The 72,089-nt window shown below is 41.0% G+C and overlaps 4 non-coding genes across 4 annotated transcripts; all 4 read right to left on the reverse strand.

Moving 5' to 3' along the window:
- Positions 1 to 21,986: 21,986 nt before the first annotated feature.
- On the reverse strand, positions 21,987 to 22,176 carry LOC140285504 (U2 spliceosomal RNA). The gene has a single exon (XR_011910528.1). It is a non-coding gene; the product is annotated as a U2 spliceosomal RNA (small nuclear RNA).
- A 259-nt stretch (positions 22,177 to 22,435) lies between these two features.
- On the reverse strand, positions 22,436 to 22,549 carry LOC140285507 (U5 spliceosomal RNA). Its single transcript, XR_011910530.1, has one exon. It is a non-coding gene; the product is annotated as a U5 spliceosomal RNA (small nuclear RNA).
- A 390-nt stretch (positions 22,550 to 22,939) lies between these two features.
- Positions 22,940 to 23,130, reverse strand: LOC140285510 (U2 spliceosomal RNA). The gene has a single exon (XR_011910533.1). It is a non-coding gene; the product is annotated as a U2 spliceosomal RNA (small nuclear RNA).
- Positions 23,131 to 23,438: 308 nt separating this feature from the next.
- Positions 23,439 to 23,552, reverse strand: LOC140285512 (U5 spliceosomal RNA). Its single transcript, XR_011910534.1, has one exon. It is a non-coding gene; the product is annotated as a U5 spliceosomal RNA (small nuclear RNA).
- Positions 23,553 to 72,089: the final 48,537 nt, after the last annotated feature.

Here is a 72,089-nt window from a genome sequence, read left to right on the forward strand (position 1 = left end):
AGTTCAACTTGTTTAAATTAAAATTGCCACACAGAGATTGGGTTTAGGCCACATGCACACAGAATGACCTCAACAAATATAAGAAATATTAAACATTTACACATGGATTTTTGAATACATGTAGAGGAATGATACTTTGAAATGTGCTCATTGCGGAGTTATGCTCAGTTGAGTAATGAAGGTTGAACTATTCTGGGAAAGAGGTTCTATTCCCAGCATCATGATGGACACTCCTGATATAGAAGGTTTCGCTAACGCATTGGAATTGTTTTACTATTTTCATATGCATGTGCAATGAAGAATGGCTTGTTGCTGATAAATGCAAAGAAGAACAGCTTACACATAGATGCTCACATATAGGCTGCTGAATGCAATGAAGACCTGCTTATCCAGTAAAGTTCAATGTCAATGTGTAATATTCAATTAGGATTTGCAAAACAGTGAAGTTAAACAATGAATGGGTCCATAGTCGGTATGAGAAGACTACAGGAATATTTACCTGGGTGTACGTTCAAACAGAGATGAAAAAATTGCGATAAATAATTGTTTGTTTGTTAGTATGTATATGAATGTTATGTGTATAAACTGTGTTGGGTTATAGTTACTCAGTAGTGTCTCAGTGAAACAACCGACGGGGGAAGCCTTGCGGTGACAACAAAAGCAGTGTTTTACTGATCAGTCAAGTTTTCCAGTGTACTCCATACAAACTGGTTGGCTACTGAAGGGATAGAAAATGGGGAATAGTTGTTTTAAAGCAAACAAGGAATTAGATGGGAAAAATACATGTTTTAACGGGACCCAGACAATATTAAATACTCAGACAGATGGGAGAAGAAGTGTAGTTTTGTAGGAAATCACAAAATTATTACATAAAATTAGTGAAATCAATTGAAGAATGCCTTTCTGAAGAGCTGTTTACCACAGATGAGCAGCTTTGCGACCAAGCACATTGTAGATCGCTTTACTGCCAAAATGATCTAATTTAATGGATTTTTTTAGACATGCATAACAGCATTTTAAGAACAAAGAGAGAAACAAAAAGGGACAACGCTTCATGGTGGAAGGTGATGTATAAATAACTGTGTATATGATGAAGGAGAGACCATTTGAGCAGCACAGCCATTTCGCAGCACAGGGACAGCAGTCCAAGTTAAAGGATCTCCCACGTGGTATCACCTGTCACACTGTCTCAAGGCATCAAAAGAAGAAAAAATCACCAAACTCAAGGACAAAGAGACGAAGACTCCGGTGAACGAAGAGAGAGGACTGACAAACCAGAAATACAAAAGGATGCTCGATATCAAGATCCAGAAGAAGAGGCTACAATGCCACGAACACTTACGATGCTGGGAATGATGCCAGCAATGAACAGAGAAGAAGATTCAGTGTCATCAATCTGCAACACGTGCCTCTAATGAGGGGGTGAATATAGAATCCTCAACAATTACAACGTCTCTGGGAACTGTGACAACAACAAGGTTTAAACCATTTTGATATATATTGTAACCTATTGGCTAAGGAATAGTGCTGAAAATGAGGTAAATCTAATCCACCACTGTCCTTGGTCTTCTATAGGGTTTTTAAACTAATACGTGGTGGTTTGTTTTTCCACAGAAATTTGGAGATGCATGAATCTAGTGACTTAAACCAAGTAGCAGATGGTTTTATGGGGATCATTGAGAACAAATAGTTAACTTTTGGTAGTATCATCATTTTAATGGTTGTAACTCTCCCCATAAGTGATATAGTTGAGGACTTCCAACGAGAGAGATCGTCCTCTACTCTCTTTAATAATTGCACATAATTTAGCTTTGTTAGCTCTGAGAGCCTGGAGGAAATGTTTATGCCTAAATATCTAATATTTCCTGACTGTAAAGTGATCACAGGTATATTCTGGACCCTGCAGTTAATGGGCAGAACTTTGGTCTTAGACCAGTTGATAGAGTAGTCAGAAAGTGCTGAGAATTTATTTATGAGTGTGATCGTGTGAGTGAGAGACGTCTGTGAGTTCTGAAGGAAAAGGCTCCCGGAGGGCCTCTGCCCTATGCTTATGGGGGCTCTTTCCGGGGGATTCCTCTGCAGTCTTCTGGGTGAATGCATGGTTGCCCCTGCGGTGGGCTTCCTGGGTTCTGTGCTCTGTGGGGGCTGCTGGTGGCCTGGGTCTTGTGGCCCTCTCTGCCTGCTTCTGATTGTTTGGGGGGGCTGTGGATTGTGGCCCTGTACGCTTATACACTCATAACTAAGCACGGTTATCATGTAGGTCCTGTGCCATGGGTGTTGCATGTTCTCGCACACACACACACACATTCATTAGTCCAGTAGCATGGTCGCTAAGCAGTTGATGTATTATCATGTCGTCTCAGGTCATCTATATCCACAGCTGTGTTGTATGCGATTGCCGCTTCTTGTGCTTGTTTTTGTTTCTTTGTGTGTTTGTTTTTTCTCTGCTTGTCTGCTTTCAGGTGCTCCTGGTGGCGCTAAGGCTGGAATCCCCTCAGAGGCCATGGATTGTTGTCTGTTTTGTTTTTTACAGGTGTAGCAGCTGGTTGTCTGGTTTTTGTTTCTATTTTTGTTCTCTTTCCTCTTCTTTCCTCTTCTTCTTTCCTTGTCCCCCGGTCCGGTTCAGTTCTATTACATGTCATATATTGTAAACAGAAATAAATAAATGGGCATCAAGGGGAGCTTTACATTTATAAAACTTCCCTTGGCAAAGCAAATCTGTTTGGCATCAAAGGTATTCAGACTACAATTCTGCTGCCATAATGCTGAACAGGACAAGGGGAAAAAAAAAAAAAGTAAAGAAGACAGTTCTGCCGAAAGCCAGGGACTAGACCTGTTCTAAGTTCTATACTTTTTAAAAGGGGCGTGTTTATCAACTATAGAATTAGAAGATTTACAAAAATGGTCAAGTGCTAGATCTTCATCTGGGATTTTAACAGTGTCATGAACTATTCAACAGATCAGTTAAAAAAAAGCCTGCTCATGGAGATGTTTCAGGATCTGGATACCAACCGTGGACCTAATGTTTTAATTTTTGCAATTCTGATACAAGCTATTGAGCAGTGATAACTAACACCAAGTTCAGATACTGCGGATTTTCTACCTTTGATTTGTTAAGATTGAGCCAATCAGGGACAACCTTGAAGGATCTCTTAAGTTTGGTTTAGTAGGATCAGTAATTACCTGAGAAAGGTTGATATTGGTACACACCTTTTTTAAATGATCAGAGGCAGAGTTCAACTTGTTTAAATTAAAATTGCCACACAGAGATTGGGTTTAGGCCACATGCACACAGAATGACCTCAACAAATATAAGAAATATTAAACATTTACACATGGATTTTTGAATACATGTAGAGGAATGATACTTTGAAATGTGCTCATTGCGGAGTTATGCTCAGTTGAGTAATGAAGGTTGAACTATTCTGGGAAAGAGGTTCTATTCCCAGCATCATGATGGACACTCCTGATATAGAAGGTTTCGCTAACGCATTGGAATTGTTTTACTATTTTCATATGCATGTGCAATGAAGAATGGCTTGTTGCTGATAAATGCAAAGAAGAACAGCTTACACATAGATGCTCACATATAGGCTGCTGAATGCAATGAAGACCTGCTTATCCAGTAAAGTTCAATGTCAATGTGTAATATTCAATTAGGATTTGCAAAACAGTGAAGTTAAACAATGAATGGGTCCATAGTCGGTATGAGAAGACTACAGGAATATTTACCTGGGTGTACGTTCAAACAGAGATGAAAAAATTGCGATAAATAATTGTTTGTTTGTTAGTATGTATATGAATGTTATGTGTATAAACTGTGTTGGGTTATAGTTACTCAGTAGTGTCTCAGTGAAACAACCGACGGGGGAAGCCTTGCGGTGACAACAAAAGCAGTGTTTTACTGATCAGTCAAGTTTTCCAGTGTACTCCATACAAACTGGTTGGCTACTGAAGGGATAGAAAATGGGGAATAGTTGTTTTAAAGCAAACAAGGAATTAGATGGGAAAAATACATGTTTTAACGGGACCCAGACAATATTAAATACTCAGACAGATGGGAGAAGAAGTGTAGTTTTGTAGGAAATCACAAAATTATTACATAAAATTAGTGAAATCAATTGAAGAATGCCTTTCTGAAGAGCTGTTTACCACAGATGAGCAGCTTTGCGACCAAGCACATTGTAGATCGCTTTACTGCCAAAATGATCTAATTTAATGGATTTTTTTAGACATGCATAACAGCATTTTAAGAACAAAGAGAGAAACAAAAAGGGACAACGCTTCATGGTGGAAGGTGATGTATAAATAACTGTGTATATGATGAAGGAGAGACCATTTGAGCAGCACAGCCATTTCGCAGCACAGGGACAGCAGTCCAAGTTAAAGGATCTCCCACGTGGTATCACCTGTCACACTGTCTCAAGGCATCAAAAGAAGAAAAAATCACCAAACTCAAGGACAAAGAGACGAAGACTCCGGTGAACGAAGAGAGAGGACTGACAAACCAGAAATACAAAAGGATGCTCGATATCAAGATCCAGAAGAAGAGGCTAACAATGCCACGAACACTTACGATGCTGGGAATGATGCCAGCAATGAACAGAGAAGAAGATTCAGTGTCATCAATCTGCAACACGTGCCTCTAATGAGGGGGTGAATATAGAATCCTCAACAATTACAACGTCTCTGGGAACTGTGACAACAACAAGGTTTAAACCATTTTGATATATATTGTAACCTATTGGCTAAGGAATAGTGCTGAAAATGAGGTAAATCTAATCCACCACTGTCCTTGGTCTTCTATAGGGTTTTTAAACTAATACGTGGTGGTTTGTTTTTCCACAGAAATTTGGAGATGCATGAATCTAGTGACTTAAACCAAGTAGCAGATGGTTTTATGGGGATCATTGAGAACAAATAGTTAACTTTTGGTAGTATCATCATTTTAATGGTTGTAACTCTCCCCATAAGTGATATAGGTGAGGACTTCCAACGAGAGAGATCGTCCTCTACTCTCTTTAATAATTGCACATAATTTAGCTTTGTTAGCTCTGAGAGCCTGGAGGAAATGTTTATGCCTAAATATCTAATATTTCCTGACTGTAAAGTGATCACAGGTATATTCTGGACCCTGCAGTTAATGGGCAGAACTTTGGTCTTAGACCAGTTGATAGAGTAGTCAGAAAGTGCTGAGAATTTATTTATGAGTGTGATCGTGTGAGTGAGAGACGTCTGTGAGTTCTGAAGGAAAAGGCTCCCGGAGGGCCTCTGCCCTATGCTTATGGGGGCTCTTTCCGGGGGATTCCTCTGCAGTCTTCTGGGTGAATGCATGGTTGCCCCTGCGGTGGGCTTCCTGGGTTCTGTGCTCTGTGGGGGCTGCTGGTGGCCTGGGTCTTGTGGCCCTCTCTGCCTGCTTCTGATTGTTTGGGGGGGCTGTGGATTGTGGCCCTGTACGCTTATACACTCATAACTAAGCACGGTTATCATGTAGGTCCTGTGCCATGGGTGTTGCATGTTCTCGCACACACACACACACATTCATTAGTCCAGTAGCATGGTCGCTAAGCAGTTGATGTATTATCATGTCGTCTCAGGTCATCTATATCCACAGCTGTGTTGTATGCGATTGCCGCTTCTTGTGCTTGTTTTTGTTTCTTTGTGTGTTTGTTTTTTCTCTGCTTGTCTGCTTTCAGGTGCTCCTGGTGGCGCTAAGGCTGGAATCCCCTCAGAGGCCATGGATTGTTGTCTGTTTTGTTTTTTACAGGTGTAGCAGCTGGTTGTCTGGTTTTTGTTTCTATTTTTGTTCTCTTTCCTCTTCTTCTTTCCTTGTCCCCCGGTCCGGTTCAGTTCTATTACATGTCATATATTGTAAACAGAAATAAATAAATGGGCATCAAGGGGAGCTTTACATTTATAAAACTTCCCTTGGCAAAGCAAATCTGTTTGGCATCAAAGGTATTCAGACTACAATTCTGCTGCCATAATGCTGAACAAGACAAGGGGAAAAAAAAAAAAAGTAAAGAAGACAGTTCTGCCGAAAGCCAGGGACTAGACCTGTTCTAAGTTCTATACTTTTTAAAAGGGGCGTGTTTATCAACTATAGAATTAGAAGATTTACAAAAATGGTCAAGTGCTAGATCTTCATCTGGGATTTTAACAGTGTCATGAACTATTCAACAGATCAGTTAAAAAAAAGCCTGCTCATGGAGATGTTTCAGGATCTGGATACCAACCGTGGACCTAATGTTTTCATTTTTGCAATTCTGATACAAGCTATTGAGCAGTGATAACTAACACCAAGTTCAGATACTGCGGATTTTCTACCTTTGATTTGTTAAGATTGAGCCAATCAGGGACAACCTTGAAGGATCTCTTAAGTTTGGTTTAGTAGGATCAGTAATTACCTGAGAAAGGTTGATATTGGTACACACCTTTTTTAAATGATCAGAGGCAGAGTTCAACTTGTTTAAATTAAAATTGCCACACAGAGATTGGGTTTAGGCCACATGCACACCGAATGACCTCAACAAATATAAGAAATATTAAACATTTACACATGGATTTTTGAATACATGTAGAGGAATGATACTTTGAAATGTGCTCATTGCGGAGTTATGCTCAGTTGAGTAATGAAGGTTGAACTATTCTGGGAAAGAGGTTCTATTCCCAGCATCATGATGGACACTCCTGATATAGAAGGTTTCGCTAACGCATTGGAATTGTTTTACTATTTTCATATGCATGTGCAATGAAGAATGGCTTGTTGCTGATAAATGCAAAGAAGAACAGCTTACACATAGATGCTCACATATAGGCTGCTGAATGCAATGAAGACCTGCTTATCCAGTAAAGTTCAATGTCAATGTGTAATATTCAATTAGGATTTGCAAAACAGTGAAGTTAAACAATGAATGGGTCCATAGTCGGTATGATAAGACTACAGGAATATTTACCTGGGTGTACGTTCAAACAGAGATGAAAAAATTGCGATAAATAATTGTTTGTTTGTTAGTATGTATATGAATGTTATGTGTATAAACTGTGTTGGGTTATAGTTACTCAGTAGTGTCTCAGTGAAACAACCGACGGGGGAAGCCTTGCGGTGACAACAAAAGCAGTGTTTTACTGATCAGTCAAGTTTTCCAGTGTACTCCATACAAACTGGTTGGCTACTGAAGGGATAGAAAATGGGGAATAGTTGTTTTAAAGCAAACAAGGAATTAGATGGGAAAAATACATGTTTTAACGGGACCCAGACAATATTAAATACTCAGACAGATGGGAGAAGAAGTGTAGTTTTGTAGGAAATCACAAAATTATTACATAAAATTAGTGAAATCAATTGAAGAATGCCTTTCTGAAGAGCTGTTTACCACAGATGAGCAGCTTTGCAACCAAGCACATTGTAGATCGCTTTACTGCCAAAATGATCTAATTTAATGGATTTTTTTAGACATGCATAACAGCATTTTAAGAACAAAGAGAGAAACAAAAAGGGACAACGCTTCATGGTGGAAGGTGATGTATAAATAACTGTGTATATGATGAAGGAGAGACCATTTGAGCAGCACAGCCATTTCGCAGCACAGGGACAGCAGTCCAAGTTAAAGGATCTCCCACGTGGTATCACCTGTCACACTGTCTCAAGGCATCAAAAGAAGAAAAAATCACCAAACTCAAGGACAAAGAGACGAAGACTCCGGTGAACGAAGAGAGAGGACTGACAAACCATAAATACAAAAGGATGCTCGATATCAAGATCCAGAAGAAGAGGCTAACAATGCCACGAACACTTACGATGCTGGGAATGATGCCAGCAATGAACAGAGAAGAAGATTCAGTGTCATCAATCTGCAACACGTGCCTCTAATGAGGGGGTGAATATAGAATCCTCAACAATTACAACGTCTCTGGGAACTGTGACAACAACAAGGTTTAAACCATTTTGATATATATTGTAACCTATTGGCTAAGGAATAGTGCTGAAAATGAGGTAAATCTAATCCACCACTGTCCTTGGTCTTCTATAGGGTTTTTAAACTAATACGTGGTGGTTTGTTTTTCCACAGAAATTTGGAGATGCATGAATCTAGTGACTTAAACCAAGTAGCAGATGGTTTTATGGGGATCATTGAGAACAAATAGTTAACTTTTGGTAGTATCCTCATTTTAATGGTTGTAACTCTCCCCATAAGTGATATAGGTGAGGACTTCCAACGAGAGAGATCGTCCTCTACTCTCTTTAATAATTGCACATAATTTAGCTTTGTTAGCTCTGAGAGCCTGGAGGAAATGTTTATGCCTAAATATCTAATATTTCCTGACTGTAAAGTGATCACAGGTATATTCTGGACCCTGCAGTTAATGGGCAGAACTTTGGTCTTAGACCAGTTGATAGAGTAGTCAGAAAGTGCTGAGAATTTATTTATGAGTGTGATCGTGTGAGTGAGAGACGTCTGTGAGTTCTGAAGGAAAAGGCTCCCGGAGGGCCTCTGCCCTATGCTTATGGGGGCTCTTTCCGGGGGATTCCTCTGCAGTCTTCTGGGTGAATGCATGGTTGCCCCTGCGGTGGGCTTCCTGGGTTCTGTGCTCTGTGGGGGCTGCTGGTGGCCTGGGTCTTGTGGCCCTCTCTGCCTGCTTCTGATTGTTTGGGGGGGCTGTGGATTGTGGCCCTGTACGCTTATACACTCATAACTAAGCACGGTTATCATGTAGGTCCTGTGCCATGGGTGTTGCATGTTCTCGCACACACACACACACATTCATTAGTCCAGTAGCATGGTCGCTAAGCAGTTGATGTATTATCATGTCGTCTCAGGTCATCTATATCCACAGCTGTGTTGTATGCGATTGCCGCTTCTTGTGCTTGTTTTTGTTTCTTTGTGTGTTTGTTTTTTCTCTGCTTGTCTGCTTTCAGGTGCTCCTGGTGGCGCTAAGGCTGGAATCCCCTCAGAGGCCATGGATTGTTGTCTGTTTTGTTTTTTACAGGTGTAGCAGCTGGTTGTCTGGTTTTTGTTTCTATTTTTGTTCTCTTTCCTCTTCTTTCCTCTTCTTCTTTCCTTGTCCCCCGGTCCGGTTCAGTTCTATTACATGTCATATATTGTAAACAGAAATAAATAAATGGGCATCAAGGGGAGCTTTACATTTATAAAACTTCCCTTGGCAAAGCTAATCTGTTTGGCATCAAAGGTATTCAGACTACAATTCTGCTGCCATAATGCTGAACAGGACAAGGGGAAAAAAAAAAAAAGTAAAGAAGACAGTTCTGCCGAAAGCCAGGGACTAGACCTGTTCTAAGTTCTATACTTTTTAAAAGGGGCGTGTTTATCAACTATAGAATTAGAAGATTTACAAAAATGGTCAAGTGCTAGATCTTCATCTGGGATTTTAACAGTGTCATGAACTATTCAACAGATCAGTTAAAAAAAAGCCTGCTCATGGAGATGTTTCAGGATCTGGATACCAACCGTGGACCTAATGTTTTCATTTTTGCAATTCTGATACAAGCTATTGAGCAGTGATAACTAACACCAAGTTCAGATACTGCGGATTTTCTACCTTTGATTTGTTAAGATTGAGCCAATCAGGGACAACCTTGAAGGATCTCTTAAGTTTGGTTTAGTAGGATCAGTAATTACCTGAGAAAGGTTGATATTGGTACACACCTTTTTTAAATGATCAGAGGCAGAGTTCAACTTGTTTAAATTAAAATTGCCACACAGAGATTGGGTTTAGGCCACATGCACACAGAATGACCTCAACAAATATAAGAAATATTAAACATTTACACATGGATTTTTGAATACATGTAGAGGAATGATACTTTGAAATGTGCTCATTGCGGAGTTATGCTCAGTTGAGTAATGAAGGTTGAACTATTCTGGGAAAGAGGTTCTATTCCCAGCATCATGATGGACACTCCTGATATAGAAGGTTTCGCTAACGCATTGGAATTGTTTTACTGTTTTCATATGCATGTGCAATGAAGAATTGCTTGTTGCTGATAAATGCAAAGAAGAACAGCTTACACATAGATGCTCACATATAGGCTGCTGAATGCAATGAAGACCTGCTTATCCAGTAAAGTTCAATGTCAATGTGTAATATTCAATTAGGATTTGCAAAACAGTGAAGTTAAACAATGAATGGGTCCATAGTCGGTATGATAAGACTACAGGAATATTTACCTGGGTGTACGTTCAAACAGAGATGAAAAAATTGCGATAAATAATTGTTTGTTTGTTAGTATGTATATGAATGTTATGTGTATAAACTGTGTTGGGTTATAGTTACTCAGTAGTGTCTCAGTGAAACAACCGACGGGGGAAGCCTTGCGGTGACAACAAAAGCAGTGTTTTACTGATCAGTCAAGTTTTCCAGTGTACTCCATACAAACTGGTTGGCTACTGAAGGGATAGAAAATGGGGAATACTTGTTTTAAAGCAAACAAGGAATTAGATGGGAAAAATACATGTTTTAACGGGACCCAGACAATATTAAATACTCAGACAGATGGGAGAAGAAGTGTAGTTTTGTAGGAAATCACAAAATTATTACATAAAATTAGTGAAATCAATTGAAGAATGCCTTTCTGAAGAGCTGTTTACCACAGATGAGCAGCTTTGCAACCAAGCACATTGTAGATCGCTTTACTGCCAAAATGATCTAATTTAATGGATTTTTTTAGACATGCATAACAGCATTTTAAGAACAAAGAGAGAAACAAAAAGGGACAACGCTTCATGGTGGAAGGTGATGTATAAATAACTGTGTATATGATGAAGGAGAGACCATTTGAGCAGCACAGCCATTTCGCAGCACAGGGACAGCAGTCCAAGTTAAAGGATCTCCCACGTGGTATCACCTGTCACACTGTCTCAAGGCATCAAAAGAAGAAAAAATCACCAAACTCAAGGACAAAGAGACGAAGACTCCGGTGAACGAAGAGAGAGGACTGACAAACCAGAAATACAAAAGGATGCTCGATATCAAGATCCAGAAGAAGAGGCTAACAATGCCACGAACACTTACGATGCTGGGAATGATGCCAGCAATGAACAGAGAAGAAGATTCAGTGTCATCAATCTGCAACACGTGCCTCTAATGAGGGGGTGAATATAGAATCCTCAACAATTACAACGTCTCTGGGAACTGTGACAACAACAAGGTTTAAACCATTTTGATATATATTGTAACCTATTGGCTAAGGAATAGTGCTGAAAATGAGGTAAATCTAATCCACCATTGTCCTTGGTCTTCTATAGGGTTTTTAAACTAATACGTGGTGGTTTGTTTTTCCACAGAAATTTGGAGATGCATGAATCTAGTGACTTAAACCAAGTAGCAGATGGTTTTATGGGGATCATTGAGAACAAATAGTTAACTTTTGGTAGTATCCTCATTTTAATGGTTGTAACTCTCCCCATAAGTGATATAGGTGAGGACTTCCAACGAGAGAGATCGTCCTCTACTCTCTTTAATAATTGCACATAATTTAGCTTTGTTAGCTCTGAGAGCCTGGAGGAAATGTTTATGCCTAAATATCTAATATTTCCTGACTGTAAAGTGATCACAGGTATATTCTGGACCCTGCAGTTAATGGGCAGAACTTTGGTCTTAGACCAGTTGATAGAGTAGTCAGAAAGTGCTGAGAATTTATTTATGAGTGTGATCGTGTGAGTGAGAGACGTCTGTGAGTTCTGAAGGAAAAGGCTCCCGGAGGGCCTCTGCCCTATGCTTATGGGGGCTCTTTCCGGGGGATTCCTCTGCAGTCTTCTGGGTGAATGCATGGTTGCCCCTGCGGTGGGCTTCCTGGGTTCTGTGCTCTGTGGGGGCTGCTGGTGGCCTGGGTCTTGTGGCCCTCTCTGCCTGCTTCTGATTGTTTGGGGGGGCTGTGGATTGTGGCCCTGTACGCTTATACACTCATAACTAAGCACGGTTATCATGTAGGTCCTGTGCCATGGGTGTTGCATGTTCTCGCACACACACACACACATTCATTAGTCCAGTAGCATGGTCGCTAAGCAGTTGATGTATTATCATGTCGTCTCAGGTCATCTATATCCACAGCTGTGTTGTATGCGATTGCCGCTTCTTGTGCTTGTTTTTGTTTCTTTGTGTGTTTGTTTTTTCTCTGCTTGTCTGCTTTCAGGTGCTCCTGGTGGCGCTAAGGCTGGAATCCCCTCAGAGGCCATGGATTGTTGTCTGTTTTGTTTTTTACAGGTGTAGCAGCTGGTTGTCTGGTTTTTGTTTCTATTTTTGTTCTCTTTCCTCTTCTTTCCTCTTCTTCTTTCCTTGTCCCCCGGTCTGGTTCAGTTCTATTACATGTCATATATTGTAAACAGAAATAAATAAATGGGCATCAAGGGGAGCTTTACATTTATAAAACTTCCCTTGGCAAAGCTAATCTGTTTGGCATCAAAGGTATTCAGACTACAATTCTGCTGCCATAATGCTGAACAGGACAAGGGGAAAAAAAAAAAAAGTAAAGAAGACAGTTCTGCCGAAAGCCAGGGACTAGACCTGTTCTAAGTTCTATACTTTTTAAAAGGGGCGTGTTTATCAACTATAGAATTAGAAGATTTACAAAAATGGTCAAGTGCTAGATCTTCATCTGGGATTTTAACAGTGTCATGAACTATTCAACAGATCAGTTAAAAAAAAGCCTGCTCATGGAGATGTTTCAGGATCTGGATACCAACCGTGGACCTAATGTTTTCATTTTTGCAATTCTGATACAAGCTATTGAGCAGTGATAACTAACACCAAGTTCAGATACTGCGGATTTTCTACCTTTGATTTGTTAAGATTGAGCCAATCAGGGACAACCTTGAAGGATCTCTTAAGTTTGGTTTAGTAGGATCAGTAATTACCTGAGAAAGGTTGATATTGGTACACACCTTTTTTAAATGATCAGAGGCAGAGTTCAACTTGTTTAAATTAAAATTGCCACACAGAGATTGGGTTTAGGCCACATGCACACAGAATGACCTCAACAAATATAAGAAATATTAAACATTTACACATGGATTTTTGAATAAATGTAGAGGAATGATACTTTGAAATGTGCTCATTGCGGAGTTATGCTCAGTTGAGTAATGAAGGTTGAACTATTCTGGGAAAGAGGTTCTATTCCCAGCATCATGATGGACACTCCTGATATAGAAGGTTTCGCTAACGCATTGGAATTGTTTTACTGTTTTCATATGCATGTGCAATGAAGAATTGCTTGTTGCTGATAAATGCAAAGAAGAACAGCTTACACATAGATGCTCACATATAGGCTGCTGAATGCAATGAAGACCTGCTTATCCAGTAAAGTTCAATGTCAATGTGTAATATTCAATTAGGATTTGCAAAACAGTGAAGTTAAACAATGAATGGGTCCATAGTCGGTATGATAAGACTACAGGAATATTTACCTGGGTGTACGTTCAAACAGAGATGAAAAAATTGCGATAAATAATTGTTTGTTTGTTAGTATGTATATGAATGTTATGTGTATAAACTGTGTTGGGTTATAGTTACTCAGTAGTGTCTCAGTGAAACAACCGACGGGGGAAGCCTTGCGGTGACAACAAAAGCAGTGTTTTACTGATCAGTCAAGTTTTCCAGTGTACTCCATACAAACTGGTTGGCTACTGAAGGGATAGAAAATGGGGAATAGTTGTTTTAAAGCAAACAAGGAATTAGATGGGAAAAATACATGTTTTAACGGGACCCAGACAATATTAAATACTCAGACAGATGGGAGAAGAAGTGTAGTTTTGTAGGAAATCACAAAATTATTACATAAAATTAGTGAAATCAATTGAAGAATGCCTTTCTGAAGAGCTGTTTACCACAGATGAGCAGCTTTGCAACCAAGCACATTGTAGATCGCTTTACTGCCAAAATGATCTAATTTAATGGATTTTTTTAGACATGCATAACAGCATTTTAAGAACAAAGAGAGAAACAAAAAGGGACAACGCTTCATGGTGGAAGGTGATGTATAAATAACTGTGTATATGATGAAGGAGAGACCATTTGAGCAGCACAGCCATTTCGCAGCACAGGGACAGCAGTCCAAGTTAAAGGATCTCCCACGTGGTATCACCTGTCACACTGTCTCAAGGCATCAAAAGAAGAAAAAATCACCAAACTCAAGGACAAAGAGACGAAGACTCCGGTGAACGAAGAGAGAGGACTGACAAACCAGAAATACAAAAGGATGCTCGATATCAAGATCCAGAAGAAGAGGCTAACAATGCCACGAACACTTACGATGCTGGGAATGATGCCAGCAATGAACAGAGAAGAAGATTCAGTTTCATCAATCTGCAACAGGTGCCTCTAGTGACGGGGTGAATATAGAATCCTCAACAATTACAACGTCTCTGGGAACTGTGACAACAACAAGGTTTAAACCATTTTGATATATATTGTAACCTATTGGCTAAGGAATAGTGCTGAAAATGAGGTAAATCTAATCCACCACTGTCCTTGGTCTTCTATAGGGTTTTTAAACTAATACGTGGTGGTTTGTTTTTCCACAGAAATTTGGAGATGCATGAATCTAGTGACTTAAACCAAGTAGCAGATGGTTTTATGGGGATCATTGAGAACAAATAGTTAACTTTTGGTAGTATCATCATTTTAATGGTTGTAACTCTCCCCATAAGTGATATAGGTGAGGACTTCCAACGAGAGAGATCTCTATCTTTAATAATTGCACATAATTTAGCTTTGTTAGCTCTGAGAGCCTGGAGGAAATGTTTATGCCTAAATATCTAATATTTCCTGACTGTATAGTGATCACAGGTATATTCTGGACCCTGCAGTTAATGGGTAGAACTTTGGTCTTAGACCAGTTGATAGAGTAGTCAGAAAGTGCTGAGAATTTATTTATGAGTGTGATCGTGTGAGTGAGAGACGTCTGTGAGTTCTGAAGGAAAAGTAATACATCATCAGCATAAAGACTTATTTTATGCTCAATATTTTGGGATTGGATGCCTTTAATATTTCTATCTTGTCTGATAGAAGCTGCTAAAGGTTTGATGAAAATAGCAAAAAGTGAGGGAGAAAGTGGGCAACCTTGTCTTGTACCTCTCTGCAGACTGAAGCTTGGAGAAGTTTGATCATTTGTCCTGACACTTGCATTTGGGGAGCTATATAATATCCTTATCCAGTTGATGAAGTGTGACCCAAACCCGAATTTGTTTAATGCTGCAAATAAAAGTTTCCAGTTCACTCCATCAAATGCTTTTTCTGAATCTATAGAGTCGATTGTGGCTTCCAAGTTGTTGATGGTAGAATAGTCTTTGAGATTAATGATCCGGTTTGTGAATGAACCGTTGTGCCTACTGCTCTTCAGCCTGTCAAATGAAATGTATAATTTGAAACGTGACAAATGAACGAAGACCCAAGGAGTTGAGTCATAAACAAATCAATACTGTTTCCTGTGCAAGGACCCGTCAGCCGAGGAGTTGAGTCATGAACGAATCAATACTGTTTCCTGTGCGAGGACCCGTCTCCCGAGGAGTTGAGTCGTGAACGAATCAATACTGTTTCCTGTCCTGCTGACTGAGCTTATGAAGCTGCCGCCTGCCATGTGGTGAGGAAGGGTACTGCATGAAAATGAACGAATCACTCACTGAGACAACTCGTTACTCCCGAGTCATATAAAAAATTAGTTTATATCGAACGAATCGCTCACGAACGACACAGCACTATCTATTTGACGAGTTATGCATGAATTCGGATTTTGCAATAAAATTAATTCCTTCTCTCAAACCAAGTTCAAACTGCTTTGTCCTTCATATTTATCTACTTCTAATCTAGTTTCAACAATAAACAACACTGTATTTTGTAGTATGAAAAAGAACCAGACCTAATTTTCAGCAATTAGCTTCTCTCGAGGAGATATGAAGGAATACAGATTTTGCTATAAAATGAAATACTTCTATCAAACTGACTTAAAACGGTTTGTTCTTATTTCTTCATTTCTGATGAAGTTTCAACAATAAACAACAAACTTTGTATTATGAGAAAGAACCAGACTTATTCTTCAGGAATCCGAAAATAAGCTCTATTTCACGAGTTATGCACAAATTCGGATTCTCCTATAAAACAAATTCCTTAACTCAAACCAAGTTAAGACTGCTTTGTCCTTCATATTTATTCATGTCTAATCAAGTTTCAACAATAAACAACGTTGTACTTTGTAGAATGAGAAAGAACTTCTTCAGCAATAAGCATCTCTCGACATATGACGAAATACAGATTTTGCTATAAAATTAATTCCTTCTATCAGCCTGACTTAAAACTGTTTGTCCTCCTTATTTATCCACTTCAAATCAAATTTCAAAAATTAAAAAAATTTTGTAGTTTGTTTGAGAAAGAACAACTTAATCTTCAGCTATCAGTATAAAAAGAGGGTAAGAAAAGGTGCAAATGCCAACCATACATCACTAAAAGGTGGAGCGGAAGTATTCGGCTGCAAGTAGGTGTGACTGTTCGACCATAATTTGTAAAAAGCGGGTAAGAAAAGGTTCGAATGCCCGACTATATATTAACAAAAGCGGAAGGAGAGATCTTCGGATGAGAGTGGGTGAGAATTTCCAACCATAATCTATAAAATGCGGTGAAAAAAAAGGTGTGAATACCCCATAGAACACTAAAAGGTGGAGCGGAAGTGTTCGGCTGCAAGAAGGTGTGAATGTCCGACTATATTTGGTGAAAAGCAGGTGAAGCAAGGTCTGAATGCCCAACCTTACATCATCAAAAGCGAGATCAGAGGTGTTTGGCTGCAAGAAGGCCATAGTTTGCCAAAAGCGGGTAAGGTGCGAATGACCGACTAAATATCAACAAAAGTGGGGGCGGAGGTCTTCGGATGCAAGTGGGTGTGAATATCCCACCATACAAGTATGGTGTAGAGGAAGCTGTGAATGGCCGACCATAGTAGAAAGCGGGTGAGAGAAGGTGCGAATGTCAAACCATATATGATCAAAACAGTGAGCGGAGGTGTTTGGCTGCGACAAGGTGTGAATGTCCACCCATAATTAATGAAAAGCGGGCAACAAGTAGGTTCGAATGCCCAACCATACATCATCAAAAGCAGGAGTGGATGTGTTCGGCTACAAGAAGGTTTGAATATCCGACCATAGTTTGTAAAAAGCGGGTAAGAAAAGGTTTGAATGCCCGAACATACACCATCAAAAGAGGGAGCGGAGGGGTTCCGCTGTAAGAAGGTGTGAATGTCCGACCATAGTTGGTAAAAAGCGGGTAAGAAAAGGTTAAAATACCCGACTGTACACAATCAATAGCGGGAGCGGAGTTGTTCGGCTACTAAAAGGTGTGAAAGTCCGACCAGGGTTTGTAAAAAGCGGGTAAGAAAAGGTGCGAATGCCCGACAATGTATGATCAAAAGAGGGAGCGGAGGTGTTCAGCTGCAAGAAGGTCTGAATGTCCATCAATAATTGCTAGAAAACATGAAAGAAAATTTTCCAATATCAAACCGCACATGATCATAAGCGGGAGAGGAGGTGTTCAGCTGCAAGAAGGTGTGAATGTCCACCCATAATTACTGAAAAATGGTTTGTAAAAAGCGGGTAAGAAAAGGTATGAATGCCTGACTATACACCATCAAATGCGGGAACGGTTTTTCGGCTGTGAGTAGGTGTGAATCTCCGACCATAATTGCTGAAAAATGTGTTAGAAAAGGTAAGAATGCCGGTCCATACATCATCAAAAGCGAGAAAGGTGGTGTTCGGCTGCAAGTAGGTGTGAATGTCCAGCCATAATTACTCACAAACGGGTAAGAAAAGGTAGTATTGCCAGACCATACATGATCAAAACAGGGAGCGGAGGTGGTTCAGCTGCAAGAAGGTGTGAATGTCCGACTAAAGTTTGTAAAAAGCGGATAAGACAAGGTGCGAATGCCTGACAATGTATGATCAAAAGAGTGAGCGGAGGTTTTCGGCTGCAAGAAGTTCTGAATGTCTACCCATAATTCCTGAAAAATGGGTAAAAAAAGGGTCCGAATGCCCAACCATACATCATCAAAAGCAGGAGTGGATGTTTTCGGCTACAAGAAGGTTTGAATGTCCATCAATAATTGCTTTAAAACAGGAATGAAAATTTTCGAATATCAAACCGCACATGATCATAAGCGGGAGAGGAGGTGTTCAGCTGCAAGAAGGTGTGAATGTCCACCCATAATTCCTGAAAAATGGGTAAAAAAAAGGTGCGAATGCCCAACCATACATTATCAAAAGCAGGTGTGAATGTCAGATCATAATTTGCAAAAAGCTGATGAGAAAAGGTGAGAATGCCTGACTATACACCATCAAATGCGGGAGCAGAGGTGTTCGGCTCTGAGTAGGCGTGAATGTCCGACCATAATTGCTGAAAAATGTGTTAGAAAAGGTAAGAATGCCGGAACATACATCATCAAAAGCGGGAGAGGTGGTGTTCAGCTGCAAAAAGGTGTGAATGTTCGACTAAAGTTTGTAAAAAGCGGGTAAGACAAGGTCCGAATGCCCGAACATACACCATCAAAAGAGGGAGCGGAGGTGTTCCGCTGTAAGAAGGTGTGAATGTCCAAACCATAGTTGTTAAAAACCGGGTAAGAAAAGGTTGAAATACCCGACTGTACACAATCAAAAGAGGGAGCGGAGTTGTTCAGCTAAGAGATGGTGTGAAAGTCCGACCATGGTTTGTAAAAAGCGGGTAAGAAAAGGTTCGTATGCCCTAATATACACTATCAAAAGCAGAAGCGGAGGTGTTCGGCTGCAAGAAGGTGTGAACGTCCAACCAAAGTTTGTAAAAAGCAGTTAAGAAAAGTTTCGAATATCTAACCAAACATAATCAAAAGCGGGAGCAGAGCTGTTCGACTGCAAGTAGGTGTGAATGTCAGATCATAATTTGCAAAAAGCTGATGAGAAAGGGTGAGAATGCCCGACTATACACCATCAAATGCGGTAGCGGAGTTGTTCGGCTGTGAGTAGGTGTGAATGTCCGACCATAATTGCTGGAAAATGTGTTAGAAAAGATAAGAATGCCGGTCCATATATCATCAAAAGCGGGAGAGGTGGTGTTCGGCTGCAAGTAGGTGTGAATGTCCAGCCATAATTACTCACAAACGGGTAAGAAAAGATAGTATTGCCAGACCATACATGATCAAAACAGGGAGCGGAGGTGGTTCAGCTTCAAGGTCTGAATGTCCACCAATAATTACTGAAAAATGGTTAAGAAAAGGTGCGAATGCCCAACCATATATCATCAAAAGCAGGAGTGGATGTGTTCGGCTACAAGAAGGTTTGAATGTCCGACCATAGTTTGTAAAAGGCGGGTAAGAAAAGGTTCCAATGTCCAAACATACACCATCAAAAGAGGGAGCGGAGGTGTTCCGCTGTAAGGTGTGAATGTCCGACCATAGTTTGTAAAAAGCGGATAAGAAAAGGTTAAAATACCCGACTGTACACAATCAAAAGAGAGAGCGGAGTTGTTCAGCTAAGAGATGGTGTGAAAGCCCGACCATGGTTTGTAAAAAGCGGGTAAGAAAAGGTTTGTATGCCCAAATATACACTATCAAAAGCAGAAGCGGAGGTGCTCGGCTGCAAGAAGGTGTGAACGTCCAACCAAAGTTTGTAAAAAGCAGTTAAGAAAAGTTTCGAATATCTAACCAAACATAATCAAAAGCGGGAGCAGAGCTGTTCGACTGCAAGTAGGTGTGAATGTCAGATCATAATTTGCAAAAAGCTGATGAGAAAGGGTGAGAATGCCTGACTATACACCATCAAATTGCGGTAGCGGAGTTGTTCGGCTGTGAGTAGGTGTGAATGTCCGACCATAATTGCTGGAAAATGTGTTAGAAAAGGTAAGAATGCCGGTCCATACATCATCAAAAGCGGGAGAGGTGGTGTTCGGCTGCAAGTAGGTGTGAATGTCCAGCCATAATTACTCCCAAACGGGTAACACCGAGAGTCCGAAAAGGAAATATAGATCACCCTACTCACTTTTCACCTAAAGAAATGAAGGAAGAGCTAGTTTCCCAAGAAATAACCTGAGTGTGTAATTTGTTTTGATAACTTAGAAAAACGAAAATGACATACCTACTTTCCTTTATCCTTTTAATGGTTCTCACCTTCTCAACACTAAATGTGAGAAGTGTGAAATCAAAGACAAGAGCCCAGAGTATTTTATCCTTCTTAGACTCCATAAAATCAGATGTGTTTTTAATACAAGAATGTGGACTACCTTTTTTAAAAAACCATAGACAATGGGAGGAAATGTGGCCCCATTTATCGATATGGAGTGGTTCAAATCAAAATAAAAATGATGGTGTGGCCATTCTAATTAAAAATCCGCATGTTCTGGTGAAAGGTAGCACAGTGGTGAGAGACGGACGGGCACTTTTAGCACACTTGAATTTTATGGGGCAAGACTTTAACCTCTTAAATATTTATGGTTTCAATGGAAAAATGACAGGTATGACCTTTTAGAAGATATACAGCTTTACATGCTAGGGCAAGTACCTTTAGTTGTAGCAGGATTTTAACTGTATCTTGAGCAGGAAAGATAGAAAAAGAGCAGGGGGAGATTTTAAAGTGGATAAGACTTCGATTTTACTTCAGGGCATATGCAGGGATTTTAAGCTTACTGACTGTTTTAAAACCATGCATCCCAGAGAGGAGGGCTTCACCTGGTTTAGTCATGATGGCACCAGAGCCTCTCGCATCGATTATTTCTTTACTAGAGATTGCCCACCCACTGATGTTAGATTAACCCCTGTTTTCTTTTCAAACCACCTTATGCTCTCCTGCACCCTTTCACCCCCTTCTGGTGTGACGGTAGGACGTGGTCTGTGGAAACTCAACTGTTCCCTGTTGGAGGATGAAATCATAGTCAGTCAGTACAGGGAATGTTATAAAGAGTGGCAGACCCTTCAAGACCTCTACGAAACACAATGGTGGGAAATGGTGAAGGAAACGACCCAGACTTTTTTTAAACAGCAAGGTAAACGTAAAAAAAGGAAAGAGAATAGATGTATGATGGGACAACAGAAACGCTTACAGCGCTACTTTAAACTAAATCAGTGTGGCATAAACTTTAATGAAGAAATCAAAGATGTCAAAAAGGAAATGTCAGTTTTAGCAGAAATAAAGAGTAAAGGAATTTTTGTAAGAAGCAGGGAGCAGGAAATTGAGGAAGGTGAAAAATGCACACGGTACTTTTTTAAGAAAGTTATAAATAAAAAGGAGTGTATTCAAAATCTAAAAAGAGAAGATGGGTTTTGAAAAAAATCCACACAAGAGATGATTGAAACTGTACATACCTTTTATAGTAACATGTACAAAGAGAAACCAGTGCACTTGGAAACATCGGCAGAAATTTTAAAATTCGTTGACAAAACCGTAAAAGAGAATGCACACTTGACACAGGATTTTACTGCTTTAGAGTTAAAAAAAATGCCTAACAGGTTTTAAGAGAAGTCAAGCTCCGGGTTTAGACGGGCTTCCTGCAGAATTCTATCTGACCTTTTGGGACCTTTTATCATCAGACATTTTAGATGTTTTTAAAGATTTTGAAAAACTCGACCGACTGCCTGACAGTTTTAGAGTGGGAATAGTGACTCTACTTTATAAAAAAAATGATAAGACTGACCTAAAGAATTGGAGGCCCATCACACTTTTAAACTTTGACTGTAAACTTTTTAGCAAGGTTTTAGCGACACGGATGTCCTCTGTTTTAGAGGAGGTAATTCACCCAGACCAGGCTTGTGCAATCTCAGGGAGACAACTCACTGACAGCCTCGTACTGATTCGAGACATCATTGATTACGATAGAGAAAGAAACACCCGGCTTGTCATCTTAAATTTAGACTTTGAAAAAGCTTTTCATCAGGTCTCGCATCAATATCTCTTTCAGGTGTTGCAGCCATCGAATAGGACCCTGAAACTTCCATCCTGCACCGCTGTTTGCTTTTTCACAAGAGCAGAGAAGATCGCACCGTTCCCAGCGGCACTGCAGTACCGGGTCGATGCTTGGAGTGAACAGAGCCAGCTCCTTTTTAAATCCTATTGCTAAAAATCCATTTAATATGTAGTCCTCGTATAGAGGACATATCAAATATTAAACTGATAAGAACAGATACCACACTTGATCTTAGCCAAAAGGCCGAGAAGCGATAACTGTCCACTGGTTCACGTCCGAGGGCCCTTCCTGGCACAATGCGCACTTGTAGCGGTGTTCTTTTTAGTGTCACTTTGCACCTCCGCACTGAGCACTCTTCAGCCCTTTTAAATGGTATAACTTTGCACTCCTGCACGCTCCAGCAAGCACCATTCAAGCAACAACGTCAGCACAGTCGCAACAAGTAAGGCGACTCTACTCAGAGAAGTCACTCTGCACAGTAACAAGATTTCTTTTGCACAGACAGAAAGGGCTTCACCCGCAAAGGTAAAGCCTGCCAAAAATAGAAACAACTCACTAGTGCTGCTCTCCACGGAAGTCTTTAGTAAAAGGCGAAAGACTTGTACGTTATGAAGAGAAACCAGAGTACGATTATCCGTCACTGCAGGAGCAGGGCATCAGGCTAGTTGGCATAGCCACCTTCCCCATGGTGAGCTTTGCTTGGTAGAGACGTTTGCTCCCCCCCCTTGCTCCTCGGCTGACCAAGTAGGGACAATCGGGCCCTATTCGATGGCTGCCTTGTCTTTTACTCTGTGCAAAAGACAAGGCAGCAACAAAAACACCATGGGAACACCGTATTGAGGCTTTTTTCTGACCGCTCATTCGGTGTCGCGTTTCTTTCAAGCAATTCTCCCGGTTAGCCCGCACTCGGCTTGCTCCCAGAGCCGTGTTAAAGTCTACTTCGCATTCACACTCTCTTCTCAGCAGACTAAAAGAAACTTCCATCCTGCACCGCTGTTTGCTTTTTCACTAGAGCAGAGAAGAGCGCACCGTTCCCAGCGGCACTGCAGTACTGGGTCGATGTTTGGAGTGAACGGAGTAAGCTCCTTTTTCAACTCCTATTGCTAAAAATCCATTTAATATGTAGTCCTCGTATAGAGGACATATCAGAAATTAAACTGATAAGAACAGATATTACACTTGATCTGAGCTAAAAGACCGAGAAGCGATAACTGTCCACTGGTTCACGTCCGAGGGCCCTTCCTGGCACAATGCGCACTTGTAGCGGTGTTCTTTTTATGGCCATAGGTGGCCAGAGTGTCACTTTGCACCTCCGCCCACCCGCTGCACTGAGCACTCTTCAGCCCTTTCAAATGGTATAAATTTGCACTCCCGCACGCTCCAGCAAGCACCATTCAAGCAACAACTTTGCACTCCAGCTTCGAACATCGGCACAGTCGCAACAAGTAAGGCGACTCTACTCAGAGAAGTCACTCTGCACAGTAACAAGATTTCTTTTGCACAGACAAAAAGGGCTTCACCCGCAAAGGTAAAGCCTGCCAAAAATAGAAACAACTCATTAGTGCTGCTCTCCACGGAAGTCTTTAGTAAAAGGCGAAAGACTTGTACGTTATGAAGAGAAACCAGAGTACGATTATCCGTCACTGCAGGAGCAGGGCATCAGGCTAGTTGGCATAGCCACCTTCCCCATGGTGAGCTTTGCTTGGTGGAGACGCTTGATCCCCCCCCTTGCTCCTCGGCTGACCAAGTAGGAACAATCGGGCCCTATTCGATGGCTGCCTTGTCTTTTACTCTGTGCAAAAGACAAGGCAGCAACAAAAACACCATGGGAACACCGTATTGAGGCTTTTTTCTGACCGCTCATTCGGTGTCGCGTTTCTTTCAAGCAATTCTCCCGGTTAGCCCGCACTCGGATTGCTCCCAGAGCCGTGTTAAAGTCTACTTCGTATTCACTCTCTTTTCTCAGCAGACTCTTGGGATTTTATCTATAAAATGAATTCCTTCACTCAAACTATGTTAAAACTGCTTTGTCCTTCATATTTACCATGTCTAGAAAGATTTAAACAAAAAAAACAACGTCGTACATTGCATCTTTTGATCATACATTTTCGGGCATTCGCACCTTTTCTTACCCGCTTTTTTCAAACCAGGGTCGGACTTTCACACCTTTTAATAGCCGAACAACTCCGCTCCCGCTATTGATTGTGTACAGTCGGGTATTTTCACCTTGTCTTACCCGCTTTTTACCAACTATGGTCGGACATTCACACCTTCTTACAGCGGAACCCCTCCGCTCCCTCTTTTGATGGTGTATGTTTGGGCATTCGCACCTTTTCTTACCCGCTTTTTACAAACAATGGTCAGACATTCAAACCTTCTTGTAGCAGAACACATCCACTCCTGTTTTTGATGATGTATGGTTGGTTATTCGCACCTTTTCTTACCCATTTTTCAGTAATTATGGGTGGACATTCACACCTTCTTGCAGCTGAACACCTCCTCTCCCGCTTATGATCATGTGTGGTTTGATATTCGAAAATTTTCTTTCATGTTTTCTAGCAATTATTGATGGACATTCAGACCTTCTTGCAGCTGAACACCTCCGCTCCCGCTTTTGATGGTGTATAGTCAGGGTTTCGAACCTTTCCTTACCCGCTTTTTACAAACTATGGTCGGACATTCAGACCTTCTTGCAGCCAAAAACCTCCGCTCCCTCTTTTGATCATACATTTTCGGGCATTCGCACCTTTTCTTACCCGCTTTTTACAAACCAGGGTCGGACTTTCACACCTTTTAGTAGCCGAACAACTCCACTCCCGCTATTGATTGTGTACAGTCGTGTATTTTCACCTTGTCTTAACCGCTTTTTACCAACTATGGTCAGACATTCACACCGTCTTACAGCGGAACACCTCCGCTCCCTCTTTTGATGGTGTATAGTCGGGCATTCAAACCTTTTCTTACCCGCTTTTCACCATCTATGGTCGGACATTCACACCTTCTTACAGCGGAACACCTCCGCTCCTGCTTTTGATGATGTATGGTTGGGCATTCGAAGCTTTTCTTACCCATTCTTCAGTAATTATGTTTGGACATTAACACCTTCTTGCAGCTGAACACCTCCTCTCCCGCTTATGATCATGTGCGGTTTGATATTCAAAAATTTTCTTTCATGTTTTCTAGCAATTATTGATGGACATTCAGACCTTCTTGCAGCTGAACACCTCCGCTCCCGCTTTTGATGGTGTATAGTCGGGCTTTCGAGCCTTTTCTTCCCCGGTTTTTACAAATTATGTTTGGACATTCAGACCTTCTTGCAGCCGAAGACTTCCGCTCCACCTTTTGGTGTTCTATCACACCTTTTTTTTCAACGCATTTTATAGATTATGGTTGGAAATTCTCAACCACTCTCATCCCAAGACCTCTCCTCCCGCTTTTGTAAATATATTTGAACTTTAGTCGGACATTCACACCTTCTTGCAGCTGAACCACCTCCGCTCCCTGTTTTGATCATGTATGGTCTGGCAATACTACCTTTTCTTACCCGTTTGTGAGTAATTATGGCTGGACATTCACACCTACTTGTAGCCGAACACCACCTCTCTCGCTTTTGATGATGTATGGACCGGCATTCTTACGTTTTCTAACACATTTTTCAGCAATTATGGTCGGAGATTCACACCTACTCACAGCCGAACAACTCCGCTCCCGCATTTGATGGTGTATAGTTGGGCATTCTCATCCATTCTCATTAGCTTTTTGCAAATTATGATCTGACATTCACACCTACTTGCAGTCGAACAGCTCTACTCCCGCTTTTGATTATGTTTGGTTGGATATTCGAACCTGTTCTTAACTGCTTTTTACAATCTTTGGTCGGACGTTCACACAATTTTGCAGCCGAACACCTCCGCTTCCGCTTTTGATGGTATATAATCGGGCATTCGAACCTTTTCTTACCCGCTTTTTAAAAACCATGGTCGGACATTCACACCTTCTTGTAGCCGAACAACTCTGCTCCCGCTATTGATTGTGTACAGTCGGGTATTTTAACCTTTTCTTACCAACTTTTTACCAACTATGGTCGGACATTCACACCGTCTTACAGCGGAACGCCTCCGCTTCCTCTTTTGATGATGTATGGTTGGGCATTTGCACCTTTTCTTACCCATTTTTCAGTAATTATGGGTGGACATTGACACCTTCTTGCAGCTGAACACCTCTTCTGCTTATGATCATGTGCGGTTTGATATTCGAAAATTTTCTTTCATGTTTTCTAGCAATTATTGATGGACATTCAGACCTTCTTGCAGCTGAACACCTTTGCTCCCGCTTTTGATGGTGTATAGTCGGGCTTTCGAGCCTTTTCTTCCCCGGTTTTTACAAATTATGGTTGGACATTCAGACCTTCCTGCAGCCGAAAACCTCCGCTCCCTCTTTTGATCATACATTGTCGGGCATTCGCACCTTTTCTTACCCGCTTTTTACAAACCATGGTCGGACGTTCACACCTTTTAGTAGCCGAACAACTCCACTCCCGCTATTGATTGTGTACAGTCGGGTATTTTAACCTTTTCTTACCCGCTTTTTACCAACTATGGTTGGACATTCACACCTTCTTACAGCGGAACACCTCCGCTCCCTCTTTTTATGGTGTATGTTCGGGCATTCAAACCTTTTCTTACCCGCTTTTTACAAACTATGGTCGGATATTCAAACCTTCTTGTAGCCGAACATATCCACTCCTGCTTTTGATGATGTATGGTTTGACATTCGAAACTACTTGTTGCCCGCTTTTCATTAATTATGGGTGGACATTCACACCTTGTCACAGTCAAACACCTCCGCTCCCTGTTTTGATCATGTATGGTTTGACCTTCGCACCTTCTCTCACCCGCTTTTTACTATGGTCGGCCATTCACAGCTTACTCTCCACCATACTTGTATGGTGGGATATTCACACCCACTTGCATCCGAAGACCTCCGCCCCCACTTTTGTTGATATTTAGTCGGTCATTCGCACCTTACCCGCTTTTGGCAAACTATGGCCTTCTTGCAGCCAAACACCTCTGATCTCACTTTTGATGATGTAAGGTTGGGCATTCAGACCTTGCTTCACCTGCTTTTCAACAAATATAGTCGGACATTCACACCTTATTGCAGCCGAACACTTCCGCTCCACCTTTTAGTGTTCTATCACACCATTTTTTTCACCGCATTTTATAGATTATGGTTGGAAATTCTCAACCACTCTCATCCGAAGACCTCTCCTCCCGCTTTTGTTAATATATTTGAACTTTAGTCGGACATTCACCCCTTCTTGCAGCTGAACCACCTCCGCTCCCTGTTTTGATCATGTATGGTCTGGCATTCTTACCTTTTCCGACCCGTTTGTGAGTAATTATGGCTGGACATTCACACCTAATTGCAGCCGAACACCACCTCTCCCGCTTTTGATTATGTATGGACCGGCATTCTTACCTGTTCTAACACATTTTTCAGCAATTATGGTCAGAGATTCACACCTACTCACAGCTGAACAACTCCGCTCCCGCATTTGATGGTGTATAGTTGGGCATTCTCACCCTTTCTCATCAGCTTTTTGCAAATTATGATCTGACATTCACACCTACTTGCAGTCGAACAGCTCTACTCCCGCTTTTGATTATGTTTGGTTGGATATTCAAACCTTTTAACTGCTTTTTACAAACTTTGGTCGGACGTTCACATCTTCTTGCAGCCGAACACCACAGCTTCCGCTTTTGATGGTATATATTTGGGCATTCGAACCTTTTCTTACCCGCTTTTTACAAACCATGGTCGGACTTTCACACCTTCTTGTAGCCAAATAACTCCACTCCCGCTATTGATTGTGTACAGTCGGGTATTTTAAACTTTTCTTACCCGCTTTTTACCAACTAAGGTCGGACATTCACACCGTCTTACAGCGGAACACCTCCGCTCCTGCTTTTGATCATGTATGGTTGGGCATTCGAAGCTTTTCTTACCCATTCTTCAGTAATTATGTGTGGACATTAACACCTTCGTGCAGCTGAACACCTCCTCTCCCGCTTATGATCATGTGCGGTTTGATATTCGAAAATTTTCTTTCATGTTTTCTAGCAATTATTGATGGACATTCAGACCTTCTTGCAGCTGAACACCTCCGCTCCCGCTTTTGATGGTGTATAGTCGGGCTTTCGAGCCTTTTCTTCCCCGGTTTTTACAAATTATGTTTGGACATTCAGACCTTCTTGCAGCCGAAGACTTCCGCTCCACCTTTTGGTGTTCTATCACACCTTTTTTTTCAACGCATTTTATAGATTATGGTTGGAAATTCTCAACCACTCTCATCCCAAGACCTCTCCTCTCGCTTTTGTTAATATATTTGAACTTTAGTCGGACATTCACACCTTCTTGCAGCTGAACCACCTCCGCTCCCTGTTTTGATCATGTATGGTCTGGCAATACTACCTTTTCTTACCCGTTTGTGAGTAATTATGGCTGGACATTCACACCTACTTGCAGCCGAACACCACCTCTCTCGCTTTTGATGATGTATGGACCGGCATTCTTACGTTTTCTAACACATTTTTCAGAAATTATGGTCGGAGATTCACACCTACTCACAGCCGAACAACTCCGCTCCCGCATTTGATGGTGTATAGTTGGGCATTCTCACCCATTCTCATTAGCTTTTTGCAAATTATGATCTGACATTCACACCTACTTGCAGTCGAACAGCTCTACTCCCGCTTTTGATTATGTTTGGTTGGATATTCGAACCTGTTCTTAACTGCTTTTTACAATCTTTGGTCGGACGTTCACACAATTTTGCAGCCGAACACCTCCGCTTCCGCTTTTGATGGTATATAATCGGGCATTCGAACCTTTTCTTACCCGCTTTTTAAAAACCATGGTCGGACATTCACACCTTCTTGTAGCCGAACAACTCTGCTCCCGCTATTGATTGTGTACAGTCGGGTATTTTAACCTTTTCTTACCAACTTTTTACCAACTATGGTCGGACATTCACACCGTCTTACAGCGGAACGCCTCCGCTTCCTCTTTTGATGATGTATGGTTGGGCATTTGCACCTTTTCTTACCCATTTTTCAGTAATTATGGGTGGACATTGACACCTTCTTGCAGCTGAACACCTCCTCTTCTGCTTATGATCATGTGCGGTTTGATATTCGAAAATTTTCTTTCATGTTTTCTAGCAATTATTGATGGACATTCAGACCTTCTTGCAGCTGAACACCTTCGCTCCCGCTTTTGATGGTGTATAGTCGGGCTTTCGAGCCTTTTCTTCCCCGGTTTTTACAAATTATGGTTGGACATTCAGACCTTCCTGCAGCCGAAAACCTCCGCTCCCTCTTTTGATCATACATTGTCGGGCATTCGCACCTTTTCTTACCCGCTTTTAACAAACCATGGTCGGACGTTCACACCTTTTAGTACCCGAACAACTCCACTCCCGCTATTGATTGTGTACAGTCGGGTATTTTAACCTTTTCTTACCCGCTTTTTACCAACTATGGTTGGACATTCACACCTTCTTACAGCGGAACACCTCCGCTCCCTCTTTTTATGGTGTATGTTTGGGCATTCAAACCTTTTCTTACCCGCTTTTTACAAACTATGGTCGGATATTCAAACCTTCTTGTAGCCGAACATATCCACTCCTGCTTTTGATGATGTATGGTTTGACATTCGAAACTACTTGTTGCCCGCTTTTCATTAATTATGGGTGGACATTCACACCTTGTCACAGTCAAACACCTCCGCTCCCTGTTTTGATCATGTATGGTTTGACCTTCGCACCTTCTCTCACCCGCTTTTTACTATGGTCGGCCATTCACAGCTTACTCTCCACCATACTTGTATGGTGGGATATTCACACCCACTTGCATCTGAAGACCTCCGCCCCCACTTTTGTTGATATTTAGTCGGTCATTCGCACCTTACCCGCTTTTGGCAAACTATGGCCTTCTTGCAGCCAAACACCTCTGATCTCGCTTTTGATGATGTAAGGTTGGGCATTCAGACCTTGCTTCACCTGCTTTTCACCAAATATAGTCGGACATTCACACCTTATTGCAGCCGAACACTTCCGCTCCACCTTTTAGTGTTCTATGGGGTATTCACACCTTTTTTTTCACCGCATTTTATAGATTATGGTTGGAAATTCTCACCCACTCTCATCTGAAGACCTCTCCTTCCGCTTTTGTTAATATATAGTCGGGCATTCGAACCTTTTCTTACCCGCTTTTTACAAATTATGGTCGAACAGTCACACCTACTTGCAGCCGAATACTTCCGCTCCACCTTTTAGTGATATATAGTTGGCATTTGCACCTTTTCTTACCCTCTTTTTATACTGATTGCTGAAGATTAAGTTGTTCTTTGTCAAACTACAAAATTTTTTTAATTTTTGAAACTTGATTTGAAGTGGATAAATAAGGAGGACAAACAGTTTTAAGTCAGGCTGATAGAAGGAATTAATTTTATAGCAAAATCTGTATTTCGTCATATGTCGAGAGATGCTTATTGCTGAAGAAGTTCTTTCTCATTCTACAAAGTACAACGTTGTTTATTGTTGAAACTTGATTAGACATGAATAAATATGAAGGACAAAGCAGTCTTAATTTGGTTTGAGTTAAGGAATTCGTTTTATAGGAGAATCCGAATTCGTGCATAACTCGTGAAATAGAGTTTATTTTCGGATTCCTGAAGAATAAGTCTGGTTCTTTCTCATAATACAAAGTTTGTTGTTTATTGTTGAAACTTCATCAGAAGTGAAGAAATAAGGACAAACCGTTTTAAGTCAGTTTGATAGAAGGATTTCATTTTATAGAAAAATCTATATTCCTTCATGTCTCCTCGAGAGAAGCTTATTGTTGAAAATTAGGTCAGGTTCTTTTTCATACTACAAAATACAGTGTTGTTGGCAGGCGGCAGCTTCATAAGCTCAGTCAGCAGGACAGGAAACAGTATTGATTCGTTCATGACTCAACTCCTCGGGTGACGGGTCCTCGAACAGGAAACAGTATTGATTAGTTTACGACTCAACTCCTTGGGTTCATTTGTCACGTTTCAATTTCTACGTTTCATTTGACAGGCTGAAGAGCAGTAGGCACAACAGTCCGTTCACAAACCGGATCATTAATCTCATAGACTATTCTACCATCAACAACTTGGAAACCACAATCGACTCTCTAGATGCAGAAAAGCATTTGCTGGAGTGAACTGGAAATTTTTATTCGCAGCATTAAACAAATTCGGGTTTGGGTCACACTTCATCAACTGGATAAGGATATTATATAGCTCCCCAAATGCAAGTGTCAGGACAAATGATCAAACTTCTCCAAGCTTCAGTCTGCAGAGAGGTACAAGACAGGGTTGCCCACTTTCTCCCTCACTTTTTGCTATTTTCATCAAACCTTTAGCAGCTTCTATCAGACAAGATAGAAATATTAAAGGCATCCAATCCCAAAATATTGAGCATAAAATAAGTCTTTATGCTGATGATGTATTACTTTTCCTTCAGAACTCACAGACGTCTCTCACTCACACGATCACACTCATAAATAAATTCTCAGCACTTTCTGACTACTCTATCAACTGGTCTAAAACCACAGTTCTGCCCATTAACTGTAGGGTCCAGAATATACCTGCGATCACTTTACAGTCAAGAAATATTAGATATTTAGGCATAAACATTTCCGCCAGGCTCTCAGAGCTAACAAAGCTATATTATGTGCAATTATTAAAGAGAGTAGAGGACGATCTCTCTCGTTGGAAGTCCTTACCTATATCACTTATGGGGAGAGTTACAACCATTAAAATGATGATACTACCAAAAGTTAACTATTTGTTCTCAATGATCCCCATAAAACCATCTGCTTCATGGTTTAAGTCACTAGATTCATGCATCTCCAAATATCTGTGGAAAAACAAACCATCACGTATTAGTTTAAAAACCCTACAGAAGACCAAGGACAGTGGTGGATTAGATTTACCTCATTTTCAGCACTATTCCTTAGCCAATAGGTTACAATATATATCAAAATGGTTTAAACCTAGCCCAATAGATGAACCATGGACAAATATAGAACAAGCATTGTGTGATAATCTGGAATCTCTGACCTGCCACTTATTAGTCAAAACGTAAAAAATCACAAAAGTTTCAAAAGCATTAACATCAACACCTCTCTGGCAGCCTGGTGGGAATTTTTTTAAAATAACAAAGTCCTCACTTGTCCCGTGTAAGCTTACACCCATCTGGAACAATCCTGACATACTGCAAAACAAAAAAATGCTAAACTTTACTCTGTGGAAGATCAAAGGAATCAAACATCTGGAACATATAATCCAAAATGGAAATTTTATTTCATTTGATGAGCTCATATCACAACATGAGATAGGCAGCAATAAATTCCTAGAATATCAACAACTTAAGTCTATAATAACAAAGAAATATATCCTCCACCAACCAGACTTACAACTCCCGACTAGGGTAGCAGAATTTCTAAGCATCTGCACCCCAAAACTACTATCAAAAATATATAAATTATTGTCTAACATAGATGACACAATGTCTCTTCCATCCTCAAAATGGGAGGCAGATTTATCCATCAGTTCTAGTCATAGCTTCTGGTCGCAAATATGTTTGAACACCTTCAGAATGACTCGAAATCCTAATTTACAGCTCATTCAATACAAAATCCTTCATAGAACACACTATACAGGACAAAGGATGTTCAGGATGGGTCTAACACAGTCAAACATCTGCTCACATTGCACAGATAACACACCTGATGATTATGCACACGCTTTGTGGTTCCGTGCTCCTGTCCAGAAGTTCTGTCTTGAAGTCTGTGAGGACCTATCAACATGGCTAAAGTGTAGCATCCCTGCATGCCCCACACTGTGCATACTGGGTGACTTAGACAACATCAACATGGAAATGAACTCAGCACACATGGTTCTCACAGTGTTATGTATCGCAAAGAAAACTATTCTCATGAACTGGAAAGCGAAGAACAATCTGTGTATTAACCAGTTTAGAAATTTTCTTTTAGATTATATTAGCATGGAAACAATGTCTGCCTCCTCAAAACATCAATTGGCTGAATTTCATTCTCTCTGGTCCCCTCTGATTAGCTTTATCACATAGTGGTGGTGGTGGGTTGCTGTCCCGTCGCTCTGGGCGGTTGGGTGTGTGCTGGGGGGGGCTGTGTGGCTTCGGGCTTGGAGGGCAGTTTTGGGGGCTTGCGAGTGGTGCTGTCTTGCGGTGTGGGGCGGGGTCCCTTAGGGGCCTTGGGGTGGTGGCTGCTGGCTCTATGCCGGTTGGCCGGGCCGCTCTGGCGTGGGTGGTGGTGCTGGGCCTGGGACCTGGTGGCTGGGCGCTGCCTTGCGCCCGGAGGGGGTCCCTGCCTGTGCCTGGGGGGGCTGGGTTGCCCTGGACGCGCCACAGTATGGGTGGGTTGGTGCAGGTCCTGGTGCCGGGCTTGTTGCTCTGGGACCTCCAAGGTGTCCGCAGATGGTTGTTTTTTTTTCAGGGTGTTGGGGCGTGCGGTGGGGGGGGGGGCTTTTCCCCTGTTAGGGGGGGGCCTGGGTGATGGTGGGTCTGAGGCCCGGGCTGCTGCGACTGGTGTGACCGGGTGGTTTGTTTGTTTGCTTTTTGTTGTTGTTTGTTTGTTTTTGGTAGAGGTCCTCCGGGGTGGGGTTGGGTTGAGTGGGGTGGGGCGGGATGGGTACCTTCTGGGGATACAGTAGCTCCCGGAATATGGTCGCTGCAGGCCCCGAATCTGGTGGACATCAGGCCCTCCTGCCCTGTGTTGGCTCCCAGGTAGCGGGGATGCCTATTGCAGCCAGTCCCTGGCTGCCCTCTCTGGGGGAGAGAAGCTCCCCCGGTGTATATCCCCATACCCCTCTCCCTTCTGGCTCCTGTACACAGCACACACTCACACATGAAGGGTTTTGGGGGCGTGTGTGTTCGGTGGGGTGTAGTGGATGGGGCCACGTAGGTGGTCCCCTTTGGTTGCACTCTGCAGTTCCCCGCCCCTGTTTTAATTACACCTTAGACATTACTACTTATCAAACACACTCACAAACACACATTAGGTCTTGGGGGGTGGTTACACTGAGTGGCATCTGGTGGGCGGGTCTCTTTGGGTATGTAGGCTGCCCAGAGGGCCGCGCTCCCAGTTTGGCTGCCCCTCAATTTTAATTGCTCACTATTAGAAAATATTGAAGAGCCAGAAGGGTGAGTGGAGGGGTCTTCTTCGCACACCCCTGCTTCCTGGTTGCTGCTCGGGGCGGGAGGGGCCAGGAGGATTAATTAATTGTTCTGCTGGTTCGGGGTCTGTGGTGGCTGGGGGGCTGCTGGCCCCCTGGTGTGCCCGCTGCACTACACCCCAGCGGAGTCGAGGGAGGGAGGACGTGTGGATGTATGGGACGTGAAAGTGTGTGTGGTAATGATTGGGCCTGGATCTGGGACTTGCTGTCGCCTGGCCTGCCTGTGCTTCTACTGCCATCCCGATGGGGGGGCAGCGTTGCCTCTCCCCGCTGCTCGCGACTTCACCCATCTGTGGGCACGTCTTGACTCCCAGGGCACTTGGCCAGGGGCGCTGGGGCAGGCGCTGACCCACTGTGTGGCTGTCTGGGGTGCTTGGCCCTCCTGGGTATTGGGTGGGGCCTCTGCCGGGGGGTTTGGGGGCGCTCGGGCTCCTGGGGCCTGGGTCCAGTGCACAGCCCATGTCTGGGCGGCTGGGGCCTGGCGGGGTCGGTGGGCTGTTGCCCCTGGCTCCCGGAGGGCCTCTGCCCTATGCTTATGGGGGCTCTTTCCGGGGGATTCCTCTGCAGTCCTCTGGGTGAATGCGTGGTTGCCCCTGCGGTGGGCTTCCTGGGTTCTGTGCTCTGTGGGGGCTGCTGGTGGCCTGGGTCTTGTGGCCCTCTCTGCCTGCTTCTGATTGCTTGGGGGGGCTGTGGATTGTGGCCCTGTACGCTTATACACTCATAACTAAGCACGGTTATCATGTAGGTCCTGTGCCATGGGTGTTGCATGTTCTCGCACACACACACACACACACATTCATTAGTCCAGTAGCATGGTCGCTAAGCAGTTGATGTATTATCATGTCGTCTCAGGTCATCTATATCCACAGCTGTGTTGTATGCGATTGCCGCTTCTTGTGCTTGTTTTTGTTTCTTTGTGTGTTTGTTTTTCTCTGCTTGTCTGCTTTCAGGTGCTCCTGGTGGCGCTAAGGCTGGAATCCCCTCAGAGGCCATGGATTGTTGTCTGTTTTGTTTTTTACAGGTGTAGCAGCTGGTTGTCTGGTTTTTGTTTCTATTTTTGTTCTCTTTCCTCTTCTTTCCTCTTCTTCTTTCCTTGTCCCCCGGTCCGGTTCAGTTCTATTACATGTCATATATTGTAAACAGAAATAAATAAATGGGCATCAAGGGGAGCTTTACATTTATAAAACTTCCCTTGGCAAAGCAAATCTGTTTGGCATCAAAGGTATTCAGACTACAATTCTGCTGCCATAATGCTGAACAGGACAAGGGGAAAAAAAAAAAAAAGTGAAGAAGACAGTTCTGCCGAAAGCCAGGGACTAGACCTGTTCTAAGTTCTATACTTTTTAAAAGGGGCGTGTTTATCAACTATAGAATTAGAAGATTTACAAAAATGGTCAAGTGCTAGATCTTCATCTGGGATTTTAACAGTGTCATGAACTATTCAACAGATCAGTTAAAAAAAAGCCTGCTCATGGAGATGTTTCAGGATCTGGATACCAACCGTGGACCTAATGTTTTCATTTTTGCAATTCTGATACAAGCTATTGAGCAGTGATAACTAACACCAAGTTCAGATACTGCGGATTTTCTACCTTTGATGTGTTAAGATTGAGCCAATCAGGGACATCCTTGAAGGATCTCTTAAGTTTGGTTTAGTAGGATCAGTAATTACCTGAGAAAGGTTGATATTGGTACACACCTTTTTTAAATGATCAGAGGCAGAGTTCAACTTGTTTAAATTAAAATTGCCACACAGAGATTGGGTTTAGGCCACATGCACACAGAATGACCTCAACAAATATAAGAAATATTAAACATTTACACATGGATTTTTGAATACATGTAGAGGAATGATACTTTGAAATGTGCTCATTGCGGAGTTATGCTCAGTTGAGTAATGAAGGTTGAACTATTCTGGGAAAGAGGTTCTATTCCCAGCATCATGATGGACACTCCTGATATAGAAGGTTTTGCTAACGCATTGGAATTGTTTTACTATTTTCATATGCATGTGCAATGAAGAATTGCTTGTTGCTGATAAATGCAAAGAAGAACAGCTTACACATAGATGCTCACATATAGGCTGCTGAATGCAATGAAGACCTGCTTATCCAGTAAAGTTCAATGTCAATGTGTAATATTCAATTAGGATTTGCAAAACAGTGAAGTTAAACAATGAATGGGTCCATAGTCGGTATGAGAAGACTACAGGAATATTTACCTGGGTGTACGTTCAAACAGAGATGAAAAAATTGCGATAAATAATTGTTTGTTTGTTAGTATGTATATGAATGTTATGTGTATAAACTGTGTTGGGTTATAGTTACTCAGTAGTGTCTCAGTGAAACAACCGACGGGGGAAGCCTTGCGGTGACAACAAAAGCAGTGTTTTACTGATCAGTCAAGTTTTCCAGTGTACTCCATACAAACTGGTTGGCTACTGAAGGGATAGAAAATGGGGAATACTTGTTTTAAAGCAAACAAGGAATTAGATGGGAAAAATACATGTTTTAACGGGACCCAGACAATATTAAATACTCAGACAGATGGGAGAAGAAGTGTAGTTTTGTAGGAAATCACAAAATTATTACATAAAATTAGTGAAATCAATTGAAGAATGCCTTTCTGAAGAGCTGTTTACCACAGATGAGCAGCTTTGCGACCAAGCACATTGTAGATCGCTTTTCTGCCAAAATGATCTAATTTAATGGATTGGTTTAGACATGCATAACAGCATTTTAAGAACAAAGAGAGAAACAAAAAGGGACAACGCTTCATGGTGGAAGGTGATGTATAAATAACTGTGTATATGATGAAGGAGAGACCATTTGAGCAGCACAGCCATTTCGCAGCACAGGGACAGCAGTCCAAGTTAAAGGATCTCCCACGTGGTATCACCTGTCACACTGTCTCAAGGCATCAAAAGAAGAAAAAATCACCAAACTCAAGGACAAAGAGACGAAGACTCCGGTGAACGAAGAGAGAGGACTGACAAACCATAAATACAAAAGGATGCTCGATATCAAGATCCAGAAGAAGAGGCTAACAATGCCACGAACACTTACGATGCTGGGAATGATGCCAGCAATGAACAGAGAAGAAGATTCAGTGTCATCAATCTGCAACACGTGCCTCTAATGACGGGGTGAATATAGAATCCTCAACAATTACAACGTCTCTGGGAACTGTGACAACAACAAGGTTTAAACCATTTTGATATATATTGTAACCTATTGGCTAAGGAATAGTGCTGAAAATGAGGTAAATCTAATCCACCACTGTCCTTGGTCTTCTATAGGGTTTTTAAACTAATACGTGGTGGTTTGTTTTTCCACAGAAATTTGGAGATGCATGAATCTAGTGACTTAAACCAAGTAGCAGATGGTTTTATGGGGATCATTGAGAACAAATAGTTAACTTTTGGTAGTATCATCATTTTAATGGTTGTAACTCTCCCCATAAGTGATATAGGTGAGGACTTCCAACGAGAGAGATCGTCCTCTACTCTCTTTAATAATTGCACATAATTTAGCTTTGTTAGCTCTGAGAGCCTGGAGGAAATGTTTATGCCTAAATATCTAATATTTCCTGACTGTAAAGTGATCACAGGTATATTCTGGACCCTGCAGTTAATGGGCAGAACTTTGGTCTTAGACCAGTTGATAGAGTAGTCAGAAAGTGCTGAGAATTTATTTATGAGTGTGATCGTGTGAGTGAGAGACGTCTGTGAGTTCTGAAGGAAAAGGCTCCCGGAGGGCCTCTGCCCTATGCTTATGGGGGCTCTTTCCGGGGGATTCCTCTGCAGTCTTCTGGGTGAATGCATGGTTGCCCCTGCGGTGGGCTTCCTGGGTTCTGTGCTCTGTGGGGGCTGCTGGTGGCCTGGGTCTTGTGGCCCTCTCTGCCTGCTTCTGATTGCTTGGGGGGGCTGTGGATTGTGGCCCTGTACGCTTATACACTCATAACTAAGCACGGTTATCATGTAGGTCCTGTGCCATGGGTGTTGCATGTTCTCGCACACACACACACACATTCATTAGTCCAGTAGCATGGTCGCTAAGCAGTTGATGTATTATCATGTCGTCTCAGGTCATCTATATCCACAGCTGTGTTGTATGCGATTGCCGCTTCTTGTGCTTGTTTTTGTTTCTTTGTGTGTTTGTTTTTTCTCTGCTTGTCTGCTTTCAGGTGCTCCTGGTGGCGCTAAGGCTGGAATCCCCTCAGAGGCCATGGATTGTTGTCTGTTTTGTTTTTTACAGGTGTAGCAGCTGGTTGTCTGGTTTTTGTTTCTATTTTTGTTCTCTTTCCTCTTCTTTCCTCTTCTTCTTTCCTTGTCCCCCGGTCCGGTTCAGTTCTATTACATGTCATATATTGTAAACAGAAATAAATAAAGGGGAATCAAGGGGAGCTTTACATTTATAAAACTTCCCTTGGCAAAGCAAATCTGTTTGGCATCAAAGGTATTCAGACTACAATTCTGCTGCCATAATGCTGAACAGGACAAGGGGAAAAAAAAAAAAAGTAAAGAAGACAGTTCTGCCGAAAGCCAGGGACTAGACCTGTTCTAAGTTCTATACTTTTTAAAAGGGGCGTGTTTATCAACTATAGAATTAGAAGATTTACAAAAATGGTCAAGTGCTAGATCTTCATCTGGGATTTTAACAGTGTCATGAACTATTCAACAGATCAGTTAAAAAAAAGCCTGCTCATGGAGATGTTTCAGGATCTGGATACCAACCGTGGACCTAATGTTTTCATTTTTGCAATTCTGATACAAGCTATTGAGCAGTGATAACTAACACCAAGTTCAGATACTGCGGATTTTCTACCTTTGATGTGTTAAGATTGAGCCAATCAGGGACAACCTTGAAGGATCTCTTAAGTTTGGTTTAGTAGGATCAGTAATTACCTGAGAAAGGTTGATATTGGTACACACCTTTTTTAAATGATCAGAGGCAGAGTTCAACTTGTTTAAATTAAAATTGCCACACAGAGATTGGGTTTAGGCCACATGCACACAGAATGACCTCAACAAATATAAGAAATATTAAACATTTACACATGGATTTTTGAATACATGTAGAGGAATGATACTTTGAAATGTGCTCATTGCGGAGTTATGCTCAGTTGAGTAATGAAGGTTGAACTATTCTGGGAAAGAGGTTCTATTCCCAGCATCATGATGGACACTCCTGATATAGAAGGTTTCGCTAACGCATTGGAATTGTTTTACTGTTTTCATATGCATGTGCAATGAAGAATTGCTTGTTGCTGATAAATGCAAAGAAGAACAGCTTACACATAGATGCTCACATATAGGCTGCTGAATGCAATGAAGACCTGCTTATCCAGTAAAGTTCAATGTCAATGTGTAATATTCAATTAGGATTTGCAAAACAGTGAAGTTAAACAATGAATGGGTCCATAGTCGGTATGAGAAGACTACAGGAATATTTACCTGGGTGTACGTTCAAACAGAGATGAAAAAATTGCGATAAATAATTGTTTGTTTGTTAGTATGTTTATGAATGTTATGTGTATAAACTGTGTTGGGTTATAGTTACTCAGTGGTGTCTCAGTGAAACAACCGACGGGGGAAGCCTTGCGGTGACAACAAAAGCAGTGTTTTACTGATCAGTCAAGTTTTCCAGTGTACTCCATACAAACTGGTTGGCTACTGAAGGGATAGAAAATGGGGAATACTTGTTTTAAAGCAAACAAGGAATTAGATGGGAAAAATACATGTTTTAACGGGACCCAGACAATATTAAATACTCAGACAGATGGGAGAAGAAGTGTAGTTTTGTAGGAAATCACAAAATTATTACATAAAATTAGTGAAATCAATTGAAGAATGCCTTTCTGAAGAGCTGTTTACCACAGATGAGCAGCTTTGCGACCAAGCACATTGTAGATCGCTTTACTGCCAAAATGATCTAATTTAATGGATTGGTTTAGACATGCATAACAGCATTTTAAGAACAAAGAGAGAAACAAAAAGGGACAACGCTTCATGGTGGAAGGTGATGTATAAATAACTGTGTATATGATGAAGGAGAGACCATTTGAGCAGCACAGCCATTTCGCAGCACAGGGACAGCAGTCCAAGTTAAAGGATCTCCCACGTGGTATCACCTGTCACACTGTCTCAAGGCATCAAAAGAAGAAAAAATCACCAAACTCAAGGACAAAGAGACGAAGACTCCGGTGAACGAAGAGAGAGGACTGACAAACCAGAAATACAAAAGGATGCTCGATATCAAGATCCAGAAGAAGAGGCTAACAATGCCACGAACACTTACGATGCTGGGAATGATGCCAGCAATGAACAGAGAAGAAGATTCAGTGTCATCAATCTGCAACACGTGCCTCTAATGAGGGGGTGAATATAGAATCCTCAACAATTACAACGTCTCTGGGAACTGTGACAACAACAAGGTTTAAACCATTTTGATATATATTGTAACCTATTGGCTAAGGAATAGTGCTGAAAATGAGGTAAATCTAATCCACCACTGTCCTTGGTCTTTTATAGGGTTTTTAAACTAATACGTGGTGGTTTGTTTTTCCACAGAAATTTGGAGATGCATGAATCTAGTGACTTAAACCAAGTAGCAGATGGTTTTATGGGGATCATTGAGAACAAATAGTTAACTTTTGGTAGTATCATCATTTTAATGGTTGTAACTCTCCCCATAAGTGATATAGGTGAGGACTTCCAACGAGAGAGATCGTCCTCTACTCTCTTTAATAATTGCACATAATTTAGCTTTGTTAGCTCTGAGAGCCTGGAGGAAATTTTTATGCCTAAATATCGAATATTTCCTGACTGTAAAGTGATCACAGGTTTATTCTGGACCCTGCAGTTAATGGGCAGAACTTTGGTCTTAGACCAGTTGATAGAGTAGTCAGAAAGTGCTGAGAATTTATTTATGAGTGTGATCGTGTGAGTGAGAGACGTCTGTGAGTTCTGAAGGAAAAGGCTCCCGGAGGGCCTCTGCCCTATGCTTATGGGGGCTCTTTCCGGGGGATTCCTCTGCAGTCTTCTGGGTGAATGCATGGTTGCCCCTGCGGTGGGCTTCCTGGGTTCTGTGCTCTGTGGGGGCTGCTGGTGGCCTGGGTCTTGTGGCCCTCTCTGCCTGCTTCTGATTGCTTGGGGGGGCTGTGGATTGTGGCCCTGTACGCTTATACACTCATAACTAAGCACGGTTATCATGTAGGTCCTGTGCCATGGGTGTTGCATGTTCTCGCACACACACACACACATTCATTAGTCCAGTAGCATGGTCGCTAAGCAGTTGATGTATTATCATGTCGTCTCAGGTCATCTATATCCACAGCTGTGTTGTATGCGATTGCCGCTTCTTGTGCTTGTTTTTGTTTCTTTGTGTGTTTGTTTTTTCTCTGCTTGTCTGCTTTCAGGTGCTCCTGGTGGCGCTAAGGCTGGAATCCCCTCAGAGGCCATGGATTGTTGTCTGTTTTGTTTTTTACAGGTGTAGCAGCTGGTTGTCTGGTTTTTGTTTCTATTTTTGTTCTCTTTCCTCTTCTTTCCTCTTCTTCTTTCCTTGTCCCCCGGTCCGGTTCAGTTCTATTACATGTCATATATTGTAAACAGAAATAAATAAATGGGCATCAAGGGGAGCTTTACATTTATAAAACTTCCCTTGGCAAAGCAAATCTGTTTGGCATCAAAGGTATTCAGACTACAATTCTGCTGCCATAATGCTGAACAGGACAAGGGGAAAAAAAAAAAAAGTAAAGAAGACAGTTCTGCCGAAAGCCAGGGACTAGACCTGTTCTAAGTTCTATACTTTTTAAAAGGGGCGTGTTTATCAACTATAGAATTAGAAGATTTACAAAAATGGTCAAGTGCTAGATCTTCATCTGGGATTTTAACAGTGTCATGAACTATTCAACAGATCAGTTAAAAAAAAGCCTGCTCATGGAGATGTTTCAGGATCTGGATACCAACCGTGGACCTAATGTTTTCATTTTTGCAATTCTGATACAAGCTATTGAGCAGTGATAACTAACACCAAGTTCAGATACTGCGGATTTTCTACCTTTGATTTGTTAAGATTGAGCCAATCAGGGACAACCTTGAAGGATCTCTTAAGTTTGGTTTAGTAGGATCAGTAATTACCTGAGAAAGGTTGATATTGGTACACACCTTTTTTAAATGATCAGAGGCAGAGTTCAACTTGTTTAAATTAAAATTGCCACACAGAGATTGGGTTTAGGCCACATGCACACAGAATGACCTCAACAAATATAAGAAATATTAAACATTTACACATGGATTTTTGAATACATGTAGAGGAATGATACTTTGAAATGTGCTCATTGCGGAGTTATGCTCAGTTGAGTAATGAAGGTTGAACTATTCTGGGAAAGAGTTTCTATTCCCAGCATCATGATGGACACTCCTGATATAGAAGGTTTCGCTAACGCATTGGAATTGTTTTACTGTTTTCATATGCATGTGCAATGAAGAATTGCTTGTTGCTGATAAATGCAAAGAAGAACAGCTTACACATAGATGCTCACATATAGGCTGCTGAATGCAATGAAGACCTGCTTATCCAGTAAAGTTCAATGTCAATGTGTAATATTCAATTAGGATTTGCAAAACAGTGAAGTTAAACAATGAATGGGTCCATAGTCGGTATGAGAAGACTACAGGAATATTTACCTGGGTGTACGTTCAAACAGAGATGAAAAAATTGCGATAAATAATTGTTTGTTTGTTAGTATGTATATGAATGTTATGTGTATAAACTGTGTTGGGTTATAGTTACTCAGTGGTGTCTCAGTGAAACAACCGACGGGGGAAGCCTTGCGGTGACAACAAAAGCAGTGTTTTACTGATCAGTCAAGTTTTCCAGTGTACTCCATACAAACTGGTTGGCTACTGAAGGGATAGAAAATGGGGAATACTTGTTTTAAAGCAAACAAGGAATTAGATGGGAAAAATACATGTTTTAACGGGACCCAGACAATATTAAATACTCAGACAGATGGGAGAAGAAGTGTAGTTTTGTAGGAAATCACAAAATTATTACATAAAATTTGTGAAATCAATTGAAGAATGCCTTTCTGAAGAGCTGTTTACCACAGATGAGCAGCTTTGCGACCAAGCACATTGTAGATCGCTTTACTGCCAAAATGATCTAATTTAATGGATTGGTTTAGACATGCATAACAGCATTTTAAGAACAAAGAGAGAAACAAAAAGGGACAACGCTTCATGGTGGAAGGTGATGTATAAATAACTGTGTATATGATGAAGGAGAGACCATTTGAGCAGCACAGCCATTTCGCAGCACAGGGACAGCAGTCCAAGTTAAAGGATCTCCCACGTGGTATCACCTGTCACACTGTCTCAAGGCATCAAAAGAAGAAAAAATCACCAAACTCAAGGACAAAGAGACGAAGTCTCCGGTGAACGAAGAGAGAGGACTGACAAACCAGAAATACAAAAGGATGCTCGATATCAAGATCCAGAAGAAGAGGCTAACAATGCCACGAACACGTACGATGCTGGGAATGATGCCAGCAATGAACAGAGAAGAAGATTCAGTGTCATCAATCTGCAACACGTGCCTCTAATGAGGGGGTGAATATAGAATCCTCAACAATTACAACGTCTCTGGGAACTGTGACAACAACAAGGTTTAAACCATTTTGATATATATTGTAACCTATTGGCTAAGGAATAGTGCTGAAAATGAGGTAAATATAATCCACCACTGTCCTTGGTCTTCTATAGGGTTTTTAAACTAATACGTGGTGGTTTGTTTTTCCACAGAAATTTGGAGATGCATGAATCTAGTGACTTAAACCAAGTAGCAGATGGTTTTATGGGGATCATTGAGAACAAATAGTTAACTTTTGGTAGTATCATCATTTTAATGGTTGTAACTCTCCCCATAAGTGATATAGGTGAGGACTTCCAACGAGAGAGATCGTCCTCTACTCTCTTTAATAATTGCACATAATTTAGCTTTGTTAGCTCTGAGAGCCTGGAGGAAATGTTTATGCCTAAATATCTAATATTTCCTGACTGTAAAGTGATCACAGGTATATTCTGGACCCTGCAGTTAATGGGCAGAACTTTGGTCTTAGACCAGTTGATAGAGTAGTCAGAAAGTGCTGAGAATTTATTTATGAGTGTGATCGTGTGAGTGAGAGACGTCTGTGAGTTCTGAAGGAAAAGGCTCCCGGAGGGCCTCTGCCCTATGCTTATGGGGGCTCTTTCCGGGGGATTCCTCTGCAGTCTTCTGGGTGAATGCGCGGTTGCCCCTGCGGTGGGCTTCCTGGGTTCTGTGCTCTGTGGGGGCTGCTGGTGGCCTGGGTCTTGTGGCCCTCTCTGCCTGCTTCTGATTGCTTGGGGGGGCTGTGGATTGTGGCCCTGTACGCTTATACACTCATAACTAAGCACGGTTATCATGTAGGTCCTGTGCCATGGGTGTTGCATGTTCTCGCACACACACACACATTCATTAGTCCAGTAGCATGGTCGCTAAGCAGTTGATGTATTATCATGTCGTCTCAGGTCATCTATATCCACAGCTGTGTTGTATGCGATTGCCGCTTCTTGTGCTTGTTTTTGTTTCTTTGTGTGTTTGTTTTTTCTCTGCTTGTCTGCTTTCAGGTGCTCCTGGTGGCGCTAAGGCTGGAATCCCCTCAGAGGCCATGGATTGTTGTCTGTTTTGTTTTTTACAGGTGTAGCAGCTGGTTGTCTGGTTTTTGTTTCTATTTTTGTTCTCTTTCCTCTTCTTTCCTCTTCTTCTTTCCTTGTCCCCCGGTCCGGTTCAGTTCTATTACATGTCATATATTGTAAACAGAAATAAATAAATGGGCATCAAGGGGAGCTTTACATTTATAAAACTTCCCTTGGCAAAGCAAATCTGTTTGGCATCAAAGGTATTCAGACTACAATTCTGCTGCCATAATGCTGAACAGGACAAGGGGAAAAAAAAAAAAAAGTAAAGAAGACAGTTCTGCCGAAAGCCAGGGACTAGACCTGTTCTAAGTTCTATACTTTTTAAAAGGGGCGTGTTTATCAACTATAGAATTAGAAGATTTACAAAAATGGTCAAGTGCTAGATCTTCATCTGGGATTTTAACAGTGTCATGAACTATTCAACAGATCAGTTAAAAAAAAGCCTGCTCATGGAGATGTTTCAGGATCTGGATACCAACCGTGGACCTAATGTTTTCATTTTTGCAATTCTGATACAAGCTATTGAGCAGTGATAACTAACACCAAGTTCAGATACTGCGGATTTTCTACCTTTGATTTGTTAAGATTGAGCCAATCAGGGACAACCTTGAAGGATCTCTTAAGTTTGGTTTAGTAGGATCAGTAATTACCTGAGAAAGGTTGATATTGGTACACACCTTTTTTAAATGATCAGAGGCAGAGTTCAACTTGTTTAAATTAAAATTGCCACACAGAGATTGGGTTTAGGCCACATGCACACAGAATGACCTCAACAAATATAAGAAATATTAAACATTTACACATGGATTTTTGAATACATGTAGAGGAATGATACTTTGAAATGTGCTCATTGCGGAGTTATGCTCAGTTGAGTAATGAAGGTTGAACTATTCTGGGAAAGAGGTTCTATTCCCAGCATCATGATGGACACTCCTGATATAGAAGGTTTCGCTAACGCATTGGAATTGTTTTACTATTTTCATATGCATGTGCAATGAAGAATTGCTTGTTGCTGATAAATGCAAAGAAGAACAGCTTACACATAGATGCTCACATATAGGCTGCTGAATGCAATGAAGACCTGCTTATCCAGTAAAGTTCAATGTCAATGTGTAATATTCAATTAGGATTTGCAAAACAGTGAAGTTAAACAATGAATGGGTCCATAGTCGGTATGAGAAGACTACAGGAATATTTACCTGGGTGTACGTTCAAACAGAGATGAAAAAATTGCGATAAATAATTGTTTGTTTGTTAGTATGTATATGAATGTTATGTGTATAAACTGTGTTGGGTTATAGTTACTCAGTAGTGTCTCAGTGAAACAACCGACGGGGGAGGCCTTGCGGTGACAACAAAAGCAGTGTTTTACTGATCAGTCAAGTTTTCCAGTGTACTCCATACAAACTGGTTGGCTACTGAAGGGATAGAAAATGGGGAATACTTGTTTTAAAGCAAACAAGGAATTAGATGGGAAAAATACATGTTTTAAGGGGACCCAGACAATATTAAATACTCAGACAGATGGTAGAAGAAGTGTAGTTTTGTAGGAAATCACAAAATTATTACATAAAATTAGTGAAATCAATTGAAGAATGCCTTTCTGAAGAGCTGTTTACCACAGATGAGCAGCTTTGCGACCAAGCACATTGTAGATCGCTTTACTGCCAAAATGATCTAATTTAATGGATTGGTTTAGACATGCATAACAGCATTTTAAGAACAAAGAGAGAAACAAAAAGGGACAACGCTTCATGGTGGAAGGTGATGTATAAATAACTGTGTATATGATGAAGGAGAGACCATTTGAGCAGCACAGCCATTTCGCAGCACAGGGACAGCAGTCCAAGTTAAAGGATCTCCCACGTGGTATCACCTGTCACACTGTCTCAAGGCATCAAAAGAAGAAAAAAATCACCAAACTCAAGGACAAAGAGACGAAGACTCCGGTGAACGAAGAGAGAGGACTGACAAACCAGAAATACAAAAGGATGCTCGATATCAAGATCCAGAAGAAGAGGCTCACAATGCCACGAACACTTACGATGCTGGGAATGATGCCAGCAATGAACAGAGAAGAAGATTCAGTGTCATCAATCTGCAACACGTGCCTCTAATGAGGGGGTGAATATAGAATCCTCAACAATTACAACGTCTCTGGGAACTGTGACAACAACAAGGTTTAAACCATTTTGATATATATTGTAACCTATTGGCTAAGGAATAGTGCTGAAAATGAGGTAAATCTAATCCACCACTGTCCTTGGTCTTCTATAGAGTTTTTAAACTAATACGTGGTGGTTTGTTTTTCCACAGAAATTTGGAGATGCATGAATCTAGTGACTTAAACCAAGTAGCAGATGGTTTTATGGGGATCATTGAGAACAAATAGTTAACTTTTGGTAGTATCATCATTTTAATGGTTGTAACTCTCCCCATAAGTGATATAGGTGAGGACTTCCAACGAGAGAGATCGTCCTCTACTCTCTTTAATAATTGCACATAATTTAGCTTTGTTAGCTCTGAGAGCCTGGAGGAAATGTTTATGCCTAAATATCTAATATTTCCTGACTGTAAAGTGATCACAGGTATATTCTGGACCCTGCAGTTAATGGGCAGAACTTTGGTCTTAGACCAGTTGATAGAGTAGTCAGAAAGTGCTGAGAATTTATTTATGAGTGTGATCGTGTGAGTGAGAGACGTCTGTGAGTTCTGAAGGAAAAGGCTCCCGGAGGGCCTCTGCCCTATGCTTATGGGGGCTCTTTCCGGGGGATTCCTCTGCAGTCTTCTGGGTGAATGCATGGTTGCCCCTGCGGTGGGCTTCCTGGGTTCTGTGCTCTGTGGGGGCTGCTGGTGGCCTGGGTCTTGTGGCCCTCTCTGCCTGCTTCTGATTGCTTGGGGGGGCAGTGGATTGTGGCCCTGTACGCTTATACACTCATAACTAAGCACGGTTATCATGTAGGTCCTGTGCCATGGGTGTTGCATGTTCTCGCACACACACACACACATTCATTAGTCCAGTAGCATGGTCGCTAAGCAGTTGATGTATTATCATGTCGTCTCAGGTCATCTATATCCACAGCTGTGTTGTATGCGATTGCCGCTTCTTGTGCTTGTTTTTGTTTGTTTGTGTGTTTGTTTTTTCTCTGCTTGTCTGCTTTCAGGTGCTCCTGGTGGCGCTAAGCCTGGAATCCCCTCAGAGGCCATGGATTGTTGTCTGTTTTGTTTTTTACAGGTGTAGCAGCTGGTTGTCTGGTTTTTGTTTCTATTTTTGTTCTCTTTCCTCTTCTTTCCTCTTCTTCTTTCCTTGTCCCCCGGTCCGGTTCAGTTCTATTACATGTCATATATTGTAAACAGAAATAAATAAATGGGCATCAAGGGGAGCTTTACATTTATAAAACTTCCCTTGGCAAAGCAAATCTGTTTGGCATCAAAGGTATTCAGACTACAATTCTGCTGCCATAATGCTGAACAGGACAAGGGGAAAAAAAAAAAAAAGTAAAGAAGACAGTTCTGCCGAAAGCCAGGGACTAGACCTGTTCTAAGTTCTATACTTTTTAAAAGGGGCGTGTTTATCAACTATAGAATTAGAAGATTTACAAAAATGGTCAAGTGCTAGATCTTCATCTGGGATTTTAACAGTGTCATGAACTATTCAACAGATCAGTTAAAAAAAAGCCTGCTCATGGAGATGTTTCAGGATCTGGATACCAACCGTGGACCTAATGTTTTCATTTTTGCAATTCTGATACAAGCTATTGAGCAGTGATAACTAACACCAAGTTCAGATACTGCGGATTTTCTACCTTTGATTTGTTAAGATTGAGCCAATCAGGGACAACCTTGAAGGATCTCTTAAGTTTGGTTTAGTAGGATCAGTAATTACCTGAGAAAGGTTGATATTGGTACACACCTTTTTTAAATGATCAGAGGCAGAGTTCAACTTGTTTAAATTAAAATTGCCACACAGAGATTGGGTTTAGGCCACATGCACACAGAATGACCTCAACAAATATAAGAAATATTAAACATTTACACATGGATTTTTGAATACATGTAGAGGAATGATACTTTGAAATGTGCTCATTGCGGAGTTATGCTCAGTTGAGTAATGAAGGTTGAACTATTCTGGGAAAGAGGTTCTATTCCCAGCATCATGATGGACACTCCTGATATAGAAGGTTTCGCTAACGCATTGGAATTGTTTTACTATTTTCATATGCATGTGCAATGAAGAATTGCTTGTTGCTGATAAATGCAAAGAAGAACAGCTTTCACATAGATGCTCACATATAGGCTGCTGAATGCAATGAAGACCTGCTTATCCAGTAAAGTTCAATGTCAATGTGTAATATTCAATTAGGATTTGCAAAACAGTGAAGTTAAACAATGAATGGGTCCATAGTCGGTATGAGAAGACTACAGGAATATTTACCTGGGTGTACGTTCAAACAGAGATGAAAAAATAGCTATAAATAATTGTTTGTTTGTTAGTATGTATATGAATGTTATGTGTATAAACTGTGTTGGGTTATAGTTACTCAGTGGTGTCTCAGTGAAACAACCGACGGGGGAAGCCTTGCGGTGACAACAAAAGCAGTGTTTTACTGATCAGTCAAGTTTTCCAGTGTACTCCATACAAACTGGTTGGCTACTGAAGGGATAGAAAATGGGGAATACTTGTTTTAAAGCAAACAAGGAATTAGATGGGAAAAATACATGTTTTAACGGGACCCAGACAATATTAAATACTCAGACAGATGGGAGAAGAAGTGTAGTTTTGTAGGAAATCACAAAATTATTACATAAAATTAGTGAAATCAATTGAAGAATGCCTTTCTGAAGAGCTGTTTACCACAGATGAGCAGCTTTGCGACCAAGCACATTGTAGATCGCTTTACTGCCAAAATGATCTAATTTAATGGATTGGTTTAGACATGCATAACAGCATTTTAAGAACAAAGAGAGAAACAAAAAGGGACAACGCTTCATGGTGGAAGGTGATGTATAAATAACTGTGTATATGATGAAGGAGAGACCATTTGAGCAGCACAGCCATTTCGCAGCACAGGGACAGCAGTCCAAGTTAAAGGATCTCCCACGTGGTATCACCTGTCACACTGTCTCAAGGCATCAAAAGAAGAAAAAAATCACCAAACTCAAGGACAAAGAGACGAAGACTCCGGTGAACGAAGAGAGAGGACTGACAAACCAGAAATACAAAAGGATGCTCGATATCAAGATCCAGAAGAAGAGGCTAACAATGCCACGAACACTTACGATGCTGGGAATGATGCCAGCAATGAACAGAGAAGAAGATTCAGTGTCATCAATCTGCAACACGTGCCTCTAATGAGGGGGTGAATATAGAATCCTCAACAATTACAACGTCTCTGGGAACTGTGACAACAACAAGGTTTAAACCATTTTGATATATATTGTAACCTATTGGCTAAGGAATAGTGCTGAAAATGAGGTAAATCTAATACACCACTGTCCTTGGTCTTCTATAGAGTTTTTAAACTAATACGTGGTGGTTTGTTTTTCCACAGAAATTTGGAGATGCATGAATCTAGTGACTTAAACCAAGTAGCAGATGGTTTTATGGGGATCATTGAGAACAAATAGTTAACTTTTGGTAGTATCATCATTTTAATGGTTGTAACTCTCCCCATAAGTGATATAGGTGAGGACTTCCAACGAGAGAGATCGTCCTCTACTCTCTTTAATAATTGCACATAATTTAGCTTTGTTAGCTCTGAGAGCCTGGAGGAAATGTTTATGCCTAAATATCTAATATTTCCTGACTGTAAAGTGATCACAGGTATATTCTGGACCCTGCAGTTAATGGGCAGAACTTTGGTCTTAGACCAGTTGATAGAGTAGTCAGAAAGTGCTGAGAATTTATTTATGAGTGTGATCGTGTGAGTGAGAGACGTCTGTGAGTTCTGAAGGAAAAGGCTCCCGGAGGGCCTCTGCCCTATGCTTATGGGGGCTCTTTCCGGGGGATTCCTCTGCAGTCTTCTGGGTGAATGCATGGTTGCCCCTGCGGTGGGCTTCCTGGGTTCTGTGCTCTGTGGGGGCTGCTGGTGGCCTGGGTCTTGTGGCCCTCTCTGCCTGCTTCTGATTGCTTGGGGGGGCAGTGGATTGTGGCCCTGTACGCTTATACACTCATAACTAAGCACGGTTATCATGTAGGTCCTGTGCCATGGGTGTTGCATGTTCTCGCACACACACACACACATTCATTAGTCCAGTAGCATGGTCGCTAAGCAGTTGATGTATTATCATGTCGTCTCAGGTCATCTATATCCACAGCTGTGTTGTATGCGATTGCCGCTTCTTGTGCTTGTTTTTGTTTCTTTGTGTGTTTGTTTTTTCTCTGCTTGTCTGCTTTCAGGTGCTCCTGGTGGCGCTAAGCCTGGAATCCCCTCAGAGGCCATGGATTGTTGTCTGTTTTGTTTTTTACAGGTGTAGCAGCTGGTTGTCTGGTTTTTGTTTCTATTTTTGTTCTCTTTCCTCTTCTTTCCTCTTCTTCTTTCCTTGTCCCCCGGTCCGGTTCAGTTCTATTACATGTCATATATTGTAAACAGAAATAAATAAATGGGCATCAAGGGGAGCTTTACATTTATAAAACTTCCCTTGGCAAAGCAAATCTGTTTGGCATCAAAGGTATTCAGACTACAATTCTGCTGCCATAATGCTGAACAGGACAAGGGGAAAAAAAAAAAAAAGTAAAGAAGACAGTTCTGCCGAAAGCCAGGGACTAGACCTGTTCTAAGTTCTATACTTTTTAAAAGGGGCGTGTTTATCAACTATAGAATTAGAAGATTTACAAAAATGGTCAAGTGCTATATCTTCATCTGGGATTTTAACAGTGTCATGAACTATTCAACAGATCAGTTAAAAAAAAGCCTGCTCATGGAGATGTTTCAGGATCTGGATACCAACCGTGGACCTAATGTTTTCATTTTTGCAATTCTGATACAAGCTATTGAGCAGTGATAACTAACACCAAGTTCAGATACTGCGGATTTTCTACCTTTGATTTGTTAAGATTGAGCCAATCAGGGACAACCTTGAAGGATCTCTTAAGTTTGGTTTAGTAGGATCAGTAATTACCTGAGAAAGGTTGATATTGGTACACACCTTTTTTAAATGATCAGAGGCAGAGTTCAACTTGTTTAAATTAAAATTGCCACACAGAGATTGGGTTTAGGCCACATGCACACAGAATGACCTCAACAAATATAAGAAATATTAAACATTTACACATGGATTTTTGAATACATGTAGAGGAATGATACTTTGAAATGTGCTCATTGCGGAGTTATGCTCAGTTGAGTAATGAAGGTTGAACTATTCTGGGAAAGAGGTTCTATTCCCAGCATCATGATGGACACTCCTGATATAGAAGGTTTCGCTAACGCATTGGAATTGTTTTACTGTTTTCATATGCATGTGCAATGAAGAATTGCTTGTTGCTGATAAATGCAAAGAAGAACAGCTTACACATAGATGCTCACATATAGGCTGCTGAATGCAATGAAGACCTGCTTATCCAGTAAAGTTCAATGTCAATGTGTAATATTCAATTAGGATTTGCAAAACAGTGAAGTTAAACAATGAATGGGTCCATAGTCGGTATGAGAAGACTACAGGAATATTTACCTGGGTGTACGTTCAAACAGAGATGAAAAAATTGCGATAAATAATTGTTTGTTTGTTAGTATGTATATGAATGTTATGTGTATAAACTGTGTTGGGTTATAGTTACTCAGTGGTGTCTCAGTGAAACAACCGACGGGGGAAGCCTTGCGGTGACAACAAAAGCAGTGTTTTACTGATCAGTCAAGTTTTCCAGTGTACTCCATACAAACTGGTTGGCTACTGAAGGGATAGAAAATGGGGAATACTTGTTTTAAAGCAAACAAGGAATTAGATGGGAAAAATACATGTTTTAACGGGATCCAGACAATATTAAATACTCAGACAGATGGGAGAAGAAGTGTAGTTTTGTAGGAAATCACAAAATTATTACATAAAATTTGTGAAATCAATTGAAGAATGCCTTTCTGAAGAGCTGTTTACCACAGATGAGCAGCTTTGCGACCAAGCACATTGTAGATCGCTTTACTGCCAAAATGATCTAATTTAATGGATTGGTTTAGACATGCATAACAGCATTTTAAGAACAAAGAGAGAAACAAAAAGGGACAACGCTTCATGGTGGAAGGTGATGTATAAATAACTGTGTATATGATGAAGGAGAGACCATTTGAGCAGCACAGCCATTTCGCAGCACAGGGACAGCAGTCCAAGTTAAAGGATCTCCCACGTGGTATCACCTGTCACACTGTCTCAAGGCATCAAAAGAAGAAAAAATCACCAAACTCAAGGACAAAGAGACGAAGTCTCCGGTGAACGAAGAGAGAGGACTGACAAACCAGAAATACAAAAGGATGCTCGATATCAAGATCCAGAAGAAGAGGCTAACAATGCCACGAACACGTACGATGCTGGGAATGATGCCAGCAATGAACAGAGAAGAAGATTCAGTGTCATCAATCTGCAACACGTGCCTCTAATGAGGGGGTGAATATAGAATCCTCAACAATTACAACGTCTCTGGGAACTGTGACAACAACAAGGTTTAAACCATTTTGATATATATTGTAACCTATTGGCTAAGGAATAGTGCTGAAAATGAGGTAAATATAATCCACCACTGTCCTTGGTCTTCTATAGGGTTTTTAAACTAATACGTGGTGGTTTGTTTTTCCACAGAAATTTGGAGATGCATGAATCTAGTGACTTAAACCAAGTAGCAGATGGTTTTATGGGGATCATTGAGAACAAATAGTTAACTTTTGGTAGTATCATCATTTTAATGGTTGTAACTCTCCCCATAAGTGATATAGGTGAGGACTTCCAACGAGAGAGATCGTCCTCTACTCTCTTTAATAATTGCACATAATTTAGCTTTGTTAGCTCTGAGAGCCTGGAGGAAATGTTTATGCCTAAATATCTAATATTTCCTGACTGTAAAGTGATCACAGGTATATTCTGGACCCTGCAGTTAATGGGCAGAACTTTGGTCTTAGACCAGTTGATAGAGTAGTCAGAAAGTGCTGAGAATTTATTTATGAGTGTGATCGTGTGAGTGAGAGACGTCTGTGAGTTCTGAAGGAAAAGGCTCCCGGAGGGCCTCTGCCCTATGCTTATGGGGGCTCTTTCCGGGGGATTCCTCTGCAGTCTTCTGGGTGAATGCGCGGTTGCCCCTGCGGTGGGCTTCCTGGGTTCTGTGCTCTGTGGGGGCTGCTGGTGGCCTGGGTCTTGTGGCCCTCTCTGCCTGCTTCTGATTGCTTGGGGGGGCTGTGGATTGTGGCCCTGTACGCTTATACACTCATAACTAAGCACGGTTATCATGTAGGTCCTGTGCCATGGGTGTTGCATGTTCTCGCACACACACACACACATTCATTAGTCCAGTAGCATGGTCGCTAAGCAGTTGATGTATTATCATGTCGTCTCAGGTCATCTATATCCACAGCTGTGTTGTATGCGATTGCCGCTTCTTGTGCTTGTTTTTGTTTCTTTGTGTGTTTGTTTTTTCTCTGCTTGTCTGCTTTCAGGTGCTCCTGGTGGCGCTAAGGCTGGAATCCCCTCAGAGGCCATGGATTGTTGTCTGTTTTGTTTTTTACAGGTGTAGCAGCTGGTTGTCTGGTTTTTGTTTCTATTTTTGTTCTCTTTCCTCTTCTTTCCTCTTCTTCTTTCCTTGTCCCCCGGTCCGGTTCAGTTCTATTACATGTCATATATTGTAAACAGAAATAAATAAATGGGCATCAAGGGGAGCTTTACATTTATAAAACTTCCCTTGGCAAAGCAAATCTGTTTGGCATCAAAGGTATTCAGACTACAATTCTGCTGCCATAATGCTGAACAGGACAAGGGGAGAAAAAAAAAAAAAGTAAAGAAGACAGTTCTGCCGAAAGCCAGGGACTAGACCTGTTCTAAGTTCTATACTTTTTAAAAGGGGCGTGTTTATCAACTATAGAATTAGAAGATTTACAAAAATGGTCAAGTGCTAGATCTTCATCTGGGATTTTAACAGTGTCATGAACTATTCAACAGATCAGTTAAAAAAAAGCCTGCTCATGGAGATGTTTCAGGATCTGGATACCAACCGTGGACCTAATGTTTTCATTTTTGCAATTCTGATACAAGCTATTGAGCAGTGATAACTAACACCAAGTTCAGATACTGCGGATTTTCTACCTTTGATTTGTTAAGATTGAGCCAATCAGGGACAACCTTGAAGGATCTCTTAAGTTTGGTTTAGTAGGATCAGTAATTACCTGAGAAAGGTTGATATTGGTACACACCTTTTTTAAATGATCAGAGGCAGAGTTCAACTTGTTTAAATTAAAATTGCCACACAGAGATTGGGTTTAGGCCACATGCACACAGAATGACCTCAACAAATATAAGAAATATTAAACATTTACACATGGATTTTTGAATACATGTAGAGGAATGATACTTTGAAATGTGCTCATTGCGGAGTTATGCTCAGTTGAGTAATGAAGGTTGAACTATTCTGGGAAAGAGGTTCTATTCCCAGCATCATGATGGACACTCCTGATATAGAAGGTTTCGCTAACGCATTGGAATTGTTTTACTGTTTTCATATGCATGTGCAATGAAGAATTGCTTGTTGCTGATAAATGCAAAGAAGAACAGCTTACACATAGATGCTCACATATAGGCTGCTGAATGCAATGAAGACCTGCTTATCCAGTAAAGTTCAATGTCAATGTGTAATATTCAATTAGGATTTGCAAAACAGTGAAGTTAAACAATGAATGGGTCCATAGTCGGTATGAGAAGACTACAGGAATATTTACCTGGGTGTACGTTCAAACAGAGATGAAAAAATTGCGATAAATAATTGTTTGTTTGTTAGTATGTATATGAATGTTATGTGTATAAACTGTGTTGGGTTATAGTTACTCAGTGGTGTCTCAGTGAAACAACCGACGGGGGAAGCCTTGCGGTGACAACAAAAGCAGTGTTTTACTGATCAGTCAAGTTTTCCAGTGTACTCCATACAAACTGGTTGGCTACTGAAGGGATAGAAAATGGGGAATACTTGTTTTAAAGCAAACAAGGAATTAGATGGGAAAAATACATGTTTTAACGGGACCCAGACAATATTAAATACTCAGACAGATGGGAGAAGAAGTGTAGTTTTGTAGGAAATCACAAAATTATTACATAAAATTAGTGAAATCAATTGAAGAATGCCTTTCTGAAGAGCTGTTTACCACAGATGAGCAGCTTTGCGACCAAGCACATTGTAGATCGCTTTACTGCCAAAATGATCTAATTTAATGGATTGGTTTAGACATGCATAACAGCATTTTAAGAACAAAGAGAGAAACAAAAAGGGACAACGCTTCATGGTGGAAGGTGATGTATAAATAACTGTGTATATGATGAAGGAGAGACCATTTGAGCAGCACAGCCATTTCGCAGCACAGGGACAGCAGTCCAAGTTAAAGGATCTCCCACGTGGTATCACCTGTCACACTGTCTCAAGGCATCAAAAGAAGAAAAAAATCACCAAACTCAAGGACAAAGAGACGAAGACTCCGGTGAACGAAGAGAGAGGACTGACAAACCAGAAATACAAAAGGATGCTCGATATCAAGATCCAGAAGAAGAGGCTAACAATGCCACGAACACTTACGATGCTGGGAATGATGCCAGCAATGAACAGAGAAGAAGATTCAGTGTCATCAATCTGCAACACGTGCCTCTAATGAGGGGGTGAATATAGAATCCTCAACAATTACAACGTCTCTGAGAACTGTGACAACAACAAGGTTTAAACCATTTTGATATATATTGTAACCTATTGGCTAAGGAATAGTGCTGAAAATGAGGTAAATCTAATCCACCACTGTCCTTGGTCTTCTATAGAGTTTTTAAACTAATACGTGGTGGTTTGTTTTTCCACAGAAATTTGGAGATGCATGAATCTAGTGACTTAAACCAAGTAGCAGATGGTTTTATGGGGATCATTGAGAACAAATAGTTAACTTTTGGTAGTATCATCATTTTAATGGTTGTAACTCTCCCCATAAGTGATATAGGTGAGGACTTCCAACGAGAGAGATCGTCCTCTACTCTCTTTAATAATTGCACATAATTTAGCTTTGTTAGCTCTGAGAGCTTGGAGGAAATGTTTATGCCTAAATATCTAATATTTCCTGACTGTAAAGTGATCACAGGTATATTCTGGACCCTGCAGTTAATGGGCAGAACTTTGGTCTTAGACCAGTTGATAGAGTAGTCAGAAAGTGCTGAGAATTTATTTATGAGTGTGATCGTGTGAGTGAGAGACGTCTGTGAGTTCTGAAGGAAAAGGCTCCCGGAGGGCCTCTGCCCTATGCTTATGGGGGCTCTTTCCGGGGGATTCCTCTGCAGTCTTCTGGGTGAATGCATGGTTGCCCCTGCGGTGGGCTTCCTGGGTTCTGTGCTCTGTGGGGGCTGCTGGTGGCCTGGGTCTTGTGGCCCTCTCTGCCTGCTTCTGATTGCTTGGGGGGGCAGTGGATTGTGGCCCTGTACGCTTATACACTCATAACTAAGCACGGTTATCATGTAGGTCCTGTGCCATGGGTGTTGCATGTTCTCGCACACACACACACACATTCATTAGTCCAGTAGCATGGTCGCTAAGCAGTTGATGTATTATCATGTCGTCTCAGGTCATCTATATCCACAGCTGTGTTGTATGCGATTGCCGCTTCTTGTGCTTGTTTTTGTTTGTTTGTGTGTTTGTTTTTTCTCTGCTTGTCTGCTTTCAGGTGCTCCTGGTGGCGCTAAGCCTGGAATCCCCTCAGAGGCCATGGATTGTTGTCTGTTTTGTTTTTTACAGGTGTAGCAGCTGGTTGTCTGGTTTTTGTTTCTATTTTTGTTCTCTTTCCTCTTCTTTCCTCTTCTTCTTTCCTTGTCCCCCGGTCCGGTTCAGTTCTATTACATGTCATATATTGTAAACAGAAATAAATAAATGGGCATCAAGGGGAGCTTTACATTTATAAAACTTCCCTTGGCAAAGCAAATCTGTTTGGCATCAAAGGTATTCAGACTACAATTCTGCTGCCATAATGCTGAACAGGACAAGGGAAAAAAAAAAAAAAAGTGAAGAAGACAGTTCTGCCGAAAGCCAGGGACTAGACCTGTTCTAAGTTCTATACTTTTTAAAAGGGGCGTGTTTATCAACTATAGAATTAGAAGATTTACAAAAATGGTCAAGTGCTAGATCTTCATCTGGGATTTTAACAGTGTCATGAACTATTCAACAGATCAGTTAAAAAAAAGCCTGCTCATGGAGATGTTTCAGGATCTGGATACCAACCGTGGACCTAATGTTTTCATTTTTGCCATTCTGATACAAGCTATTGAGCAGTGATAACTAACACCAAGTTCAGATACTGCGGATTTTCTACCTTTGATTTGTTAAGATTGAGCCAATCAGGGACAACCTTGAAGGATCTCTTAAGTTTGGTTTAGTAGGATCAGTAATTACCTGAGAAAGGTTGATATTGGTACACACCTTTTTTAAATGATCAGAGGCAGAGTTCAACTTGTTTAAATTAAAATTGCCACACAGAGATTGGGTTTAGGCCACATGCACACAGAATGACCTCAACAAATATAAGAAATATTAAACATTTACACATGGATTTTTGAATACATGTAGAGGAATGATACTTTGAAATGTGCTCATTGCGGAGTTATGCTCAGTTGAGTAATGAAGGTTGAACTATTCTGGGAAAGAGGTTCTATTCCCAGCATCATGATGGACACTCCTGATATAGAAGGTTTCGCTAACGCATTGGAATTGTTTTACTATTTTCATATGCATGTGCAATGAAGAATTGCTTGTTGCTGATAAATGCAAAGAAGAACAGCTTACACATAGATGCTCACATATAGGCTGCTGAATGCAATGAAGACCTGCTTATCCAGTAAAGTTCAATGTCAATGTGTAATATTCAATTAGGATTTGCAAAACAGTGAAGTTAAACAATGAATGGGTCCATAGTCGGTATGAGAAGACTACAGGAATATTTACCTGGGTGTACGTTCAAACAGAGATGAAAAAATTGCTATAAATAATTGTTTGTTTGTTAGTATGTATATGAATGTTATGTGTATAAACTGTGTTGGGTTATAGTTACTCAGTGGTGTCTCAGTGAAACAACCGACGGGGGAAGCCTTGCGGTGACAACAAAAGCAGTGTTTTACTGATCAGTCAAGTTTTCCAGTGTACTCCATACAAACTGGTTGGCTACTGAAGGGATAGAAAATGGGGAATACTTGTTTTAAAGCAAACAAGGAATTAGATGGGAAAAATACATGTTTTAACGGGACCCAGACAATATTAAATACTCAGACAGATGGGAGAAGAAGTGTAGTTTTGTAGGAAATCACAAAATTATTACATAAAATTAGTGAAATCAATTGAAGAATGCCTTTCTGAAGAGCTGTTTACCACAGATGAGCAGCTTTGCGACCAAGCACATTGTAGATCGCTTTACTGCCAAAATGATCTAATTTAATGGATTGGTTTAGACATGCATAACAGCATTTTAAGAACAAAGAGAGAAACAAAAAGGGACAACGCTTCATGGTGGAAGGTGATGTATAAATAACTGTGTATATGATGAAGGAGAGACCATTTGAGCAGCACAGCCATTTCGCAGCACAGGGACAGCAGTCCAAGTTAAAGGATCTCCCACGTGGTATCACCTGTCACACTGTCTCAAGGCATCAAAAGAAGAAAAAAATCACCAAACTCAAGGACAAAGAGACGAAGACTCCGGTGAACGAAGAGAGAGGACTGACAAACCAGAAATACAAAAGGATGCTCGATATCAAGATCCAGAAGAAGAGGCTAACAATGCCACGAACACTTACGATGCTGGGAATGATGCCAGCAATGAACAGAGAAGAAGATTCAGTGTCATCAATCTGCAACACGTGCCTCTAATGAGGGGGTGAATATAGAATCCTCAACAATTACAACGTCTCTGGGAACTGTGACAACAACAAGGTTTAAACCATGTTGATATATATTGTAACCTATTGGCTAACGAATAGTGCTGAAAATGAGGTAAATCTAATCCACCACTGTCCTTGGTCTTCTATAGAGTTTTTAAACTAATACGTGGTGGTTTGTTTTTCCACAGAAATTTGGAGATGCATGAATCTAGTGACTTAAACCAAGTAGCAGATGGTTTTATGGGGATCATTGAGAACAAATAGTTAACTTTTGGTAGTATCATCATTTTAATGGTTGTAACTCTCCCCATAAGTGATATAGGTGAGGACTTCCAACGAGAGAGATCGTCCTCTACTCTCTTTAATAATTGCACATAATTTAGCTTTGTTAGCTCTGAGAGCCTGGAGGAAATGTTTATGCCTAAATATCTAATATTTCCTGACTGTAAAGTGATCACAGGTATATTCTGGACCCTACAGTTAATGGGCAGAACTTTGGTCTTAGACCAGTTGATAGAGTAGTCAGAAAGTGCTGAGAATTTATTTATGAGTGTGATCGTGTGAGTGAGAGACGTCTGTGAGTTCTGAAGGAAAAGGCTCCCGGAGGGCCTCTGCCCTATGCTTATGGGGGCTCTTTCCGGGGGATTCCTCTGCAGTCTTCTGGGTGAATGCATGGTTGCCCCTGCGGTGGGCTTCCTGGGTTCTGTGCTCTGTGGGGGCTGCTGGTGGCCTGGGTCTTGTGGCCCTCTCTGCCTGCTTCTGATTGCTTGGGGGGGCAGTGGATTGTGGCCCTGTACGCTTATACACTCATAACTAAGCACGGTTATCATGTAGGTCCTGTGCCATGGGTGTTGCATGTTCTCGCACACACACACACACATTCATTAGTCCAGTAGCATGGTCGCTAAGCAGTTGATGTATTATCATGTCGTCTCAGGTCATCTATATCCACAGCTGTGTTGTATGCGATTGCCGCTTCTTGTGCTTGTTTTTGTTTGTTTGTGTGTTTGTTTTTTCTCTGCTTGTCTGCTTTCAGGTGCTCCTGGTGGCTCTAAGCCTGGAATCCCCTCAGAGGCCATGGATTGTTGTCTGTTTTGTTTTTTACAGGTGTAGCAGCTGGTTGTCTGGTTTTTGTTTCTATTTTTGTTCTCTTTCCTCTTCTTTCCTCTTCTTCTTTCCTTGTCCCCCGGTCCGGTTCAGTTCTATTACATGTCATATATTGTAAACAGAAATAAATAAATGGGCATCAAGGGGAGCTTTACATTTATAAAACTTCCCTTGGCAAAGCAAATCTGTTTGGCATCAAAGGTATTCAGACTACAATTCTGCTGCCATAATGCTGAACAGGACAAGGGGAAAAAAAAAAAAAAGTAAAGAAGACAGTTCTGCCGAAAGCCAGGGACTAGACCTGTTCTAAGTTCTATACTTTTTAAAAGGGGCGTGTTTATCAACTATAGAATTAGAAGATTTACAAAAATGGTCAAGTGCTAGATCTTCATCTGGGATTTTAACAGTGTCATGAACTATTCAACAGATCAGTTAAAAAAAAGCCTGCTCATGGAGATGTTTCAGGATCTGGATACCAACCGTGGACCTAATGTTTTCATTTTTGCAATTCTGATACAAGCTATTGAGCAGTGATAACTAACACCAAGTTCAGATACTGCGGATTTTCTACCTTTGATTTGTTAAGATTGAGCCAATCAGGGACAACCTTGAAGGATCTCTTAAGTTTGGTTTAGTAGGATCAGTAATTACCTGAGAAAGGTTGATATTGGTACACACCTTTTTTAAATGATCAGAGGCAGAGTTCAACTTGTTTAAATTAAAATTGCCACACAGAGATTGGGTTTAGGCCACATGCACACAGAATGACCTCAACAAATATAAGAAATATTAAACATTTACACATGGATTTTTGAATACATGTAGAGGAATGATACTTTGAAATATGCTCATTGCGGAGTTATGCTCAGTTGAGTAATGAAGGTTGAACTATTCTGGGAAAGAGGTTCTATTCCCAGCGTCATAATGGACACTCCTGATATAGAAGGTTTCGCTAACGCATTGGAATTGTTTTACTATTTTCATATGCATGTGCAATGAAGAATTGCTTGTTGCTGATAAATGCAAAGAAGAACAGCTTACACATAGATGCTCACATATAGGCTGCTGAATGCAATGAAGACCTGCTTATCCAGTAAAGTTCAATGTCAATGTGTAATATTCAATTAGGATTTGCAAAACAGTGAAGTTAAACAATGAATGGGTCCATAGTCGGTATGAGAAGACTACAGGAATATTTACCTGGGTGTACGTTCAAACAGAGATGAAAAAATTGCGATAAATAATTGTTTGTTTGTTAGTATGTATATGAATGTTATGTGTATAAACTGTGTTGGGTTATAGTTACTCAGTAGTGTCTCAGTGAAACAACCGACGGGGGAAGCCTTGCGGTGACAACAAAAGCAGTGTTTTACTGATCAGTCAAGTTTTCCAGTGTACTCCATACAAACTGGTTGGCTACTGAAGGGATAGAAAATGGGGAATACTTGTTTTAAAGCAAACAAGGAATTAGATGGGAAAAATACATGTTTTAACGGGACCCAGACAATATTAAATACTCAGACAGATGGGAGAAGAAGTGTAGTTTTGTAGGAAATCACAAAATTATTACATAAAATTAGTGAAATCAATTGAAGAATGCCTTTCTGAAGAGCTGTTTACCACAGATGAGCAGCTTTGCGACCAAGCACATTGTAGATCGCTTTACTGCCAAAATGATCTAATTTAATGGATTGGTTTAGACATGCATAACAGCATTTTAAGAACAAAGAGAGAAACAAAAAGGGACAACGCTTCATGGTGGAAGGTGATGTATAAATAACTGTGTATATGATGAAGGAGAGACCATTTGAGCAGCACAGCCATTTCGCAGCACAGGGACAGCAGTCCAAGTTAAAGGATCTCCCACGTGGTATCACCTGTCACACTGTCTCAAGGCATCAAAAGAAGAAAAAAATCACCAAACTCAAGGACAAAGAGACGAAGACTCCGGTGAACGAAGAGAGAGGACTGACAAACCAGAAATACAAAAGGATGCTCGATATCAAGATCCAGAAGAAGAGGCTAACAATGCCACGAACACTTACGATGCTGGGAATGATGCCAGCAATGAACAGAGAAGAAGATTCAGTGTCATCAATCTGCAACACGTGCCTCTAATGAGGGGGTGAATATAGAATCCTCAACAATTACAACGTCTCTGGGAACTGTGACAACAACAAGGTTTAAACCATGTTGATATATATTGTAACCTATTGGCTAACGAATAGTGCTGAAAATGAGGTAAATCTAATCCACCACTGTCCTTGGTCTTCTATAGAGTTTTTAAACTAATACGTGGTGGTTTGTTTTTCCACAGAAATTTGGAGATGCATGAATCTAGTGACTTAAACCAAGTAGCAGATGGTTTTATGGGGATCATTGAGAACAAATAGTTAACTTTTGGTAGTATCATCATTTTAATGGTTGTAACTCTCCCCATAAGTGATATAGGTGAGGACTTCCAACGAGAGAGATCGTCCTCTACTCTCTTTAATAATTGCACATAATTTAGCTTTGTTAGCTCTGAGAGCCTGGAGGAAATGTTTATGCCTAAATATCTAATATTTCCTGACTGTAAAGTGATCACAGGTATATTCTGGACCCTACAGTTAATGGGTAGAACTTTGGTCTTAGACCAGTTGATAGAGTAGTCAGAAAGTGCTGAGAATTTATTTATGAGTGTGATCGTGTGAGTGAGAGACGTCTGTGAGTTCTGAAGGAAAAGGCTCCCGGAGGGCCTCTGCCCTATGCTTATGGGGGCTCTTTCCGGGGGATTCCTCTGCAGTCTTCTGGGTGAATGCATGGTTGCCCCTGCGGTGGGCTTCCTGGGTTCTGTGCTCTGTGGGGGCTGCTGGTGGCCTGGGTCTTGTGGCCCTCTCTGCCTGCTTCTGATTGCTTGGGGGGGCAGTGGATTGTGGCCCTGTACGCTTATACACTCATAACTAAGCACGGTTATCATGTAGGTCCTGTGCCATGGGTGTTGCATGTTCTCGCACACACACACACACATTCATTAGTCCAGTAGCATGGTCGCTAAGCAGTTGATGTATTATCATGTCGTCTCAGGTCATCTATATCCACAGCTGTGTTGTATGCGATTGCCGCTTCTTGTGCTTGTTTTTGTTTGTTTGTGTGTTTGTTTTTTCTCTGCTTGTCTGCTTTCAGGTGCTCCTGGTGGCGCTAAGCCTGGAATCCCCTCAGAGGCCATGGATTGTTGTCTGTTTTGTTTTTTACAGGTGTAGCAGCTGGTTGTCTGGTTTTTGTTTCTATTTTTGTTCTCTTTCCTCTTCTTTCCTCTTCTTCTTTCCTTGTCCCCCGGTCCGGTTCAGTTCTATTACATGTCATATATTGTAAACAGAAATAAATAAATGGGCATCAAGGGGAGCTTTACATTTATAAAACTTCCCTTGGCAAAGCAAATCTGTTTGGCATCAAAGGTATTCAGACTACAATTCTGCTGCCATAATGCTGAACAGGACAAGGGGAAAAAAAAAAAAAAGTAAAGAAGACAGTTCTGCCGAAAGCCAGGGACTAGACCTGTTCTAAGTTCTATACTTTTTAAAAGGGGCGTGTTTATCAACTATAGAATTAGAAGATTTACAAAAATGGTCAAGTGCTAGATCTTCATCTGGGATTTTAACAGTGTCATGAACTATTCAACAGATCAGTTAAAAAAAAGCCTGCTCATGGAGATGTTTCAGGATCTGGATACCAACCGTGGACCTAATGTTTTCATTTTTGCAATTCTGATACAAGCTATTGAGCAGTGATAACTAACACCAAGTTCAGATACTGCGGATTTTCTACCTTTGATTTGTTAAGATTGAGCCAATCAGGGACAACCTTGAAGGATCTCTTAAGTTTGGTTTAGTAGGATCAGTAATTACCTGAGAAAGGTTGATATTGGTACACACCTTTTTTAAATGATCAGAGGCAGAGTTCAACTTGTTTAAATTAAAATTGCCACACAGAGATTGGGTTTAGGCCACATGCACACAGAATGACCTCAACAAATATAAGAAATATTAAACATTTACACATGGATTTTTGAATACATGTAGAGGAATGATACTTTGAAATGTGCTCATTGCGGAGTTATGCTCAGTTGAGTAATGAAGGTTGAACTATTCTGGGAAAGAGGTTCTATTCCCAGCATCATGATGGACACTCCTGATATAGAAGGTTTCGCTAACGCATTGGAATTGTTTTACTATTTTCATATGCATGTGCAATGAAGAATTGCTTGTTGCTAATAAATGCAAAGAAGAACAGCTTACACATAGATGCTCACATATAGGCTGCTAAATGCAATGAAGACCTGCTTATCCAGTAAAGTTCAATGTCAATGTGTAATATTCAATTAGGATTTGCAAAACAGTGAAGTTAAACAATGAATGGGTCCATAGTCGGTATGAGAAGACTACAGGAACATTTACCTGGGTGTACGTTCAAACAGAGATGAAAAAATTGCGATAAATAATTGTTTGTTTGTTAGTATGTATATGAATGTTATGTATATAAACTGTGTTGGGTTATAGTTACTCAGTAGTGTCTCAGTGAAACAACCGACGGGGGAAGCCTTGCGGTGACAACAAAAGCAGTGTTTTACTGATCAGTCAAGTTTTCCAGTGTACTCCATACAAACTGGTTGGCTACTGAAGGGATAGAAAATGGGGAATACTTGTTTTAAAGCAAACAAGGAATTAGATGGGAAAAATACATGTTTTAACGGGACCCAGACAATATTAAATACTCAGACAGATGGGAGAAGAAGTGTAGTTTTGTAGGAAATCACAAAATTATTACATAAAATTAGTGAAATCAATTGAAGAATGCCTTTCTGAAGAGCTGTTTACCACAGATGAGCAGCTTTGCGACCAAGCACATTGTAGATCGCTTTACTGCCAAAATGATCTAATTTAATGGATTTTTTTAGACATGCATAACAGCATTTTAAGAACAAAGAGAGAAACAAAAAGGGACAACGCTTCATGGTGGAAGGTGATGTATAAATAACTGTGTATATGATGAAGGAGAGACCATTTGAGCAGCACAGCCATTTCGCAGCACAGGGACAGCAGTCCAAGTTAAAGGATCTCCCACGTGGTATCACCTGTCACACTGTCTCAAGGCATCAAAAGAAGAAAAAATCACCAAACTCAAGGACAAAGAGACGAAGACTCCGGTGAACGAAGAGAGAGGACTGACAAACCAGAAATACAAAAGGATGCTCGATATCAAGATCCAGAAGAAGAGGCTAACAATGCCACGAACACTTACGATGCTGGGAATGATGCCAGCAATGAACAGAGAAGAAGATTCAGTGTCATCAATCTGCAACACGTGCCTCTAATGAGGGGGTGAATATAGAATCCTCAACAATTACAACGTCTCTGGGAACTGTGACAACAACAAGGTTTAAACCATTTTGATATATATTGTAACCTATTGGCTAAGGAATAGTGCTGAAAATGAGGTAAATCTAATCCACCACTGTCCTTGGTCTTCTATAGGGTTTTTAAACTAATACGTGGTGGTTTGTTTTTCCACAGAAATTTGGAGATGCATGAATCTAGTGACTTAAACCAAGTAGCAGATGGTTTTATGGGGATCATTGAGAACAAATAGTTAACTTTTGGTAGTATCATCATTTTAATGGTTGTAACTCTCCCCATAAGTGATATAGGTGAGGACTTCCAACGAGAGAGATCGTCCTCTACTCTCTTTAATAATTGCACATAATTTAGCTTTGTTAGCTCTGAGAGCCTGGAGGAAATGTTTATGCCTAAATATCTAATATTTCCTGACTGTAAAGTGATCACAGGTATATTCTGGACCCTGCAGTTAATGGGCAGAACTTTGGTCTTAGACCAGTTGATAGAGTAGTCAGAAAGTGCTGAGAATTTATTTATGAGTGTGATCGTGTGAGTGAGAGACGTCTGTGAGTTCTGAAGGAAAAGGCTCCCGGAGGGCCTCTGCCCTATGCTTATGGGGGCTCTTTCCGGGGGATTCCTCTGCAGTCTTCTGGGTGAATGCATGGTTGCCCCTGCGGTGGGCTTCCTGGGTTCTGTGCTCTGTGGGGGCTGCTGGTGGCCTGGGTCTTGTGGCCCTCTCTGCCTGCTTCTGATTGTTTGGGGGGGCTGTGGATTGTGGCCCTGTACGCTTATACAGTCATAACTAAGCACGGTTATCATGTAGGTCCTGTGCCATGGGTGTTGCATGTTCTCGCACACACACACACACATTCATTAGTCCAGTAGCATGGTCGCTAAGCAGTTGATGTATTATCATGTCGTCTCAGGTCATCTATATCCACAGCTGTGTTGTATGCGATTGCCGCTTCTTGTGCTTGTTTTTGTTTCTTTGTGTGTTTGTTTTTTCTCTGCTTGTCTGCTTTCAGGTGCTCCTGGTGGCGCTAAGGCTGGAATCCCCTCAGAGGCCATGGATTGTTGTCTGTTTTGTTTTTTACAGGTGTAGCAGCTGGTTGTCTGGTTTTTGTTTCTATTTTTGTTCTCTTTCCTCTTCTTTCCTCTTCTTCTTTCCTTGTCCCCCGGTCCGGTTCAGTTCTATTACATGTCATATATTGTAAACAGAAATAAATAAATGGGCATCAAGGGGAGCTTTACATTTATAAAACTTCCCTTGGCAAAGCAAATCTGTTTGGCATCAAAGGTATTCAGACTACAATTCTGCTGCCATAATGCTGAACAGGACAAGGGGAAAAAAAAAAAAAGTAAAGAAGACAGTTCTGCCGAAAGCCAGGGACTAGACCTGTTCTAAGTTCTATACTTTTTAAAAGGGGCGTGTTTATCAACTATAGAATTAGAAGATTTACAAAAATGGTCAAGTGCTAGATCTTCATCTGGGATTTTAACAGTGTCATGAACTATTCAACAGATCAGTTAAAAAAAAGCCTGCTCATGGAGATGTTTCAGGATCTGGATACCAACCGTGGACCTAATGTTTTCATTTTTGCAATTCTGATACAAGCTATTGAGCAGTGATAACTAACACCAAGTTCAGATACTGCGGATTTTCTACCTTTGATTTGTTAAGATTGAGCCAATCAGGGACAACCTTGAAGGATCTCTTAAGTTTGGTTTAGTAGGATCAGTAATTACCTGAGAAAGGTTGATATTGGTACACACCTTTTTTAAATGATCAGAGGCAGAGTTCAACTTGTTTAAATTAAAATTGCCACACAGAGATTGGGTTTAGGCCACATGCACACAGAATGACCTCAACAAATATAAGAAATATTAAACATTTACACATGGATTTTTGAATACATGTAGAGGAATGATACTTTGAAATGTGCTCATTGCGGAGTTATGCTCAGTTGAGTAATGAAGGTTGAACTATTCTGGGAAAGAGGTTCTATTCCCAGCATCATGATGGACACTCCTGATATAGAAGGTTTCGCTAACGCATTGGAATTGTTTTACTATTTTCATATGCATGTGCAATGAAGAATGGCTTGTTGCTGATAAATGCAAAGAAGAACAGCTTACACATAGATGCTCACATATAGGCTGCTGAATGCAATGAAGACCTGCTTATCCAGTAAAGTTCAATGTCAATGTGTAATATTCAATTAGGATTTGCAAAACAGTGAAGTTAAACAATGAATGGGTCCATAGTCGGTATGAGAAGACTACAGGAATATTTACCTGGGTGTACGTTCAAACAGAGATGAAAAAATTGCGATAAATAATTGTTTGTTTGTTAGTATGTATATGAATGTTATGTGTATAAACTGTGTTGGGTTATAGTTACTCAGTAGTGTCTCAGTGAAACAACCGACGGGGGAAGCCTTGCGGTGACAACAAAAGCAGTGTTTTACTGATCAGTCAAGTTTTCCAGTGTACTCCATACAAACTGGTTGGCTACTGAAGGGATACAAAATGGGGAATAGTTGTTTTAAAGCAAACAAGGAATTAGATGGGAAAAATACATGTTTTAACGGGACCCAGACAATATTAAATACTCAGACAGTTGGGAGAAGAAGTGTAGTTTTGTAGGAAATCACAAAATTATTACATAAAATTAGTGAAATCAATTGAAGAATGCCTTTCTGAAGAGCTGTTTACCACAGATGAGCAGCTTTGCAACCAAGCACATTGTAGATCGCTTTACTGCCAAAATGATCTAATTTAATGGATTGGTTTAGACATGCATAACAGCATTTTAAGAACAAAGAGAGAAACAAAAAGGGACAACGCTTCATGGTGGAAGGTGATGTATAAATAACTGTGTATATGATGAAGGAGAGACCATTTGAGCAGCACAGCCATTTCGCAGCACAGGGACAGCAGTCCAAGTTAAAGGATCTCCCACGTGGTATCACCTGTCACACTGTCTCAAGGCATCAAAAGAAGAAAAAATCACCAAACTCAAGGACAAAGAGACGAAGACTCCGGTGAACGAAGAGAGAGGACTGACAAACCAGAAATACAAAAGGATGCTCGATATCAAGATCCAGAAGAAGAGGCTAACAATGCCACGAACACTTACGATGCTGGGAATGATGCCAGCAATGAACAGAGAAGAAGATTCAGTGTCATCAATCTGCAACACGTGCCTCTAATGAGGGGGTGAATATAGAATCCTCAACAATTACAACGTCTCTGGGAACTGTGACAACAACAAGGTTTAAACCATTTTGATATATATTGTAACCTATTGGCTAAGGAATAGTGCTGAAAATGAGGTAAATCTAATCCACCACTGTCCTTGGTCTTCTATAGGGTTTTTAAACTAATACGTGGTGGTTTGTTTTTCCACAGAAATTTGGAGATGCATGAATCTAGTGACTTAAACCAAGTAGCAGATGGTTTTATGGGGATCATTGAGAACAAATAGTTAACTTTTGGTAGTATCATCATTTTAATGGTTGTAACTCTCCCCATAAGTGATATAGGTGAGGACTTCCAACGAGAGAGATCGTCCTCTACTCTCTTTAATAATTGCACATAATTTAGCTTTGTTAGCTCTGAGAGCCTGGAGGAAATGTTTATGCCTAAATATCTAATATTTCCTGACTGTAAAGTGATCACAGGTATATTCTGGACCCTGCAGTTAATGGGCAGAACTTTGGTCTTAGACCAGTTGATAGAGTAGTCAGAAAGTGCTGAGAATTTATTTATGAGTGTGATCGTGTGAGTGAGAGACGTCTGTGAGTTCTGAAGGAAAAGGCTCCCGGAGGGCCTCTGCCCTATGCTTATGGGGGCTCTTTCCGGGGGATTCCTCTGCAGTCTTCTGGGTGAATGCATGGTTGCCCCTGCGGTGGGCTTCCTGGGTTCTGTGCTCTGTGGGGGCTGCTGGTGGCCTGGGTCTTGTGGCCCTCTCTGCCTGCTTCTGATTGCTTGGGGGGGCTGTGGATTGTGGCCCTGTACGCTTATACACTCATAACTAAGCACGGTTATCATGTAGGTCCTGTGCCATGGGTGTTGCATGTTCTCGCACACACACACACACATTCATTAGTCCAGTAGCATGGTCGCTAAGCAGTTGATGTATTATCATGTCGTCTCAGGTCATCTATATCCACAGCTGTGTTGTATGCGATTGCCGCTTCTTGTGCTTGTTTTTGTTTGTTTGTGTGTTTGTTTTTTCTCTGCTTGTCTGCTTTCAGGTGCTCCTGGTGGCGCTAAGCCTGGAATCCCCTCAGAGGCCATGGATTGTTGTCTGTTTTGTTTTTTACAGGTGTAGCAGCTGGTTGTCTGGTTTTTGTTTCTATTTTTGTTCTCTTTCCTCTTCTTTCCTCTTCTTCTTTCCTTGTCCCCCGGTCAGGTTCAGTTCTATTACATGTCATATATTGTAAACAGAAATAAATAAATGGGCATCAAGGGGAGCTTTACATTTATAAAACTTCCCTTGGCAAAGCAAATCTGTTTGGCATCAAAGGTATTCAGACTACAATTCTGCTGCCATAATGCTGAACAGGACAAGGGAAAAAAAAAAAAAAGTAAAGAAGACAGTTCTGCCGAAAGCCAGGGACTAGACCTGTTCTAAGTTCTATACTTTTTAAAAGGGGCGTGTTTATCAACTATAGAATTAGAAGATTTACAAAAATGGTCAAGTGCTAGATCTTCATCTGGGATTTTAACAGTGTCATGAACTATTCAACAGATCAGTTAAAAAAAAGCCTGCTCATGGAGATGTTTCAGGATCTGGATACCAACCGTGGACCTAATGTTTTCATTTTTGCAATTCTGATACAAGCTATTGAGCAGTGATAACTAACACCAAGTTCAGATAATGCGGATTTTCTACCTTTGATTTGTTAAGATTGAGCCAATCAGGGACAACCTTGAAGGATCTCTTAAGTTTGGTTTAGTAGGATCAGTAATTACCTGAGAAAGGTTGATATTGGTACACACCTTTTTTAAATGATCAGAGGCAGAGTTCAACTTGTTTAAATTAAAATTGCCACACAGAGATTGGGTTTAGGCCACATGCACACAGAATGACCTCAACAAATATAAGAAATATTAAACATTTACACATGGATTTTTGAATACATGTAGAGGAATGATACTTTGAAATGTGCTTATTGCGGAGTTATGCTCAGTTGAGTAATGAAGGTTGAACTATTCTGGGAAAGAGGTTCTATTCCCAGCATCATAATGGACACTCCTGATATAGAAGGTTTCGCTAACGCATTGGAATTGTTTTACTATTTTCATATGCATGTGCAATGAAGAATTGCTTGTTGCTGATAAATGCAAAGAAGAACAGCTTACACATAGATGCTCACATATAGGCTGCTGAATGCAATGAAGACCTGCTTATCCAGTAAAGTTCAATGTCAATGTGTAATATTCAATTAGGATTTGCAAAACAGTGAAGTTAAACAATGAATGGGTCCATAGTCGGTATGAGAAGACTACAGGAACATTTACCTGGGTGTACGTTCAAACAGAGATGAAAAAATTGCGATAAATAATTGTTTGTTTGT

The sequence above is a fragment of the Leuresthes tenuis genome, unplaced genomic scaffold (assembly GCF_036924035.1).
Source record: "Leuresthes tenuis unplaced genomic scaffold, fLeuTen1.0.hap1 SCAF_46, whole genome shotgun sequence".
NCBI classification, from domain to species: domain Eukaryota; kingdom Metazoa; phylum Chordata; class Actinopteri; order Atheriniformes; family Atherinopsidae; genus Leuresthes; species Leuresthes tenuis.